Genomic DNA, 65,544 nt, shown 5'->3' with positions numbered 1-65,544 from the left:
TCCTGTTGTGAAAAACATTGGTAGTCATGGAAACTGAAAGGGGGGCCACAAATTACTCTTATAAAATTTTATTTGTTTTGAAACTGCAGTTGGCATGTTACGAGCGACGTGTCTATTAAGCAGCCGATGGGAGTTTGACTACCAAAGCAGATAGTCTGACTAATAAAAAAGCTTATTTCACTGTGATACTCAGCAAAAAACATAGTACTCTGTTGAAAACTAAATGGTAAACTAAATTTAGTGGGTGGTTGTTTTATATTTTTGTTTAAGTAGGTGTATGAACACACATACACAACAGCTTTAAGGTACCATTATAATTGTGATCATCAATCAGTAACTTTAGCAGCAGTAGAAACTTTGTGTAAATAACGTGATAACATGAAACTAGACATGGGGCCCACTAGTTATTTCCATGGTATAATAAAACCACAGGTCTGCTGTAACACAAAGATTTAAAAGTAAATTATGCGCCTCGGAATACTATTTTTTTTTGTGTTGTTGTTTTTTAGGATTTCCAAACAGCTCATAGTTTAGCAACTGGTGTTTTTTAAACTTTCTCAAGCGTTTTGTGTTTTTCTTTTAATTATTTTATTGGTCAGAAAAAAAAAAGAGGAAGAGGAATAGATTTTGCAAATAAGATAAAAGACTTACTTTACTGAGCAGTGTTGGCTTTCTTGTGTGTTGTCACAGGAAAAAACATTCACACATCACTAATTACCTTAACTGTTGCAACCCAGAATGTGATCTTCATTTGATGCTGTTTCTTTTCTGGGCTTTTTTTAGTTACCCGGTGACACATGAGGTGCTGCTTGACCACATCTGTTTTCTAGTTTCTGGTGATTCGTCCTCTAGTTCTTCTTGTCGATACTGTGTTGTTGTCTCTCTTGACCTGGTCTTTTCTTGGAAGATGTCAAATCTAATTCCTATTCACGGAGACATATTGTGTAATAGTCCTGTTTATCAAAACAAGTCAAAGTTCTTCCTGGTGTCTTAAGTATGTGTTGATGTTTGTTCAATTCACGTCTCTGTTTGCACAATAAAATGTCGTTTTATGGGGTGAAATCCACCCGGCTTCCTGTCACAACAGACTCAGGCTGATCTCGACCGAAAAGGATGTTTGAAAAACGTTTGGAAGCCGAAAGTGTAGCATGCAAATAGAGCGCCGAGTTTGCCTCCGGGCACCACGGCTGAGTGAGCTGCAGTCAGTGGCAGTTTGCCACTAAACTGGTTAGTGGCTATGAATTAATGACAGGCAAACATGCAGGGACAAGACAGGCAGGTCTGTTTGTTTTCTTATGATCAAACTACACAATAATCCTTTACGGGGTTGTAGAGGTTGTTTTCTTTTAGGTTGTCACTGTTTAAGTTGCTTTCCAAAGCCTCTGGGTGTGGTAGGATTAGAACATTTCAATACAAACCCACCTGCAGATATCGGCTTGCACTGTGTTGCATTCAATGTGCGCATTCTTTTAGCACCCAAGCTGTCCTGCTAATAGAGAAAGTCGAGGCCAAGCGGTTTGGCTATCTATCAGTTGTTCTCGTGCCAAAACCTACTTCTTTACTGCATGACACATACTGCTGGATTTCTGCTATTCATTCAGAAATAAGCGTGAGGAAACCTTAAGCTGTTTCATTCGAGGGGGAATCCCATGGAGGCTGACTGTGACGCAGGTGGGAGGAAGGCTGCAGAAGTTTCGGGATGCCCTGCAGTTCCTGAACCAGACTGCCACGGTGTGGGCTTTCCATACACGGTCCGCGGCTGCCTCTGGGTGCAGCGGCAGTCTGCCCAGATACCAGCACGCAGCTGCAGCATGCTGACACGTCCGTCAAACGTGGAACATTTGTGTTTTATATTTGTGTCAGCAGGCAGTGACAGCCGTCCTCCGGTAATCAAAGCTAATTTAATCAGATCCATTTCCCCCGTCAGCAGATAAAGATTTTTTTTATAGACGCCAGAGTGCCTGCACATAAAACTTTAACCCTCATTTTGCCCTTCAGCGGCAACCTTTATCCAGGATGTCTCCGAGTGTGACACGTACAGCTCTTTTATTTACGATTTCCACTCGTTCATCTTATCTGTAAAGACAAAAACAACACGATTGTTGAAGATCACAATGCAGTGACGCAATTGCAAAGCCGTATAAACTAACAAGTTGATCCAGTTTTTATGGTATTCAGTCAAGTGTTCAAACCCCCTACTCCACCTCTCCCTCACGAGATGAATCATCTTCATACCAACAGTCTGGAGTGTCAGCAGCAGCGCGTCCGACGCTGCAAGCCGTAACATGCAAGTCCTGCATCCAGAGTCGTAGTTTTTCACCACAAATTATCTTTTATTGCTGAAATTCACCTTAAAATCTCACACCACCACGTTAAGCACAGATGCAGCATTAAGTAGCTCAATTAAGTAGTGAGAGATTTACCAAAAAAACAAACTTTTTTAACTTTGTATTGTCTTTTCGAGACTATTTTCAACTAATATAATTGTAGTTGCATAATGATACAAATTAGCCCTCACAAACACAAATAAACCTTAATTTTGTACAGAACACTCCACACTGGAACTGGAAGATACTTTAAATATACAAAATAAAACACAAAAGCCAAATTAAAAAAATAATTGCTTAACTAAATAAAAAGTGCACACAACCAAAATCTTAATAAAATGGATTACAAGGTTTCTGTAAACATGATTACTCTTAAAAAAATATTAATAATCAGAAATCCAATAATCATTTATCATCATTTAAATTTATCATGCAATTACTTGATTAATCTCTTATTACAATATTTGCATTAAGATTATGAACTATTTTTAGAAAGGTTTCTTGTTTAAACAGGAAAAGAACAGAAGCTGAATTCAACAGGGAATGTACTTAATGTTCAAAACAAATGCAATCAGGTTTCCATAATTTGGTTATTTATTATTTTCTTGATTCTTTTGAATATGTTCTGTCTTTCCATACCGAGATTGAAAAACATACAGATTTTTACTATTTCTGCTTTCTTATTGCTCATTTTAATATCATAGAAAGACAACCTCACTTTACAAATGATGATCTTTTTCAATAAGGGAAAAAAATCTATCCAAATTAAGGCCTTAAATAGAAACTGTCTGACAATATGAAGTAGGCTAAAGGGGTTGGGGAAAAAAGCAAAGATCTAATCTGAATCAGGTAATCACAAACCTGAAACCGCTGTGAACTGTAAGGTGTGACGCTGGATTACGTGGTGATGATCTACAAAGAGGAGACGGTTTCAGAAGCAGCAGGAGTTCATGTGAGCAGACACACCACATGATTTGCAAAATCCGTCTGATCTGAGAAATATGTTGCTCAGCAACGTCTGATCAGATACTAGCATGTTGAGGACGATGATTTACTTGTATTTAAAGCAATGCGTGGATTTGAACAGCCTGAATGAGGATCTCAACATGAGCTCAGCTCGTCTTATACGTGATTGCTGTGAGTTGTAAACCCCCGGGGTTCCCTAATCACAGAATATGCTGTGTAAGGACACACAGCGCCTGATCACAGCGGATCAACTTATATGATGTAGACGAACAAAGTAATCCGCAACGGGAGGCTCGTGGATGAATGTTTGTTGTGGGCTAAAGTCACTGACATCTGTCAGTCTGTAACGCCTACAGGGACATTTCCAAGGCAAACATCTGTGAGAATCACTCCACAAATGGGGAATACATGAAAAAGTGGTAAAATTACAGTTTGATATGGTTATGGGATGGTCTGCGGTTGCTTTGCTGCTTCAGGTTGTGGATGACTTGCTAGAAGAGATGGAAATCCAACAGGAGAAAGCCAATCAACTGGAGCGTACTTGGGTTATGCAGCAAAGCACAGCTCCATGTACACCCAACATGTGACCTAGTCAAAGTCAGAACTTAAATTTAGGGATGCACCAATACAGATATCTGAGGTTTAGTAGTGGCCGATTCTGATCAGATACAGAAAAACAGCTTAAAATACACTGAATTACAAATTTATTAGGTAACTTCGCCACAGTACAGTACACCAAGGGCTTCATAAGGTTGATCAAACATATAAAAACAACTTTAATTTGTTCACACAGTGAGTCAGCACAATTAAGATTATAACAGCCATTGTAAAATAAGCAATACAGAAACTGAAACAAAAACTATAGGCTGACTACTTTCTTTCAAACATTTCAGATGGTCAATTAATAATTCTTAGTTTAATGTAAAATAAATAATAAAGCATTTCTCAAAGCACAAAGCATAGAATTAGACTGAATAGATCTGTCCTTATAGATTGGAAACATACCAAATCTAGAGGGGTTTTTTTTCAATATTGGAACCGATACAGATATTAATATTGGATTGGTGCATTCCTACTTAAATACAAATAAAATTCTGTAGCATTGGGGGTAAACAGACCGTTCATGCTTAAAAAAACTCTAATTTGGCTGAATTAAAACTGTTCTATGAGAAGAACAGGTCCAAATTCCCCCAAGAAGATGTAAATGACTCATTGTCAGTTATTGTGACCACTTGAGTGCGGTTGCTGCTGCCAAGGTTGCCTTCAGCTGAGAGGCATTTACTGCATCACATCAAACCACTTTGGTATCATTTTTTTTTTCTTTGCAAACTTAACAATTTGAAACTTTAGTCTGGATGTCTTTGTTTGATAGCATTTTTATCTTTATGACCTCAAACACGTTTGACTGAAACAAGAGTAAAATGCATTAGGAGTAGAGCTGGACGACAAAGGTGAAAAACGTATCACCATACAAGGGTTTTAGTCGATATCGATAATTATTCAATCGGTTTTTTTTGTTTTAAAAATTTTAAATACTGTCAAACTGGCGATGTAGCACGTCCTCTTTTATCCACGTGTTTTTTATTTTTAAGCAATTATAAGACATGGTGGTGAAACCTTGAACTGCTACTGCGCCAGTTACTCAACAGGTTGTTGCTAGGTAACCAAAGAATGGTTGAGTTGCTAGGTAACCAAAGAATGGTTGAGTTAAAGTTACTCCCTAATCTGTTCCGGAAACTCAATCAGGATTTATTTTTTAAACATCAACTAAGTGTAACATATTTATCTATATAAAGTAAAATACTACTTGTTATGAGGATCTATTTTCCAAGAGAATGTTATAATTTTCTGAATGACTAAAGACTAGAGAAAAAAAAAAACCCTCCCTAGAAGTAATTATTTTAGCACATGCGTAAATTAGCCGCAGTTAGCCATGAGACGTTGAGCGGCTAAAGCCTTTCCTCCGCCTACATCCCCCAGAATGCTGTGCGGTTCAGGATCAGAGTTGAGAGAAATTATTGAATATTCTGTCAGACATATTTTCTGTTGATATTGATCTCATGTCTATCACAGTACACATTGTTATTGATTTATTGTCCAGCCCTAGTTAAGGAGGCAAATCATTTTTCACATCTTTCTAATCAAAGATGGAAGGCAGGACAATTCAGCAGGAGTGAATCTTTGTTTGCTCACACCAAGCCGAACCTCAGAATAATGACGGCAGCGGTTTGCAATGGTGACTCGCATCGGTCTCTCTAAGAATGGGCTGTGAGCTGCCGTCACATGAGATTTATGTTTGCTCCCATAATGCTTGTGTCTCCATGTCAAGACTCTATGTGCATTTGTAACATGGCAAGGTCAATATCCACCAGCAAGCTGTCCTACATAATGGTTCTCCTTTCAGCTGAATCAGCAGAGATTTTTTGTTTCTATATGAACATCCAGACAATGGCTGAAGAAGTGCTTTCATGTCCAGAAGACAAACTAGCTTTCTGTTGATCAGTTTTTCTTCGTCAATAGATGTCCAGTTGTGCCTAGATCCCCAAACTTTTAATTGTGGGCAGTTCTGGGTTCAGTCTTGCTAACATCTTACTCAGAGTTAATTTCTCCGAATTGGATTAGACAACGATGTCAAACTCATTTTCATTTTGGACCAAATCAAGATTGAGTGTTCTTACAGGGCCAGTCGTGCCAGAATGTGCTGATAAAACCCATTAACAAATTGTTAAAATACTGATAAATACCCATCTTTGCATTTTATAAGTCCTTTAAATTCAATGTCTTTTCACTTTGTTCAATTCCTTTAGGATTTTGAGATGGATTTTGTGATTTTTTTTTTTGCAATTAAAATCACAAATATATAAATAGTTTCAAGGAGTTTTGCAAGACTTGCACTTATGTATGACGTTAATTGACGTAATTGTCGATCACGGGCGAACTAATCACTTGACATCAAATAAGGCTGAGGCAGCAGTGTTGTAAAAGTACTTAATACTTCCAGCTTACAGGTGGAAGTTAGTGGTCAGTATGATCATTTTTGCGTAAAATTTGCAAAAAGCTTACAGTTGTGCATTAGCAGGAACAAATGTGGGAATCTGAATCGATCACAGAAAACTGGATGGACTGATTGGTCTTGAGAGCCACACCTAAAGCTACGGTGGGCCACATTTGGGCCCGTGGCCTTGAGTTTGACACATGTGGATTGGAGAATCCAGTGTGTCTTTCCAAGTGAAATACAAAATGAAAACTCTTAAATCCGGCGCTCTGTATATTTCTGTGTAGAGTTGGCGCATTCAGCCCATTCACGTGGTCAGCAGCGACGGCACAAATCTCTGTTTGGTCCCTGTTGCTCAGGTGGTGCGAGTCAGCTGCTTGATATATGGCTGCTGGGAAGCAGATCGCTGGATTATTTTTTGTTATATGCCTCCTTAATTTATAGCATGGCTGGGGCTAATCAGATTTGGTTTGCTGTATTGCCTTGCCTGGCTGGAGGAGGTCAGTGGAAAATGCGTGACCAGCCTGTGCGACACTTCCTCAATGATCTTGTTGTTGGTGTAGTGGGGCTCAATGGAGCCTGTGTTACTGCCTTACGTGGTAATACTGCAAGGAATGTGAGAGAGGGATTCATAATCAAGACCAGCACCACTGAGCAACGATTTGCTTCTATGATCTTTGAGCCGATTTTTATACCAAACGCAGGAATTGATCATAAAAATATTCCTTTGTTCCTAATTCTAGTCACTTTGGACACTAATGGGTTAAACCTACATATTAAATAAAGAAACGTACATGTTTACAACAATTCATTCATTTTTTATAAGTAACTACTTTACTGTTTGTAAAGGAAGATGATTATTTTCCTTTACAACAAATCATCTGAGGTAAATTTTTCTGTCTGTGTGACGTAAAAGTAATAAATAAAAACAAAACAAATGCTTTCAAACTAGAAATTTTTTGTTAGTTTAAAGCTCCCCTTCAGTTGTTTGATGGTAAATAAACATTTTTGCGCTCTTATGTTCTTCAGCCAGATTTTCCTTTCTAAGATAGAAATAAAAATGTAAAGAAATAAGTCTTATAGAGAATCTATGATGTCATTTCTTCTGAGTTTCTTCCAGCTGCTACAATTAAACCACAGTTTCTTTAAAAAGCTGAAAAATAATAAATTTAGTGAATTAAAAGTTGGTATTTCATATTTTCCAGGCAAATAGTTTCATTTTACAGCAAAAAAAGTAATTATGTTACGTACAGTTGTTATGAAAATCCTGTATATACTAAAAATAATAAGAAATTTGTCTTTGCATCAGACCTTAAAATGATCCTTCAGTATGTCATCACAATGCTTCTCCATGATGCCGTTTGCCATCGTTCTTTGGAGAGCTTTACTCAGTTTCAAGGATTTTATTACACAAGCTTGAATTTAAATTCAAAAATACTTTATTAATCCCAAAGGAAAATTAGATGTTGTTGAAACTCAGTACAATGAGTCAAAACACTGAAGGTTTGCTTTCAATGAGGGAACGACATCGTAAAGCTCAAAAAAGTTAATTTTCCTTCATACCGCCCCTTTAATCAAATGTTTAATAAAATGTTCTTCAAGCTCAGTGTGAATAAAGTGTTTTACAGAGAGAAACAGTAAAACATTCCTTAGAGTGAAACAATAACAATCAAGTAACATCAAAATGAGAAAACACAAGTAAAATGTAAAAAGTACCTACAAAATAACCCAAATAACAGACATTTCAAAACCTCAAAGTGTCAATAAATCTGACAGAAACAACAAGCTAAATGTAGGCATTGAATATTTCAGTTCCAAAAGGAGAAGATGAGTTTGTTGATAGCACTGACCTGGCACCAGTATAAAGGCGTACCAGTCGTTTCAAAACACAAAATGTTTTCTTCCATGTTTTTCTTTTGTTCATCATCAACAGTTATTTCAAAAAGGGAAGCATATTCGGGTTTTCACACAAGCTTTTGGATACGGTAATTAACAAACTTTAAAGCCCACCTTAGACACAACTGCTTTCTTATGTGACGCAAAAAAAAAAAAAAAAAAAAAATTCCCACCAAGCTGCCTATTAGAAAGACTCAACTTGTTCAAACAAAGGAAATATAAATAACACGGTTCTCAAAGAGAGAATATCTTCTGGTGCAACCACAAAAACAAATGTTGTGAGGATCCTGGACAGATTTCGTAAAAAAAAAAAAAAAAAAATTGCAGATCACAGTGAAATTTATCCTAAACATCAACTGAAAGGCCAGTCAATGAGGAGGAAGCCCACAGGCTCATAGAAAAGCTGAAAAGGTGAAACCCGACTCGGATCCACCAGTTCTGTTTGGAGAAATGGGCCAAAGCTCCAACAAACTACTGCAAGAAGCTTTTTAACTTTTCCAGACCGAACGGATGGGCGACAATCCAGCCACATTTGCCACACGTTGCGCTCTCCAGTAAATATCAGGTTATTACGGTAATTTCACTCCCGCAGCAGCAGGGAGTGAAATTAACCTGAGAGGGACTCTTTTACTAGACGGTAAATTGCGAAAATAACTTGCTATGAAAGTTCCAGTTGTTATGGATAAGTGGGCAAATATATTTACTCACAGGACATTTAAAGAACTGCGTACAATTAAAATAAGCAAAAATATCCAGGTCTCTGGTACACAGAAATAATTTTGCCCATCCAATCTCCACTTTGGTTGCAATCTTTATAAGTAATTATACTTTTCGTGTGGATTAGATGCCTAAACGCATTAAAATTTAGTTTCCCAGATATCTGGCTATGTATGGACTTGGCTTCACACTATGCAACAGAAACGGTCTTTTTTTTATTTATTGCATGTAAATATTTGGTTTCAAGTATCCATGAAAGGTCTGCTGCACTTAACTGAATGATAGAAATGATCTTAATCACCCAGATCTACATTGGTGCAAATAATGACAAGTCAGTTTTGCTAAGGGGTAGTAAAATCATTGTTACGACAGCTTACTTTAAAGAATGACAGAGCCAGTACCGCCCACAGAAACTCATTACGAACCTGCTGAAATCCAGGGGAAAGCGTTACAGTGTCACCCACATTGATCTACATGAACAGCCGAGTCGCCAGAGATGAAGCTGAACACTGGATTACCACTGTAAGGATCAGACTCTGTGATTTTCAGTCAACCAGAACAGACGTTTCATTTTAATGCATAGTTTCAGGTCTCACCCAGACCTCACCCAGCTTGTCTCAGACCGCACGGCTCGATCAGGCAACGAGACGGGTTCTTCTCTCACTGCATGAAAAAGCATCAAGCTGCTTTTTTATCCTCCTCAAGCTGAATCGCTAAATAATAGCTGCAATGAAAACAGTAAAGCCAGCGGCAGCAATGCATGACTTTCTCCTTTAGTGTTTTCGGTTTTGTATTGCTTGGAGTAACAAAGCATGTGGAAAGATCAAGACACCGAGGATTATGACGTCCACAGTCTTTGCATGCGGCCGCTCTTATATGCAGCTATATGTGTGTATGGCGGTGTGTGTCTCTTTATCTCATTTGGAATTAGACCCTTAGCTCTCGCTCTTATCACTCTGCCCTGTTTGCTCAGACCTCGCAATCTTCCACTTCTCAAATGTGGGTTTAGAAAAAAAGAGGATTAACCCATTAGCTCTTGTCGTTTCTACTTTATCCTTGATTCGGCCAACTGCTGAATTTTCTTTGCCAGTCGCTCCGCCTGCCACATTCTCCGACAGGTGGTCTCCCGTTAGCCACCTAATGAGGCCTTTAAACGAGCTCTGAGGTCTGATTAATACTCACTGCTGTTATTTGAGGTATTGCTCCTCTTTTTGTGTTGTTTAAAAACAAGACGTGATGTGAACTTCTTGAATCGATGACAGGTAAGGAGCTTGTGCACTGATTGGTAATTAGGGCAAACTGGGAGGTCTCTAACTTAAGGAGATGTCGTTAATGCCTCTGTGCAGGTAGGCTGCTGGAGGTGAAAGTGTAAGCAACAAAATGTGGCTTGAAATGGGAAAAATTAAATTTTGATGTGATGATTTAATCAGAAAACTGCATCTGGATGGAGTCTCACTGGCTGGGGGCCAATAAACAGCAGATTTTAATGTCTGAATCAGAGAAATGAGAAGAAAATGTGGGATATTTACAAAATTACTACAATTTTATTATTTAAATTATTCTATAATATATTTACTTCTGTTCTCATTACATAATATTACATTTATATGCTTTTTTTAACATTGTGCAGCAATATTACCTTGGATACAACAACAGATGAAAGGTTTGAGCAGAACATTAGGCTGATCAATTAACCAAAATTAAATAAATTATTGAAAGGAAACATTATTCTTAATGTAACTTGCAGCATGTTGTCGTTTTGTAGTGGCGTTGGGAATAATTTCTGCTTTAAAGCTGAAGTATGTAACTTTTATAAAAATGTTTTTTTAAATATTTGTTAAAAGTTGTGACAGTATAACATGAGACAGATAATCTGTGAAAAGATTGATCTCTTCCTTGTGCTACTATCGCCGTTTGTAGAAATGCACCGCATCAAAAACAACCAATCAGAGCGAGGGTCTTGGTGCAGTCAATCAACCTCCTGTCCGCGACGCTAAGTGTGCTAATGGCAGAGAAACAATTCGCAATTACAGGAAAACCATTTATCTCCCGTCATCTGTGGTCATGCTAACCAGCCATAGCATTTAAAACAAGGTGGAGAAGGAAGAATTTGTGGTGAGCATGATTGACAGCACTAAGACCCGCCTCCTGCCTCTGATTGGTTGTTTCTAGTTAGCACCAGGAGAAGGCAGAGGAGCTTGATTTTTTTAAGATTATTTGTCTTTTCCCAACCTGTCATAGTGACAATTTCAGCAAATATGTAAAAAAATATTTTTTTTATAAATGTACATGCTGCAGCTTTAAATTAAAACATTTTTTGTGCATATACCATATTATCATCTAATATTATGAAACTATTTAAGTTTTGTTATATTGCGAGAAGATCATCAATTTCTTGTTTTTATTTTTTATTATTATTTTTCTTTAAGGTTAAGGTTTGCACGAGACAGGAAAGAAAGCCTCTGTATATGTCTGACGCAGCAGCCCGACGGGGGACTCTCTATCTCTCCTCTCTCTCTCAAACTGGGTTTTCTGTTTTTTGCTGCTGTGTTGTTTTGCACGGAGGGTGCTCCTCACAGTCACTAAAGCAGATGGCTGGCTATAAAAAAACAGCCATATGTCAGCAAACAGAAAAGGAGCTCAATTTGTTCATTGTTCCTTTGGTCAAAGAAAAATTACGTCTGCATTTGGAGGCGGCCTTGTCCAGCTGAGAGCTTTTAACAGAGACGGCGTTTCCCACATTTCTATGGTTAGAATGCCTTCACAAAGTGGAAACAAAACCATGGAGGAAGTCGTCTTTTATCTTCATATCCTCTCTTTATTTTCTGAGATCAAAGAAGGCCTCACAATGTATAACCCCACTTTTCTGCTTTGCTCTGGGTATTAAAAGCCTTATCATTTCAGCCAAAACCTTGGTATAAATGTGCAAGAAGGACGGAAACTTTCATCCACTTAGCTGCCATATAAAAGAACATGTAAAAGTTTGATAGGTTCTCTTATCTGCCATTAACTCCCTAAATCCTGTTGCTAATCATCACCTGGTTTTATAGTAAAAGAATAAACAAGTGGGCTTTTATTTGAAACGTGGCGCTGGATGAATCGTAAAAAAAAAAAAAAAAAAATAAAGATGGTATTGCATTTAAAGCATCAGGAAATGTTGTGGGCAACATGTGCAATTTAAAAACCTTTGTTCTTGTTGACAGAGACGGAGTTTTCCGCAAGCAATGTTCATCAAGTTTATATGTAGGAAACTCACATTAGGCTTCTCACGCTACCACATCGCCAGAGCAAAGAGGAAGCAGCCAATTATGTTTAAGTCGAGATGCAGACTGAATGTGTTTAGCTTTTCTTTTTTTTTTTAATAAAACTGTCTCACAGTTTATCATCCGACAGTGTCAGTCAGTCAGAGCCTCACTTGTTGTTTTGTGTGGATTAAAAACGATTATGACAGCGGCGGCAGCGTTACGGTCAGGCACATCAAAAATATACATTTCAGAAAACATCTGCGCATAAATTCAGGAAGCTTGCAGAACGTGTGTGGTGGCGCAATGGAATTTGCACCATCTTGCATGTAGGAAATCATGATGCTTATGATGAGCAGTGGCATGAAACAAAGAGACCACTTCTGCTTCCCCCTGCACCGGAGAAGGCTCAACACAACAGCTTTGTTGTAATCACTTCTGTCTTTGAAATCACATTCATGAAACATGGAGGGGGAGTGAGGGCTTAAGTGGCGGGTGGCACTACTCTTGGCGCAAACATGGATTGCGTGACAAATCTCTTGAGTGACTAATTCAAGATATGAGTGATGCATAATGTATACAGAGATGTTCCTGCCATTTTTTGTTTTCTGGAAAGTTAGGAGTAATTATTGGGTGTCTTTGCATGGCTTTGCAGCTGCAGAGAGCAGTGCAGTTGTTTTGAGTCAAACCAGATCCAGTTAGGTAAAATGCTTTAATCCCGCTTACACTGGCGCTATTCTTCGTCCTGACAGCTGCTGATGTCCGCTTGTGCCTCCACCACCCGTGAAAGAATCCAGTGAATCAAAATTGAGTATCTGTCGGCTGGCTCACGGCGTTTTCTCCGTCGGTTGTCACTTCCTTCACCCTCTGAGGAAACGTACAAGTTTCACAGCTCTTCTTTCCTTGCGCAAGATCGCTCTGACATGTACGGCTATACCATTGGGCGCCTTGAGGTTTTTTTTTTGGTCTGCTTTGAGCAGTTATTGTTTGTTGCTCAACTGGGCCAGACAGGCGTCTATAACACATGTCTTAATGCAACATCTGAAGGGTTTAGTAGCTGTTATCAGTGTCTGCTTTTAAGGAGGAGCAGAGCAGACCCCGGGATATCAGGATAAGTGTGAGCTCCAGGTATGCAGACCGCTTCTTATTCATTGAGCTACCAAGAAACCCAGCAGTTTGACTTGCATGTTTTGCAATATTTGATACATTTTCTTTTGAGCTGCTGCTCTCAAAGTTGCTTGACTTCTGTAAAACTTTTCAGCATAAAGGAAGAAGAAGCATTCAGTAATGTGGCGTGCCAGTGCGGTCTGTCACTTGTGATATGCTAAATTCCTCACGAAACACACGATCACCGATACTGTGTAAATATACAAGTCGATCTTCCAGTTCGGTCAGGGCGGTTTAATGTTACACTATCAGTTATTTTCCATTTGGCACACGCAAGTGACTTTATTAAAAGAAAAACGCCCGCATCGCAGTGGCGTCTGCTCAGAGAGCAACACCAGGATGTCTGTGAGGTGTTGCCTTTCATTATGTATCCACGACTATGTAAACATTAGATATGGAAAATAGATGATTTTCATGTGAATGGATGCATAATGTCGCTAGAATTTTATTTGCAAGAAGGCAAGACCTTGAACCGGAGGCTGTTTATCCTCCTCTTCGACGTCTAGTCGTGAAGATTTTCTGAGTATCTCCAGTAAAAGCTGCTCACTACTTGGGAGGGGGGGGGAGGAATCACCCCCCTTCCTCTCATGAGACAAAATAATACCCTCATTGTAATGACGGGGTTTATTGTGTGCAAAGAGTGCTGCGGTGGTCACTTTTTAGGTAAGCTCAGCACGGTTTAATGTGGTGGTACTTTGAAGACTGGTATTACCTTGACGCTGTGCTGACTCCCAAGTATGTTTTATTCAAGGCCTGTCATGAATGTGGTCAGCTGTAAGTGCAAGCATCAGCTCTCAAAAGAGGACAAAAACATCGAAGACAAGAAGCCACATTTTGTCACATTAACTGGAATCTCATGAGTCAAAGAGGCGCATCAGTGAGAAAGATAAATGCAAGCATTTATTGCAAATAAATTGAAACGTGCGTATTTTAGCAATAATGATTATTCTGGTGATTCATTTGTTTTTTTAAAAAACTGCAGATTTTTTTTTATTTAACTTCTTAAACCTTTTTTATACAATGTGAGAAGTGAATAAATTTAATAAATTTTTTTTTAATTAATGAACATTTTATTGCCTAAAATGCGAATGACAGGATTCCTTTAGCGAACGTCTGATCGTCTGCAGCAGAGAAGAAAAAAAGAAAAACTCCTAACATAAACATGTGAAAAGCGCAGCGCTTTCTGCTCGATTTAACATCAATAAGGCGTAGGGCTGATCTGGTGATTTATTAGTTGGATTAACCAGCTTAAAACTGGACAGCAAATGGTGCTTAACGTGATATTTTCTTTTGTAGAAGCAGGGGAAGCTAAACCTAAGTAAATAATTAAATATGCTCTGGGAAGAACGTATTTATAGATGTTTATTTTACATGCTTAAGTGCAAAATGCATAATTGTTTGTTTTTTTTACAGTTTTGGCTTAATTACTGCTCTAAGTATGTTGTTTTTTCAGTAAATGTTCGTTTTTTAGAGCCTGTATATTCCAGTTAACGATTAATCAATTGCTAAATTAGTTGATGATTGTTTCAATACTTGATTCATCACAATTAATTGCTTCAGCGCTAGTGACATGCACTAAGCTAGCATACTTAGCCTAAGCCTAAGTTTGCTAACATCTTAAGACTTCAATCCCAGTCTTAGCCACTGCTAAGACTGGTGAAATGGTGTTTCTCCGTCCTCTTAATGTTTATTTTACACCAAAAAAAAAAAAGAAATCTCAGTTCAGTTCTCATCTGATCAGAAGCTTTTAGCATCATGTAAATGGGACTTCTAACGACTTCCTATAAATGTTGTCATTTCCCTATAAATGGGTTTCTTTAGACTGCAAAACAAAGGGTGCATTCATACCAGCTCTACTTAATCCGTTTTAATTAAACTCCAATTCATTTGCCTGGAAAGTCCAGTTTGTTTTGGGACGTCTGAATGTGGACTTGAACTCTGGCTCTGTCTCGGTTTGGTTTAAGTGAACTCTTGTTTCATTTACAATGCATATCTGAACGCCAACTGGGCCTGAAACCACTCTAAAAGCAGGAAGTGAACAATTTACCCAGGACATTCTGGGTAAATTCAACCTAAATAAACTTGCAATTTAGCGCTAGAGGGAGAAATGACTTGTTGTCTTTAGCCACTTAAGTGTCTCCTTCAGTGGTTTTTGGTGCAGCGCCCCCACAGGTGAGGAGGGGAACAGGTTTTTCAACTGGATCGTTTGACAGTGCAGTGTGAAAATGAACTGCGCCAGATAAAAATGTAAACGTTGCAATTTTGGTCCCACGTAAAACTGAATCTACTGCACTAATGTCCTCTAAGGCCACACTTTTAAGATTTTAATTTGTAAAATCTGTTTCATTTTACATTTATTTGACTGAGCACATCTAGTAAAATGCCGTAAGGTTTATGGTTCTGATGTGATTAAGTGGAAACATATGAATACTTTTGATCCTAGGTACAAATTTCAAACATTGGCTTCAGAGCTGCTTATAATAACAACACAAACGAAACAATACCTTTATAATATTCTCTCAAATCCAGGGTGCGCTCAGAAAAACGGTGCGAATCCTGATCGCTCTCTGTGTAAAATCGCTGCCTGCGAAAGTCTGTGTCTACCTTTATTAGTCAGCAGGGCTGAATGAGCGGTGCTGCACAGTCACCGCCAGCTCCAGTCATGACTGGTACTCCTGCACGTCCAGCACCTGCGCTCAAATTTAATTTCCCCGTGTGCTGTTGACTTTTGAGTGCAGCCCTTATCTGTATCCGACTGATCTAGCCGCAGACTGGTTGTGCTGCAAGCGCTTAGCAATAGGGATTTTTTAAAAAGGAATATTCCTAGAAGATTGGAACAGAGGCTGTTTTGCATACCTGGACCTTTTCTGAAGCAGGTGTGCTGGCGACTGTTGCCACCTACACATGTTGCAGAAAAACTCCCCACTGTGTGTCACTCACAGGCGAAAACAGGGGTAGGGGGAAACACAGCAGTTAAAAATGAGTGAGCTGCGGGGCCTTTGAGGAAAGTTGAGACAATATTGCCCAGATGCGGTTGCAGTTTTGTGTCTGCGTTGACTGGAAGCTTATCTAAAATTCAGTCCAACCAGGTGAGAAAAACGACAGTTCTTCCTGTGATTTCACTTCCTCTCGTTCTTTTTTTTTTTTTTTTTTAATCGTTCGGCCCTCTGCGAGCGACTCGCCCGTTCAGTTTCTGGTGTGAGTAATCCTGCACACACTGCATGACAGATGTTATCTCTGGGCCTCTGCGTATGCGTCACAGGGACTTTGCTTTGAAACCTGGGTTTTGTGTGTGAAATTAAGCGTTTTTTCCTCAGTCACATTTTCTCAACTTGTGATTGGGCTTCATTGAGACGCAGTACTTTCTTGGCTGCTGCAGGTTGGAGCTTTAAAAATGATTAATCAAGCAGCTTGGAAATGTGTTGGACTTTTTCCTTGCAGCGTCACCCATTAACTTCATTTCCCTGCAATGGTTTATACGATGTGCTGATTGCAAAACAAGGAGCAAGCACAATAAAAGTCCTCAATTTTTCCATTATGCTTGCAACTAATGATTATTGTAGTTGTCGATTATTATATTAATTTTAGATACAAAAAAAATCTAATTCTGCAGATTTTTCATTTAACCACTTAAGCCTTTTTTAAAATAAAATATTAGGAACACAGTGAAAAATGCAAATAAACTAATAACTTAATTCCTTTATAAAATAAGAAAATAAACATTTTAAAGCCTAAAATCACATAACACAACTTTCCTTTAAAGTATGTTTGATTATTTGTAGCAAAAAAAAAAAAACGTGTGAAAAGTCATTTTCACTTGATACATCACCAATACAGGACGGATCTGTTGATTATTATTTTTCGATTAATCAGTTCATAATTGGGTAGTAATATGAGATTTTCTTAACCAGAATTTGAAGCTAAATTTTTAAAATCTTTTTTGTGTAGTTTTGGTTGAATTACTGCTCAGTTGCTAACTGGAGTATAATCCAGCCAGCAATTAATCGATTAATATACTAAATGAGTTGACAATTATTACAATAATCGCCTCATAAATCAATAAAAAACACGAAACCCGTTCACCTGTAAGCTGGAGGACGGAGAAAGAGGTTTAGTTTCTGAACTTAAGATATCATCATGCGTCTTTCCCCTCATGCTGCTGATGTAAACAGAAAGTAGTGCAGGAACATTTTGACACTTTGCCCTTTTTTCTGCCCCTCAGGTAACCAAGTTCGTCTGTGGAGCTTTGTACCCCCGCCTCCAGTGCCACTGCTTGTGCCTCGACAGCTCAGCTCTGCCCCCGGCTTTGAAACAAGCGAGAGGCTTCAGAGACCTCCGACTGCATGTCTCAGACCTCCTTCCTGTTCATCCCCGACGTCTTAAAGGTGCTTTGTCACCAGCACGCTTCGTAGTCGCTCTTTCTTCTGGGACAGAGGTGTGACGCTCGTCGCTTGACTGGAAGCGAAGTTGTTACTCGTTCAGAGGGGGGAGGAAGGCCGCTGAACACAGTGCCGCTTTCCCCGGAGATGAAGCTGCAGGCCGTCATGGAGAACCTGCACAGGCAGCAGAGGGCCAAGCTTCTGATGGAGCAGCAGCTACAGCAGCAGGCCATCGCCCAGCACGCCCAGGTCCGCGCCGGCGACGACCCCATGGAGAGCGCCGCCCCCGAGGGCGAGCAGGCACAGATAGCGGCGCTGGCGGCCATGCGAGCCGCCGCCGCCGGGCTGCAGAGGGTGTCGGACAGCCCCATGTCGAAGCGCAGCAGCGGCGGCGAGGAGGAGCGAGACGACGACAACGACGAAGGGGAGGAGCATTACAAGGACATGATGGGCTCTGACGAGGAGGAGCAGATGTAAGTCCATCGATTAGAAAATCTGGATTGTTTTTCACTAGGGATTCCCTGGAGACTGTGTTTCACTGACCATAAAATTTCGCAAATTGGATTTAAAATAAATGACCTTAATGGAAACACGCCAATTCCGAAAAAACTCTGGTTTTAATAGAGTATTGGAAACACTTTTTTTCACATCACACAAGTAATGAGATGAACAGATGGATGTTACTACTGGCAGAAAGGACGAAGAAGACGACAGGAAGACGATTTATCACGAGAACAAACTTATTCACGTGATTTTAATTGCATTTCCTATTTAACCAAAACACCGCAATTGCAAAATGCAGATTTTTTTTTACATTAGTGGAATATCAAAGTTTTCTGCACATTTGTAAGTGATGACATCATGCCCACGGCCACCATCTTGTTTCACAAGCGTGTTTTACGTCTTCTGTTTATTTCAACTCTAAAATACTGAATAGACTGAATATTAGGACCAGGCTAAGAGTTTTTTTTTTTTTATTAAAAGAATAAAGTCATAATATTACCAGAATACCGTTGTAATGTTAGGAGAATAAAGTGGACATTTTATTTGAAAACCGAAATGTATATATAAAAAATCTAAGATGAGGAATGTTGAGTTTCTTCATTTTACAGATACTTAATATTTAATAAATACCTAAATATATTTTACACATATATAGCAGGACTTTGAAAGGATTGAGCAATAAATGTTTCTATTTAGAAGAAAAGAAGCAAACAAACTGAGCTGCTCATGTCAGATATTAGTAACTAACCTTTTTTCTTGGTAAAATATATTTTTTCTTGTTAATTTGCATTCCTTTCCATTATTCTTCTTATTCTTATTCATCACCATCTTCAATAACTCTGAAGAACCTAAATCGATGAGTTACAACAAAATTTTATTTCCCTTTGGGATTAATAAAGTATTTTTGAATTTATTCTGATAATATTACGCTCACACATTTCTGAGATTTTATTTTTAGCCCATTTCGCCCAGCTCCTAAAAATGTGACTCTACCTTTTTATTCCTCACGTCAGCAAACGGAAATGGGACGAGGGAGACTTTGAAAGCGACATGGACGAAGACTTTGAGGACGACCTGGCAGAGGAGGGGCTGCCGACCGGCCACGACGCCGTGGCTCCCGGGAAGGGCATCCTGCTGCTGCCCCACCGCCAGCTGCACCCGCACTCCCAGCTGCTGAAGGTCCGGCCCAACGTGGAGCAGGAGCCCCGCGTCGCCATCATGCCTCCCCACGCTCCACACAGCCACCTGGGCGCGCAGGACCACGGGGAATGGACCTACGAGGAGCAGTTCAGACAGGTGAGACTGTTTGTTTTTTTTTTACAGATAAATCTTTATTTCTCACAACACCAGAGGGAAGAAACACGCTGCCTCCACAAACAAATGTTTTTTGTTGTTGTCGTTTACAGAGATTGAGCTTTAACTCATCTGTTGTTTGAATATCAAGCACATAAATCTATATGCAGAAGGAGATTTTAATTAGTTTAAGTTATATTTCACATTACATGAGGTCCAATAAAAATAATTGATGAAACTAGCAATTAGCAATCATCCAGCAACAGTTATTATTTTGCTGGATGATAAATTGTCCCAGAAGTTATTGCAATAAACAATAATGTTGTTCTTTTGACACCATTTAGAAATAATATAATGGTTATGACATGATAATGGAAGTACTCCCAGTCAAAGATGATTAAACTTTAATTTCTAACATTTAACGCTAAAACTGGAAGAAATATTCAAAATAAATACACAAACCAACCAAAAAAAAGCAAATAAAATGAATTATAAAGTCTCTGCAAACAAAATTGTCCTTTTTATAAGGGGGCTAGTTGAGACTAAAGCATTAGACTGAAGAGTTTAGTCGTTCAGGTTTTGGTAAAACGAGAAAAAGACGGGAGAAATTGATTTTAATTTATCACACAATTAATTAATTTATTGCTTATTGCAAAGGGTTAGCTGAAGCAAACAAAACGACTCCACTAATTAACAAAATACAGACAATCTGAAGTTTCTCTAGTGAGAAATCGAAGGATTATTCTTTTCCTCTTCCGTTGGTGGAGATTGCCTGTTTCTCCGTGGTCTGGATGCCACTTCGATCCGTCGCTTTGTCTCCCGTCTGTCTCGTCTTCTCAGCTCTCAACAGACCGTTGCGTCTGAGAGGCCCGTCAACATTTTTCCAGCCCATTCACCGCATTCGGTTGGTTTCAGGTTTCTCAGTGAGATAAACCTGCAGATGTTATTTAAAATGATCAGTAACGCCGTGGACGAAGAGACCGGTTTCGTTCGGGAGTAGATTGGAGGTTGAATTAGGAAGTTTGACGCCATCTTGGAGTATTTTTGTGTTCACTTTTGAACAGAGTGAAGGTGGAAGCCTGTATTTAGTCACCAGGGATGTGCAGATGTGCCACAACTGTCCTCCGTTCTCCTCGCATTGAACCTGCTCGGACTCTCTCAGCTGCACATGATGTAATCTGAACAGGCTGGGAAATCAACAGCTAAAAAGCACATGTCATCACCAAGGTTACTACAGCTAACTAAAACTAGCAAAATCTGAAACTGACACAGAGTTTTCCTTAACTGAGATAAATAAAAACAGTAATTAATGAAGGAAAACTATAACTAACTCGAACTATATTGTGTGTTTATAAAACTAACTAAAACATACTGAAATTATAGATACAATATCCTTTGTTTTCATGTTTATTAGTCTGTTTATTAGCATTTTGAGCTAATATTGATTTGTCACAAACAGTTTACATCAGCTGTTGGCACTCTGTATGCCTCCTATCTTTAATCTGCAAAAATGGCGATGACAAAACTTGGGATAAAACTCCAAATAAAATCTGTTGGTTGTTCAGAAATAATTGAGAACATTTTTTGAAAATGGTTTCTTCTGTATCATATTCATGACTGAATCTACATAATCACAATTCATTGATCAAAAAACTAAAACTACTGCTATGACTAATGAACCAAAACTAAATCTAATCAATATTTAACTAATAAACACTAGCAAATGCACTCTAAAAACTAATTAAAACTAACTGGATTATACAAACACACCTTCAAAACTAAATAAAACTAAACTGTAGTGAAAAGCCCAAAGCTAAACTAACCCTGGTTAACACCTGACCCTGCGTTAAAGGTCCTGGTCTAAACAAATTACTTTTTCAACATATTTACTCTAGGCTTCGATTTAGCTTTAACTAAACTGATATTGACTAACGCTAGTATTCCCCTGAAAATTTTTATACAATTTTTCATTTTGCTTAATTGCTGAACCTGTGTTTACTTCAAAAACAAACTGAAAACAGAATAAAACAGATTGATTAAGCATTGAAATTAAGATAGCTTCTTTCTTTCACTGTGATACTAAATACAGGCTTAGATGTGGCTTTAACTAACCTAATACTGACTAAAACGATTATTCCCCTCAAAATTTAATACATTTTTTCAGTTTTTGATTTAACAAAACTGTATTCACTTCAAAAACAAACTGAAAAAAAGAATAAAATAGATTGAATAAGCGTTAAAAAAGATAAATTTCTACTGAGTTGCACCAGGAGTGGAGTCTAAACGTTATTCCTGCCTGAGTTGAGCAGATTGAGGCGAGAGTGGAAGTGGGGGAGGGTCGGTCAGGGAGCATTTTAACCGCTTTAGCGTGCAGGAGTTTACTGTAAACATGCCAGTGGGCGGCTGGATATTATGAGGGAGGCCTGAGTGAAACAAGACAGGCTGTTTACATGGGAAGACCAAAGTCTGTCAGCGGCTCGGCTCAGATCAGAGACTGCATGCTGTCAGTTAAAACAGAAATCTAACCTCAGTTCAGATACAAAAAAAACTTCCACTGTTTTATAAATATGATATGAACTGGAACGGAATCAATTTTTTTCCTCTGGAAACTGCATAAAGTCTTATCAGGAGGCTGACCTTTGCAGTGTAAAGCAATCATTGGAGTTATAGATGTACTTTTTAGTGTCCTTGGTTATAGTTTATAAAACAGATCTAGTAAACATGCCTCCACTTCAGAGCTGAAGCCAGTTTTTCATATATATATATATATATAGAGAGAGAGAGAGAGAGAGAGAGAGAGAGAGAGAGAGAGACACACATTGCAATTACGTCACGTAATCATTCGAGGCGCCATGATGGACGTGGGAAGGGAGGGACGGGAGTATTGAACAGAGCGACGGAAATTGTTTTCCCCAAGTTGCTTTTGCCAGTTTATTCATGGTTTCTACTTGTTCAAGTTGAGCTAATTTATCTGTGAACGTAACACACCTGGTTGGGGCCCACAGACGGCGGTATTTACAGAAGCTAGAAACAGCTAGCTTACAAACCGACCCATACCTTGTCCCTCCTGACATGTTAATCGAATTACCGGCTTTGTCTGAATTCAGACCACAGGATTTATATCACTATGTCATAAACAGTGTTTCCCCTTACACCGAAGCAATATTAAAAACGTACAAAAAAACTAATGCTAACCAGTTTTTCCGTACATGCTAGGCTACATGACAATGCATCATTGTCTCCATGGTTACTGACGTTACACACTTACCTTCTCCATAAAGCGAATTTTGATATCTTTCTAATCATACTTACTTATAAAGTATATGAACGTTAATCTTCATACCTTGTAAAAGTGTTTGCTGCTAATCCGCGGTTACACCGAGGGCTGACAGTCATTAGATTGACGGCTGCTGTCCATCGCCGCTCCCGCATCTTTCCTCGTTGAAAGTTATTCAGTAAAATGACACGTTTGGTTTGCATCCTTGTCGGTTTGTGCAGCCGATACGGCAGCATCCTCATACCATTTTTAAAGTGAAATCAGCGAAATAAAAGTGATATTAGTCTGGCTGTTTTAGACTAGCTGTAAAGGAGCGCGTTGGTTGTTTTAACGTCCGTCATGGCGGAGTGGGCGGAGCCCTGGAAAGCGTGACGTCACTTGCAAAGGGTCAATATAACTACGCTTATACAGCTCTGGAAAAAATTAGAAGACCACTTAAAATTATCATTTTCTCTGTACTTTTTATAGGTATATGATTATTTGAGGTCTGAAAGCACTGCATCTTTTTCATTATTTTGACCATTTCTCATTTTCTGCAAATAAATACTAAATTTTTGCTTGGAATATCAGAGACATGTTGTCAGTACTTCATAAAATAAAAGAACAATGTTAAGTTTACACAAACGTATACCTAAAAAAGTAAATTCAGAGAAACTGATCATTTTAAGTGGTCTCTTAATTTCCTCCAGAGCTGTATATGTATATATATATAAATGTGTTTGTGTGGCACGGACTGAGCCACCATTTTACGCAGCAGCTTATTACATAATGGAAGCCGCCACTGAAATGCAAACACAATCATGGCCTGTTGCAATATTTCCAACCATAAAACACACTCATCAGTGTGAGAAACGGGCCGGTCTCGTCTCCGACGTTTCTCAACTCTTTTCAGCTCTGACACGGTCCGCGTGTCGCAGGCGGATTATCTCGGCCACGTTGCACGCAGCCTTCATTATCAAGCCCTAACTATAGATTCTGTAATTTAAGGCCTATTTTTTTTGTAATTACAGGCTGTGGAATATAACTCCCCTAAAACCTATACTCTGCTTCTGAAAATAACCCACCCCTCCCTGTGTGAGTGCCCTGACAGGGCATTCTCAGATTTCATGTGGCAGGTACAACATACTGGGCAATTTTATCGTCATGCGTCACTCGGCTGTGGATTAGATTTGCTTTTAACGCATCTGACACCTAATCATGTTGGTTGTTTATTAATCTATAGATAATTAAGGCTTGCATTGTATTTATCTTACCATAGATGAAGAGAAAATTGATCATGAAAGAAAAACAATCCAGTATTTTAGAAAGACATTGCTATTTCTGGCCTTGGATGATTATAGCAATAAGCTGTAATTGCAGTTATAGCCTGTTATAATAACTGCCTCCTGATAATTCAAACTGTCTTGCTTTGTATACCCTAGATTGCATATTTATTTAGCTTCTTCTTTTTCTTCTCAACCTTACATTTGTGGTTTCTTCATTGCCTTTTATTGGTAGATATATAAACCATCATCTTGCAGTTTTTTTTTATTATTATTATTATATCTCACGACTCTGCCTGGTCTTGGTTGTTGTGAAATATCAAAAGTGATGAAGCAGAAAATTTGTAGCTGCTGTTATGTGTGAAGCAGCGAACACACGGTAATCGTCTGCACCAGAAAAACAGTGCAATAAAAGTAATTATATAACAGCTATCATCTAAAAAGGTTCTGCCTTCAGTTTTCAATGACTGATGCAGACGTGGAAAAGTGCTGAGTGGGCAGCGCTACTTTTATCATTAATAAAAACAAGTGCGTTTTTGTATCTTTGTGACTCAGGAGTTTGACCCGTTATTCAGAAGTCAGTCGACTGCTCAACCTTTCGCTCTGGTAACCCTTTACCTTCACAAACGAGTGTTTTAGTCCAAACATATCCAGCTTGCAGTGCTTTGGAAAGTAAACGTCATCTCATTTGTTCAGGTTACAGCCTTTTTCCTGGGATTTTATGCTTCACTGTATCTGCTGGAGAGAAAAAAAAAACATCCAGTGGGTGGTGCAAGTTGTTGCAATCAATAGTAGCTACACAGGCACACCCACTAGAAGGAAACAAACCAGTAGAACACTTTCATTCTATTGGCTGAGAGGTTGCCAGACAACCGTACTTTTTTGTTCCAAGCAGAAAATGATTCTCAAGCTAGCAGAGAGGTTTGCTAGCGGGGATTTGATCCGAGCAGGGACAAGTTTTGAGTGTGAAGAGAAAGGTTTGAGAAATCACAGTGAATATTTGAAAGAGAGCAAAAGTTTTGAGTACAAGCATTACAAGTTTTGAGAAGAAAGACGTGAAGTCCTGCTTTCTAACTGAAAATGTGTGGTCTGAAAAAAGTCTCCCATAAATAAAGGGCAATTTTTTTTAAATGGACTTCTAATAGTGAGCAGATTCTCCCATCTGAGATGTTAGTCTACTTCTTTTAAATAATCCTCTGCTTGGTCATTTTTGGTGGATGTCCATATTTTGGTAGGTTCTCTCTTTCTAAAGTTGGAGTAAGTGTTGAAAAATTCTCCATCATTACGTGGATTAACGTCAACATCGACACTTTTCTCTTTGTAAACAACAAAAAAGTTAAAAAGAATCTACAAAGCTCCTGAGAGTCCATAATGCTCCATAATTATGTACTAGGACTGAACTGATTAATCAGATTAGTAGTGATTAATCAATTGTTGTAATAATCATCAACTAAATTAATAGTCAGTTGATTGTTAACTGGAGTGTACAGACTCAAAAAGAGACCATTTACTGGAAGAACAACATAGTCAGAGCAGTAATTAAGCCAAAACTTTACAGAAAATTAAACATTTTGCACTTAAGATAAAAAAAAAAAAACATTTTGTTTGTGAATATGTTCTATCCAGAACTCAAATGTCTTAGTTTTAGGGTCACCAAGTTCAAATTCTGCAAAAGCAGAAACAATCCCTCCTATTATGCATCATTATATATCCAGTTATTAATCAGTTAGTGTGAAAAATAATCAATTAATCTACAAATGACCAAGTATACACCAAAGGAAAGCTATGTTGTTGCATTTTAAGTAATACATTGTTTATTTTCTAAATTAATTGTTAGGCCTAGTTTGGACTTTATTTTGTAAGTAAACTGTACCTAAGTCTCCCCAAAGCTGTGTTCTTGTGTTTTTGGTCTTTATGATGCTAATCTATGAAAACCTCTGAAGACTTCAGAGAACTGCTGCCTGTGTGAGGAGATTAAGTTGTAGACAGGTGAACTCTGCCTCTGCAGGCAAATGTTTGTGCTTGATTTAATTTTGATCAGATCAGAGTAGAGAGGTTCAACACAAATACATGCAACACTTTCTGTTCATTTTTAAAGCTGATTTCGTAAGTCAAACGATTATGCCTACGCTCGTCTTTCACATGAAATTCCAATAAATAAAAAAACAGAAGTTTGTGGTTCTAACGAGACAAAACATGAAAAGTTGATGTCTGATCTGTTAAACTGTGCTGTGCTTGATGGTAGAAACACAAATGTTAGCTTTTCATCAGCTATTTTCCCCCAAACTGTACTTGACAATGCACCTGGTAGCTTAAAAACATGAGTCTGCTGGTCTTCTGAGTCGGGTTTGTGCCTGTAAAACTTGACAGTGTTGCTTCACAGTGTTTATGTCTGTGTCTCTTGTTTTCGTAACACAGTTTCAGGTCACACTTCTGAATGCAAAGTCAGACTCTTTTGGGAGAAACGTCAAATCAATTTGGGTCATTGCATGCAGCAACACTGGATTATCCCAGTCGTGGACTTTACAAACGTCAAATTTGTTGTTAAATACTTTTTTTATCCGTTCTTTTTACAAAATATTTTTTGAAAACTGAAGATTCTCTTTTGTTGGTTAGTACAAAATTTAAATCTACAACCGATTCCTAATTGAAAATTGATAAACTAAGCTTCATTTTGTGACAAAATTGCGACGGGCAGGAAGGATCTCCCGTAGCAGACAATCTTGCATTGAATCTGAAAACACCTCTGACTGAAGTTGCTGTCTCAGCATCAGGACATGCCAAACGCTCAAAATCCAGGCAGCACAGATGACGTTCCACTGCTAATCCACTTCATTTGCTTTTGACGCTCCTCTTTACTTTACAATTGTTTTGAAAGTAGAAGAGAAAGAAATATCCTTCCAGCTGAACAGTTTCCAAAACTAATAGAAAATGATTGTCCTTATCATAACAAAAGTTTATAAAAAGAGGAAATGAGAACTAAAGTAATTGAGCTAATCGTTAAAAAAAAAAGTTAAAAAAATTACAAAATATTTTTTTTTGTTGTATTACTCATTTTTTTAAACAAAAGATGTTTAATAGAATCATATTAGACTGCGACAGACTGGCGACCTGTCCAGGATGTACCCCGCCTCTCGCCCGGAACGTTAGCTGGAGATAGGCACCAGCACCCCTCCCGACCCCACTGAGGGACAAGGGTGTTCAGAAAATGGATGGATGGATGGATGGATATTAGAGGTTTGGTTTGTTCATAAACTTTTAGGTAGAGTTTTTATTTATGGTTTCTGAGATTTTAATAAAAAACATAATTACTCTTTCGTTTTGCAAAAACCCAAAGGTCAAAGCCAGTCCATCATGTTCGCAGCTATTTATAAGTCTTTTGGGTTTCTGTTCAAATCTGAGAAATGTTAACATGAACTGAAAGCGCCATAACTCCCTCGCTCATATCCACGGGTCAGTTTCTTTGTCTGATCGGATTTCATTATCTCACCGTTGCCTGAAGGTACAAGTCAACAAAAAGCTACTCACATTGTTTGAAACTTAATCTGTTGACATGTTTTAGTCACAAGTAAGTTTTTTTTTTTTTTAATTATTTATAAACGGAGTGTCTTTTTCTGCTCTCATTTTATGGCCACACAGCAAACATTTTAATGTTTTTTACTAACAATTTGCAGCATAATCATGTTGCTAAGTAGTTTTCCGGATGTCTGGGGAGGAAGGGGTTTTAAGGCGGTACAGTTTATTTTCAGCAGGTGGGTGGAGGCTGCAGGAATGTGCTTGATGGAGGGTGATAATGTGGCCACTAGGAACCTCAGATCCTCAGCAGAAACGTTGCATGCCTCTATCAGTCCTGAGCAGTCATGGCTTCTCCAAACTGTAAACTGACGTGTGCAGATTGCTTATGACATATGAAGAGCCCATAAAGTCTGAATTATGCTGCAGACTGAGTGAGACGAAGTAAAACCCAAATAATATACGACGTTCTTAATTTACAAGTTGTTAAAAAATGTTTTTCTCTTTCTTTCTACATGCACGGTGCGCTGCATGGGGGGGGAAAAAAAACTGCAACCAATCCCAACAAATTTGTAGTTGACGTTTCGCCTCCAGGCAGTGTGCTGCAAAGACATATTGGCAAATCCCAACCTGCATTCCTGGAGGATCATCCAGACACCTTCCTCCGCTCTCTGCTGACATGTCAGACTAAATTAAGCCAAGAGGTGCCGGCTGCTCCAAGTCTGATTACACTGTGGCTTTAAGTGAATTAATCAAAAATATTCAAGGCCCTTTGCCAGCGCCGTCATATCTGGCCAGGACAGGAAGCAGAGAGAATTAAATAAAGGGCAGAGCTTTATACAGATATCAAATTATGCCATGCTGTTGGATTAATCTGTAAATGAAACTGATTTGAGTGTCTGGTGGCGTTTATTTCAGTGATATGAGCTTGATACCACTTATAGCCCTTCTTGGTATTTCAACTCTCTATGGACATCTGGCTCTGCGATATCTATAGAAATTTCCATGCATATTAGAGTTGCACAAAGCCAACGATGCAACTTTATAAACTTCATTAATAATTTTCATTATTCTTGCATCCATTTTTTCTCAGCCTGTCACCAATATGAAGCTTATTAAGGTTTTAAAAGTTTCAAAACTTTCTTAGTTTTAGTTTGTTTGTTGTATCAAAACGGTAAGATTTAATCTCTTCTTTCTGTCTTACCCTTAACAAACAAAAACACAGAGGGAAACTATATAAAAAAAAAAACTTTTATGTTTTTAAACTAGATACTGAATTTGTCTCAATAAGTAAATTTCAAAATTTTCCTGGGATAAAAATCACCGTCCAAATAACTCTCACACATACAGCTGAAGACAAACAAAAATAAGTGAATAATTGAAATCATTTGTTGTAAAACCATTTTCCTGAAACGTTATTTGTAATTTAGTTTTGTCTTACTTCAAGTGTACTTGGACATTTGCACTTTAAACCAGACCTAAAATAAATGGTAAGATTTTGCAGTGGTAGTTTTAATAAAATATTTTTAATGGGAAAGGGCTGATGATTGATGCATATTTTGCCCGCTGTCTCTTTAAATTAGAGATGCACTAATTTGATATTAATATCTGACCCACAGTGGCCGATCTATTCAGTCTAACTCTATGTTTTGTACTCTGGGTGACCTCATGCTTTATTTTTTATTTTACATAATTTGATGGGTTTGTTGCAGCTTCAGTTTCTTTATTATTTATTATTTATTTTACACTGGCTGTTTCACTGACTGAACAAATTAATTTGTACAGGTTTGACCAGGTTTGTTGGTGTATTTAATTGTGCTGTAGGTGCAGAGCTACCAAATAAATGTTTTTTCTGTATTGGATCGATATTAAACCTCAGATATTTGTATCGGTATCAAAAGTGCAAAAACTGGATTGTTGCATCCCTAATTTAAATTAGAGAAAGAATACAGTAATCAAAACCTAATACCACAAGGCTTTTCACTTTAACTTTACCAACATCAGCGCTTCAAATGCTCGATTAATTTCGCCTCTAAACGCTCTGAACGTTTCTGGATGTGCAGGTTTGATAATCCCGCTCAGTGCTGCTGTGTCTCCATGGCTAAATACCTCGCCCTGCTCCCCTGTATAAACAATATCTTCTTTAGGCCAGAAGCCATCCAGGGGCCACTGGAGCCTTTGAAGTTTCCATGTCTCTGTCTGCTTTAAACACCAGCAGCTGGACACAGATGGAGCCCAGATGGACAGTAAAGTAGGGATGTCTTTAAAAATTCATGGCACTCACCATGATCAGTCGAAATGGAGGGAGGGGGTTGGCATTAAACATTAAATTGCTCCGACCCTCCCACACACACACACACACACACACACACACACAGGGAGCCGGGGCAGGGGGCTGTTAGGGACTACAGGAAGTGCAGCAGGAATAAGAGCCAATTGGGAGCGACACTTACTGGGATTGCCCATCAGGTTTCCGCTGATACAGCTGTCTGATAAGTGCATGTTGAGTTTATAATCCACGATAGGGGAGCCTTTTGATCCGTGTTTATGAGTTCTTTTTATTTTGCTGGGTTTTCTTTGGTCTTTTAGGAGCAATTCTTATTTTATAACGTTATTACAACCTAAAAAGAGACTTAAATATCCAGAGAGTACGCTGTGCTTTGCTAGCATGCTGCAAAAATGTCTTTTACTGAGATAAATTAGCACAATATCGCCTCTTTTCCACATATTAATGCCCACTGCTTGTCAGCTGGCTGAAAAAATAGATAAAATTTATTTATTTATTTATTTTTATTTTGATTATTTAACACAACAATGACCAACATATATGTAGACATTCAGGTCATACTTGAGACAGTAATATGGAGAATAAACACAAACCAATAAATGACAAAACAAAAACCAAAAATAAAACAAACACCAGCAATTATTTCCATAAATAGGTGTTTATGTTTTAGACAACTAAAAAGAAAATAAATAAAATACAAACAGAAATTATACAAAATTTATAATTTTGTTTTGGTTTATTTGTTAGTATTGTCAAAAAATGGGCTATTAGTAAACACTTATATTTAATTATTTTTGCTTATTTAGTTATTTAAATTTTGCAGTTTAGTTAGTCTTTTAAGATTGAAAATGTTTTGGATTTACAATTTATCTAATTGTTGAAGTACATACGCTTTTTATAAAAAAAAAATTAAGTCTTTTTTAGTCTTAAAATTAAATTTTTGCATCTTTTTACAAAGTTTGCAATAAAATGAAATGATCGTAATAAAAATAAATATATGTAGACATAAAATTCTACCTGCAAGAATAAGATCGTCACAATGTTGACAAATCCACCAGTAACTGAGTAAAATGTCATATTTGTGATTAAATCTTTACCAATTTTGCTAATATGATAAAGTACAAAAGGATTAAAGGATAAAAAAATAAAACCAAATATTAAAATAAAATGACACAAAAAGATTAGTTAGATTGTAAGATAATAAAGAGAATCTGATATTTCACTAGTTTATATATGATTTTAGTTTATGTTCAATGAACCAGAACCAATAAAACCCAAAAATAAAGACGGTATTAGTGCATCCTGAAACCCAGAGATGGTGCTAAAAAGGCCAAACTAAATTTTATCTCATGTTTGAAATAAAAAAATAAATTTTCTAATGTAGAATTTATATTGTATCCAAATTCTCCAACATTATTTGTTAATTTTTCTTGTTATAACTAACGTGCATTTATCTCCCTTAGAGTCATATATTTTATCTCTGCTTCAAGGTTTTAAATTAACTTCTTTATAACTTCAGTGGGATGGGTTTGAATTAAGATTACAATTTAGAGAGATAATCTACGTAATCTGTTGTTTTAGTAATGGTAAGTTTCTCCCCAACTGTTAAAGTTGTCAGATCTGCTATGGAAAGTAGTAAAAATGAGCATAACGTGAGAACATCTTATTATTAAACCAACCAGAACATGTAGTTATTTTTTTTAATCCAGCATTTAGTTTTTTCTTTTCCAAATATACCTCAGTTTTTTCTCCTAGCCGTTTATAAAGCGCATCATCTGGAGCCCTGGTGGCTCATATCAGTCTGCATTATTCATCAGTGAGGGGCTTTTTCATTGGATTTCTGGAGGAACTCCGGTTTAATTAAAAGACAGGACATGGTTTTATTGGTCCTGTCTGAGAGAGGGTTAAAAAAACGGAGCGAGTTATCATGGAAAGACCTCTGAAAGTCTTCCTGTTTTAAAGGGAAAGGAGCAGAGGGAAAACACAAAGTGCGACTGAGGCAACAAGAAAATGTCCCTCACTTGGCACAGCGCTTTGACTCGCAGCCAAGTAGAGCAAGTAGTAAACGCTCATTTTAACTGTGAAGCACCGCAGAGCATTTGAAACGAGTCCAAGCCCGAGCATGCTGCATGGGGCTGATGTCAGAAACTGTACAGCCATGGGGATTCTGGAAATTGGCAGGCACTCAATATGGACCAGAATAGGGGGGCTGGGGAAGGAATGTAAACAAAGATTGTGTAAAGGCCGGAGTTAGCGCCTTCATCCTGTCTCTTTCTTTCTCTCTCTGTTGAGCGGTGAGGCTTTTTCTCAGGCTTCCTCTTATGCTCAAAGCTTCAGGAAACGATAAGAAGTTATCAGATTGTGAGGACGTCTCTTGTCCACATCCCTCTGCGAGTGACGCCAAAGATTGTTTTGGTCAGATTCAGCCCAATTACAGAACAATCTCATTGTGAAACAATCTCATTGTGAAACAAATATGATTAGACCATATTTGATACTGATACCTTATGATTAGGGTCAAAACATACTGATATTTAAAACTGTTCAGGATTTTATCTTGACAACATATATAGTTCTGTTTCCCATTTTGTCGTTTTCAGGGTACTCTGCCCTTTATGTCATCACAACGCAAACTTTCTCAAAGTTTTTAGTGATCTGCATTCGTTCTTTGGAATGAAATTATCTATATCTTTCTGTATTTTATATTCTATATTTTTACGCTACTGAAAAATATGATGGTTTTGACACATGCAGAGCACAACCAACAACTAAAAATGGCGCTTCTGGATTGGCAGCTTTGCTAACACTAACCAATAGTCGAGTTGCGTTGCATCTTCGCCTGGTCATTGCAATCCCGCTCAATTCTCATCGCCCCATTTCTCCCATTGAGCTTGATTTCTCCTGTAGAATTTAAGACTGTAGTTTCAATCAGTGTTAGCCACATTTTCAAATATTAAATTAACAGCCATCTTGTTTGGCGCAGCTCTTCTCTCTTTACAGTGCGGCGGTTGTTTCAATAATCTTCATATCATCGAATTAAATTTGGTAAAATTTAAAAAGTCAACAGAGTCCACACCTCCAGCTGCCTATTGTTTCTCAATACGAAGAAAAGCTTTGAGCAAGAAGCTAGTTTTTGCCAGGCTAATTGTCCCTGGGTATTTCAACTTCTCAAGCTCATTTACTTTTGAATTTTTTACACACACTTTATAAAAGATAGTGAATAAATCAGTTACTTTCCACTGAACCGTGGCTAGGCGGGACTCCACTGCATTAGGGTTTCTGGTCTTATCAATGCAGATGAAGTTACATATTTTCGGTAATTATTATTTCTTTAAATCTTGTGTTTCTGGTTGCACAATCTCTACTCTACCCACAAATTCAACTTTCTAACCAACAGATCAACTGTGACTGTCTCGCTTGGTGAGGCTACCACTCTGTAGCAAAACGACATGTTGAACTGTTTTATGTTTTTAGGGTTTAAAACCCTTTTAAAATCATTTATAGTAGTCTGTCACTTTAAACAGGATGTGTAGATTTTATGTCTCTCTGCAGCAAATATTTGACTTCTTTCTTCATCTCTCTTTTTTTACTGTTTTAAATTTCTAAATGAGTCCTTTGTGTGTTACTCAGACACAGACAAGAAAGAGACAGTTCAAGTTATCGATAAACAAATCCCTAAGTGACATCCCCTCTCACAAAGACCCAGTGGTAACCATTTATGTGAACAAAAGCTGTTCTTTTTGTGCTTTTACATTCATATTCCCCTGAAAAGGTAGCAAGCGTTGAAAGCTTTCTTTCTCGAAGGAATCAATTAAGAAATAGGTCAAAGATTGATAAAGGGATTCGGCGACACATTTTCAAGGTCTGAGTTGCTCTTTGTCCAAGTGTGAAGAGCAGCTGAAAAATAGATATACGTGTTTTGAAATGCGTCTGTAATAGTCCGAGGAGTCAATAGGTCGCCTCGAAGCAGGGCACCTTTTTGTGTTGTAAAAGCTTCGGTTGGTGCCTTGATCAATAATTGTCACATTTGGCCCCAGTGACATCACTCTGGCTCCTCTGTCTTGTCTCTATGATAATAAGAAACCTTACATGATTGTGTGGACGAAGCAGGAAGTCGGGCTGTTGGGCTTTGTTAATGGCTCGGATACAAATAGTCTCTCCTGATATCTCACCAGTAAGAACTGATAATAGGCGCTTCTCCCTCAAGATAATTCATGAAGGTTACCTTAATAAAACCTGTTTTCCAGATCTAATTAAACATGTTGTCCAAGGCTGTTTTCCATCTGATAGTGCGGTAGACTGGGTTTGATTTTGGACCAAAATTGCAATATTTTGTACATTTTCAGCTGGTGCACCGTGTCAAACAAACCAAACACTTTGAAAAGCCTTTTTCCCTCCTCGCCTGTGGTGGCGCTATCACTGCAGCACCAAAAACCTCTGAAGAAGACTCTGAGCGCATCTTCCATCTTCATGAAATGTCAACAAAAATAGAGTGGCAACAGTTGTAGGATTTCACTTTTGTCGTCGGTAAAAGACTGTGAGCCATTTCACACACTTGTTTTAGTTGCATTTACCCAGAATGCTTTGCACTACGATGCACTTCCTGCTTTAGGAGCAGTCGCCAGTCTCCGTGCCATTCACAAGTTTATTCAAGCCGCGCCAGAATTCACTTTAATAGAATCGAGACCGAGGTTTTTAGTTCACACCTCCCCAAACGAACCAGACTTTCCAGGAAAACAAACTATAGAGTTTGATTAAAGCGGACTTAAACCGAGCTGGTGAGGCTGAACCAGATCCTTTGAAAACGTGTTCCCCTCCTCGCCTGTGGTGGCGCTGCACCAAGAACTACTGAAGTAAACAACACAAAAACTTCCAAAATAAACACAGAGCAGAACTTCTGCCTTCACCAAACGTAAACAAAAATAGTGGTGTCAGATTTTAGCGGTTGTAGGATTTCACTTTTGTCGTCATTAAAAACCACAAGTAATTTCTCCCGCAACAGAACACAACAGAGTTCACTTCGATTCTCACGTTTTCAGGTCAGAGTCTGATTGCGCATGACTGGAATTCAGTTAAAGTGGAGAAACCGTGAATGCACCCCATGAATTACCTGCAGGGACACAAATGCATGTTTGCAGTGAATAAGATCCACCATGCTTAAGGAACATGTAAACACAGTGGAAGTCCCTGAGCCGTTGTACAAACAGGATCAGGCTTGCTTACAAACACGGACGCACTGTGTACGTTTCAAACTCCGCTAAAAGTCAGATGCATAAATGTTTAAACAGGAAGATGGATTCCTCTGCTGTGTGGAAAAGAAAAACCCAGAGGTTGCTGTGGGTCATATTTCTGTCTGCATGTAGTCTGGAGGCCCTGCAGTTCCCTCTCTGCTGGGGCCCACGGACAGCTATCTGCCCTGCGCGACGCTCGGTGGGCCAGATATGTTTTTAAGGTCGCCGGTAGACCCGCTGGCCTCTCCGTCCGCCATCCCTCAACACTAAAACTTTCTCCTACCATTGTTTGCATCCAAATGTCGTTTAAAACAACTTGTGAAACTTCATCTGCTTTATCTTCGTCTCCATCTGTCTGCATTCAGACAAAGTTATCACATCATCTGCGGTGGCGCTGAATAAATACTTTCAGCTTCGCTCAGTCTCATTAGATTATTATCTGGATCAGAACATTTCAGTCATTTCAGGGGAAGAACAGGCCCATAACATCAACGTTTTTTATATAAAGTACTTCCATTTTAGCCCCTATCTATCACAGAGTGACTGTTGCTGTGTGTGGTATCACACGTCGCTCTGTGATCTTAAATTGGTGCTACGCCCACTTCCCCTCCTTCTGCTGAGCCTCGCCTCGCTCAGTTTGGGCATCCATCATTGTGATCCTTCTCATTAGCAGCGCGGTTAGGAACATACATCAGACTTTCAGGGTTCTGGGAAAACTGGCTGCTTTTCCTGATTCCTGTCCAATGAATGGACTGTCTATAATCATTTAGAGGCGCCTGTTCTGGTTCAGAGTCGTGTGATCCTCTGTTCATTTTTACCATTTTTTCCTCCACATTTATTAGCACGACTGGTACTGAAATGTTCAGAAAAGCGCATTAAGCAGTTTGATTTTTAAAAGCAAGTAAAAGTGGATGAAGTTAATGGAGACTGCAAACCTGCAAAATACAAAACATAATTCAATGAATGTTGTTTCTCATTCAGAAATCTTTATATCTGGAACAGTTTACCATCAGAAATAGAAATGGTTTTTAATTCCCAGGTGAAACAATAGCTAAAATAATAAGAAATATGTGAACACTGATGTACATCAGCATGCTTTGTTGTGGAGAATTATGTTTTTTTTTTTTTAATGTTTCTCTTGTTTATAGTCAGAAATTCAGCGTATGTTTGTCTCTGTGTGTGAGAGGAATCTTTAATTTTAATTTTTGCTGTGTTTCAATAAAGGTCCAAACAAAGACGGAGTTTCTAGAAAACATATGTACAAAACAATGTTTTTAGCATGTAACATTGTTTACATAAATTTGAACTGAAGTTCAATGTATTAAGCATTTTATTTTTAGATGTTTTAAAGACGAGGTCTTTAAAACTTACACAGATTTACTGCAAGGGAGTCGTAAAATTTCTGATTAATTTGTGGGTTTTTTTGTAATTCAAAAGTTCTCTTTAATTACACATTAACATGAATCCAACATGTAACACACTGATGAAAGAAGACTTAAAATAATTTATTTATCTCACACATCCGTTGAGCAAAAATCTGTTTATTATGTTAAAGTTCTGCATTTCATGCAAAATGATGGTTTGTGCATGGCAGTGGCATATATCAACCCATCACTTTTGTATTCAAACTTATATTTAAATTACAAACATTAAATAAGGAAGCTGTGTGTTACTTGCACAGAACGCACAATAATGAAGCACCTTTTATGCATCACTGACCCCAGGTTATTGTACATATATGCAGCTCTGGTAAAAACTAAGAGCTCACTGTACTGAACCCATTGAAAACCTCCTGGTTGTTCCACCAAATATTTGTTTCTGAACTCCTCCTGAGTTAAAACATTAGTACTGTTGTTTCTAAATTAATATGGACTTGTTTTCTCTGCATTATTTGAGGTCTGAAAGTGCTGCATCTTTTTCCTTATTTTGACCATTTCTCATTTTCTGCAAATAAATACTAAATTTCTGCTTGTAATTTCAGAGACGTGCTGTCAGTAGTTCATAGAATAAAAGAACAATGTTCATTTTACTCAAACATATAGCTATAAAGAGATAAATCAGAGAAACTGAAGTGGCCTCTTAATTTTTACGTAGATGTATGTTTAGCTGAGTGTGAGAGAGGCTACAGCCTACGTCCCCCAGAATGCTGTGCGGTTCTGGATATCAGTGAAATTATTGGGTGAATATCTACTGATATTGATCACATTTCTGTCTCTATTCAGGGCCATAAGTTTCCACACATAGAAGAAATAAACATTTTATATTGGGCAACTGTTTTTGTTTTTGTGGGACTCTGTAATTGCTTCACTTTGTGGTTGATCTGCAACATGTCCAGTTTTCTGAGACTTGAAAATAAGTTTTGCCGCGGTGTGGTGTGTGACGCTCGTTCCATGTTTTCTGTTAAAGTTTCATCCAGCCATCAGCATAATTTCAATTCTTTGCTCTTTTGTCAAACGCATCTTTTTGGTATCTGAAATATAAAAGAAATATACATTTCACATTCTCCTGTGTATGGAAACTTATGGCCCATCCTGTATATTCGTATCGATTTATTTCCTTACATACAAGTGCTCTTGAAGAAATTTAGCTTTTTGGTTTTTAGTTTTAGCCAAACAGCCTGACTAAAATGTGGTGAAATGTTGCAACAACACGCAGTTCACACAGTCTTGTCTCTGAAAATAACCACCGCCGCTACGCTTTTGAACGCAACTCTGAAATCCCGGCCTGGAAATCTTTGGGCTCAGTTAGAAGAAACTGAGGTGTGACCTACAACATCTCACTTTGCAAAGAAAGAGGTGTTTTCACACCTATTTCACTTCCGTTTGTGTCTTTTTTTTTTAAATAACGCATTTTTATCGTTTATGTTTCGCTCCAATTAAAGTGAGAGAGAAGCTGTGAAATTTAATGGCAATACACAGCACCGTGTTTGTTATCAAGCTGGAGGAAATGTTTGCCCGGAGCTATTTCTGAATCTGTTGGTTTGGTTTGGTGTTGTGCCATCATTGGCACATTCCAACCTGTGGTTTTAATCAAGCGCTATAACTGTTTCATTCTTGCTCTTCTCTTCCTACTTGCTTATCTTTTCTGCCATTTTTGTGGGCAAACATGTTGGTCGCTGATAACGCGGCATCAGTTAAAGTCGGTCGCAAGCGGAGTCTGCTTGTGTTGACAAAGCTGCTGGCTCTTCTTCCTCTGTCGATGTAGTTTAATTCACGGGGTCAGCCGGTCACTTGTGATTATGATGTCTTCGGTCCTGCCTGGTCGATAAAGCAATATTCAGAGCCCCAGAAGTGTGGCAGCTCTGGTTTTCCTGTTAATTGTGTTTCTGTTTGGGGGGGATGGGACCCAGGCAACAGGCTTGAAGAAGATGAAGACGGATTCGTTAAAAGTGGTGGCTTATGGAAGCCATTTACGTTGTTTTTTTTAGCTACTTTTCACAGCTAAAATGCAATAAATTAGCTTAAAAGTTGATTTATTTCAGTAATTCTGTGCTAAAAGTAAAACTCACATATTTCATAAACGATTACACAGAGAGAGATATAATTTTTTTCTGTTAATTATTGTGGATTTCAGCTTTTTGTTAAGGTGATCCATCCTCATCAGACATCAACCAACCAAAACACACAAATGTTATTTTTACAATTATTTGGATTAGTTAATTACTGAAATAATTGCCAAGTAATTTGGTAATTAATAAATCATTAACTGAAACATACAGACTCAAAACCATCCATTTGCTAAAAAAACAACACACATAGAGCAGTAATTAAACCAAAACTGTGCAAAAATAGATGCAATTTGTGTTTAAGTAGATTTAAAAACTTGTTTTCTGCAAATATGTGTTACCTAGAAATCCTTAAGTGGGAGTTTTAGCTTCAAATTTTGTTTAAAAAAATCTATTAAGCACTTTTGGTATTAAATTATTAATTGGTTAATCAAAAAATTGATTATTAAGTTGAGCAGAAAGAACTGAACTGTTCACATGTTGATGTTAGAAGTTTGATGCTTCCTTTGCTATAAACAATCAAGCATAGAGTAAATAAACTCCACACTTTTGCATGTTAGGCACTAAAATGTTTATTTTCTGATTTATAAAAGGAACTGAATAATTTATTTGCATCTTTTAAAGTATTTATAATATTGGATTTAAAAATCTGCAGAATTTTCCCATTTTTTAAATCCAGTTAATCAATAAATCATCAGAATAAAATAATCAATTATTCAACTTTCCATTAATATTCTTGAACACATCACAGTAACTTCCTTAACTATGGCATTTTGTGGCTTAACCTTCTTGTGAAGGGCGTCGGTCATCAACTGCTGGGAAACTGTGAAATGTGCAACATTTCCTTTAATTCAGTCTTATGTGTTATTAAAATAGTTCTGCGGAAGTAAATTTTCTGTATTATAATTGCTGTAAAATACAAATTTGACGTCGTCTGTTGAAATAAATCTACCAAGAAACTTTTAAACATTTATATCAAATGTTAATTTTGTTTCTCTAAAAGAAGAATCGGGGCTTTTCAAGCCTCCTTAAACCTGTCAGCTGACATTTTATAAACATTTTAGACTCGTAACATTTGAAATATCTCTTATCCATACTTTCCACATGGCTCAAACATCTTTTGTGTTCAAATTTATTCCTATTTGAAGTGAAGTACCCAAGGAGCCATCTGGTTGAGAAACATTTATTTATATGTGCATTTATCTTTAAACTCTGTTGTCTAAAAAACAAAGAAACCACCAGAAATGCACAGGCAGACTGTTCAGTCGCAGTTCTGCTTATTTTGTTTAACTAGCAGGTCATTGATTGAAAAATGTGCTGCATGCAAAGTCCTGAACAATGAAGAAAATGGGGGAAAAGAGGAAGGCCTCGAGAAATGTATTTGTTTTCAGAGCAAACAATAAACTTTATAGTCTCTTACTAATCGGTGAGGTTGGATCAAAATAAAAATTTTAATTTCCAGCGTAGGAAATGCTGGATATTTGTTGAAGAACTTTATTTTTCAAACCAGTATTTTACCAAAAAAGGAATAGACTGAAGCCAAGAGGCTAAGCAGTCTACAAAAAGAAGCATATCTACTGTCCACATACATGCATACACATTTACATTAAATATACGTAAAAAAAAAGTTTATTAGTTGGTCCAAAGTATCACACAACTGGCAATAGCAGAAAAAAGTCAAACTGATTCATATGAATATGAAAATATTTGTCAGTGTGAATGCATTAAAATAATCTTTCCCCGTTAGGCAGAAATGGCGGAAACAAACTCAAGCATTAAAAAAACTGAAGGACATTTTATAACAAAGAACTAACTTAATGTGTTCCTCATTCATTTACATTTATTTTATGTGAAGCACCTGTCTATTCACTGTATGGAGAAGCACACAGGGTCTGCATGTTGCTTTGGGTTGTAAACATCTCTGCACAATCCTGTAAAAAAAAAAAAAAAAAAGATTATTTTGGTGAAGCGATCCTGTCTGACCAGTTGTGTTTGCTCTGTACATTAATGACAGTTGCAAAGGGGCTCCAGCCTGGAACAATGCAGCGTTTGAATACGGCTGATCATGTGTTCACCTCACCCCCGTCGCTCTCATTTCTCCACTGTCAAAGTTATCTGCTCAATGGGACACACCCATCTATCATCATCTACTTTTATTTTTTATTCCTTTTCCTCTTAACCTGACCGGTTAGTGAACTTAATCTGATTCAGTCACGCCTAACCTATGGCGACAGGCAGCGGCATTTTTTCCATTCCACTCAGGCGGGGCCGAATGAAGAAAACAAGTTCATACTGAGCTCTTTCCTAAGAGAGAATCACCTGAAGGACGTGGATTAATAGGATGTTTTGAAACTGCTCTCAGTGTATTGGGTGAAAGGTGATCTGATCGCTGCGTTTTAAGCGTCTCCTTTCAGGTAGAGGACGAGCGGACACGGTGGACGGAGGGGTTATCTCCGTGCCATTACTGAATCAGATGTTTTTCTGCAGTCGGTCAGTGAAATTGGCTACAAATATAACACCGTTCAACTGCAAAATCACCAAATCTTACCAACAATTTTTGTCTAGTTTCTAGTTGTAAGATATAGGAGCTTGCATTGCATAATTAATTTCTGAATATAGATTAAAATGCACTAGTTGCACTGGCAGATATTCCCCATATTATAAGTTAAATAACCTAGTACTTGTAATCTATATTTAATAATTACTGACTCAAAATAAGATCTTATAACTTGCTGAAAAGTTAGTTGTAATTCAAAATGGCATGGTGGTATTAAAACCCATAAAAAACAACATCCTCATGAGGACAAGATTAAAAACTAAAAATAGAATAAAGTAAAATGATATTTAAATATGCTAACTTGAATTTTGGAAGCTTGTGACAACAGGAACCAACAAACCTGTTGCGGATAAAATATCTGCGTCCAGATGGAAAAACAAACATTATAAGATTAATCATTCACGATAGTTTTAGTTTATTATAAATACCTTCTTAAAGCTGTTTGAAACTCAGTCTTCTGAGGTGTCTCCTATACTTTTTCTGGTAGAGTGAACATAGCTCCACATAAGGCCGACTTCTTTATAACTCTGCCTTTAATTGCATTTCTAGTTTGATAATCATTAGCTCTGCTGGTACAACTCTTTAAACCTTTTTAGCTGCTGGAAAACTACAAAGATTTATCCCCTTTTAAAAGCAGCAGAATGTAGGTCAGACTTGTAAATGAGCAATGAGAAACCTAAACAGACTCATGACTGTGGATGTGGGCCTTTGTAAGAGCCAGGTGTGAGGGAGCATGTAGGTGATACCGGGGTCTTCTCTCGGCTTTGGTTTTCAGCTGCAGAGGCTCCATTGTGTGCTACGTGACACTACCGCCAGCACCACTGACAGCCATTTGCATTAATGGGCTGACTGACCCTCCCCCAAACTCCCTCGCTCTCACACACACACACACACACACACACACACACACACACACACACACACACACACACACATTTTGTTACCTACTGCTGCTGCCTTTGAGGCCGTAAAGGCTGCTCTTTGGTTACTGATTGTTTGCAGAATAAGGCCTGTTTATAATTTATCTGCAGACGTTCAGTCGCTGACCTACATACGCTCCCAAACTATCAGACAACAGACACCAAATGATTATTTATCAGAAGTTGTGAAATCTGAAGTCTGGCTGGATTAACTTTGCTCTGTCATCATAACACATATCTGCTGTTGGTGGTAATTTTGAGTTGATCTATTTAACTTCTCACCAGATCATATGATTTAGAGTCTTTATCTTTGTTTTTGTGAAGTAAAGGTTAAAAGTGCAGAGCTGTTTTTTTTTTCTTTTCATTCTGATCAAGGTGTGTGGACCGTGCGTTACCAGTCGGCCCAGTTTCTTGTCATTTATCTAGTTTCTTATTGTATATCTGACAAGTAGAGCTTAAATCCCCCCGTCTCAGCTCACTTACTACAGAGACATGGAAAACCTACAGCAGCCACGCCCGCGTCCGCCTGATAAAAGTCGTGTTGGTGGGTGGTAACTGTGGTGGTACTGGTGGGGTTGTAATGTACACAGGGATTATATACCTGGGACTGAGAGAGGGCCGGAGACAAAGAGAGCGAAGCTGATAGGAGACGGAGGACAAATGGAGACACAGCAAGGAGTGAAAAACGAAAGCAGATACAGATGGACAGATATATGCTGTGTATGTGAGAAGCTAACAATGCTATACAGCGAGGGGTGTGGTGTGATCGTGATAGCAGCCCTGCCAGTTTGACAGAATCCCGACTGGCCGCTTTACGCTCCTGTTCAGTCAGTGTCACATCGGGTTCATCTAGTTTACTCCACAACGATCTCGAAATCTGAAGCTTCTCGACGGCTTTTAAAGGAAACCTGTGACCTTTATGCTTTTATGTAGGTCTCAAAAACACCCAGATGTTTTCTTTTTGTTTTGTTTTGGAAATAACTTAACATATTTTGGTGTCTGGAAAACGAGCCGTTTCAAAAATGTTCAGTCACATTCGATGGGCACTGTGTTGTTACAGAGCAACCTCAGCCTAAGCCGAGCTCAGCCTGTTACCTAGCAACTCAAACTGAGTTCCGGCACATTTGGTTAGCTGGTTTTACGCTGTACAATGGCTGCTGGAAAACACAAGTGTTTTGTTGTTGATTTACCATCCAGAAACCACTAGCTGCATTCTTGTTGAATGTGCAGGAGGCTCCGCTTCTGCTTTTCAAAGATGTAGGATACAAAACTAACGCTGTACAATGGCAGCTGGAAAAGACAAGTGTTTTGTTGTTGGCTTACGATACATAAATTACTTGCTGCATTGTTGTCAGTTATGCAAGAGGCTCAACTAATGCTTTTCAAAGATGTACAGTTGTATAATTCCGAATCTGTTTGCAGCTTTTTCACATGCAAGTGTAAACGCTGATTTGGAGGGGCGTGGCCAACAGCAGCTTATTTGCATCTAAAGTGTCTGCCCTAAAACAGATCATTGTCCAAAAAATGTGATCAACATGTTTTTAATCGCCCATAGATCTAATCCCAAACTGTTAAAGGAACATTACAGGCCACCTCTAATGGGACTTGTGCAGCTGTCGGCACTCCTCTCTTTATTACATTTAAAAAGACTTCTTGATTTATATCTTCTAATAATAATACTTCCTCATACCTGTTGCTGAGCGCAGCCTTGCATCCCTTCATAGTTCTGCTTTGACTTATTTTAAGTATATGAACTCAGTCGCCCTCTCTCCCATGATAGATTTGTATCGTGAGCGAGTCCGGTGCCTCTGGAGGTTATTTTTACAGGCATTGATATGGGCGGCCCGAGTTGTTTAGATTATCTTGATCTGATTAAAACAACACGTCCCATGAATTCAGTTATTACTCTGCGGAAATGTTAAAAAAAAGAAGTGTTTCTTTGTTTCATAAAATTACCAGCAGAACAGTTACTGGCTCCCAATAGGCGTTACATCAGGGGACGGTGATGACAGCTTTCTAAAGGACGATTTTAGAGTCTTTATCTAAAAGTCTTTATCTAAAAGTCACAGTGACGACCAATTTTCAGATTGTTCTTGCATCTAAAACAGGTTCCTGGAGGTTTTAGAGGAGGAATAATCACATGGCATCACAAATCCGCTGCTGAACTTGCAAAATATTTATCAAGTGAAGTTTGGAAGTTTGGAAACTCCAGAAAACTGACCGTTCAGACTGCAGAAACTTTGAAAACTCTGGGATACGTTTCCAAATTAGTACCACATTTGGAAGAAACACAAGTTGCATATTTTTGGTGGGAGGAAAAAATCAGAATCAGGTCATTCAGACTGCTGTGAAAGTGGAAAGACATGGATAAATTCAACATATTTTTACTCAAGTGAAGGTAAAAATTACTCAAGAAGTCACTCAAGGAAGAGTAAAAAAGTATGTCAAAAAGTCAGTTACTGAGCAACTGATCAAAATTTCACTCTTTAATATTTAAAAATTACATCATCAGACAGACCAAAATATAAAGTTATGTGCAAATTTTGGTATTAAAAGATCAAAATTAGAACAACCAGTATAAATAGCATAATTATGAAATGAAATCAGACAAAAGAGACATTTTTATAAATCAATTTCTTTCAATATATGCAACGTTAACAAACTGCAGGTGTGTGTCTGCCCGGTGTAATTTTGGTTAAAACATGTTTGTTCTTCATTCAGTGAAGTAAAAGTGTTGATACTTCAAAATAAAATTACTCGAGCTGAAGTAAAAAGTGCAGCATAGTAAAAAAAAAAAATACTCCTAAAAGTAAAACTTCTCCAAAAAGTCGCTCATGTAATGTAATTAGTGACAACACAACTCTGCAACTGTGCTAACACACAATTATGCCTAAGAAAAACTCACCAAATATCCTAACAGTGATGTTTTTGGGCTGTGAGAGGAAGTCAAATTAACTTAATGCAGAAAGAACCAGGCCGGGATTCAAACCCAGAACCTTCTTGCTGCAAGGCAACAGTGCAACCAACTGCACCACTGTGCAAACTCTATAACATCTGATATTACACCCAGACATGCTGCTTTTCAGTTCTCCAGCAGTGATTTATGGGGATATTTTTAATTTTATTTTGACATCTTCCTCTCTGCGTGGCAGCAAGACGAACCTGGACCGTCATTCAGTTTATTGGCAAGTAAATAAAATAAATAGCCGTCTGTTTCATGTCATATTTATAACTCAATGAAGAAAAATGTAATGGATCACTAATTTGGATCACTCATAGCAACATTTAAAATCATCCTTTGTTAGATTTGGCTCCACACTTGATTAAAATAAATTACATCTTATTTAATAGCATGGGATTTTCTTCGCCGCTGAATCATTGGCCCATAATTAAAGTTTTAACTCTTCCACGCTGTAAAAACGATGGCGCTATAAAAACAATGGCGCTATAAAAGATAATTTATTTCCTCATCTTCGCTACACGAGCCAACATTTTCTTTCTTTGCTTGTATGTGATGTTTCTGCTGCATTCATTTATTTGGTCCTTCTGCGAAGCATAGAGTTTATTCCTACAGTCATATGATATGCGTACCTCATCCCATCTTGTAATTATAATATTTTTAGACAATTACGTGACGCTGCTAACCTCAACAACACAATAGCGCCGCAGATTGGGTCATAATAATTACTGTTTTTCCTCAACAACTCCTATTTTTTTCTCATAAAAATAACACCAATTTAAAACTTCTACACTGCGAAAACACAAAAATTTTCCCACGTATTTTTGGTTTAGTTTCTAGTGCAAATATACTAATTCACTTGAAATGATAAAACTAACTTACAAGTAATTTTTTTAAAAGTTGACAACTCCTTAATATTAATCAAAAATACCAGTTGCAAAAATGTCTCATTATAAATAAGGTACTCTGCCAGTGGGACTAGCACTTTTTCATCAATATTAAGAAATTATTGATTTAAAACAAGCTCCTATATTGCTGAAAAGCTACTTGTAAGTTAGTTGGTCTTATTCCAAGTGTCTTCTAGAAACTAGACCAAATATACTTTATAAGATTTTGTGTTTTTGCAGTGTAGGTAAAGTGTGTCACCTCTGAGACGCACTTTCAATTTGAAATGTTGGAAAAATGTCAATGAGCCAAATGTGGAGGAAGTAACTGCAGGCATTCAGATGAAGGAGGGTGCTGTGCCTGAGCCTGTTAACCCTGAATGAGACCTGAAACCGGATATGCTTGAGTAAGAATGGCGTCAACACAGTTCACACTTTACAAAATGAAGCAGCCTTGTTGAGTGGACGAGGAAACGCTGACGCTAATCAACACGCTGCCGTTCAGCTATACGCTTCTCATTTCTTCCCAAATAGCTGCCAACGACAACCGTCACATGGGAATCACACCTTTTACTGTTAACAATAACCGGATTGTTTTTAGGCATTATGGTCTCTGGGATATTATAGCTGTTTGTATTTCTTATCCTCTTGTCACTACGTCCCGTGGATTAGAGGGAGTGGGCTGCAGCAACACCACAAGGCAAATATTTATTGGTGAGAGAGAGAGAGAGACTGAAAAAGGGACAGGGAGCAAATAAAGTAACATGAGGGGGATGGGAACTGGGTAAGGGGTAATTTCTAAGATTTATGGTGCAGCACTTCACGAAATGCATGCATCCTGTAATTAAACCCCCCCCTCTGCAGGCTTGTACATTAGGTGGCATCCCCCCACCGCAGCATCCACCTCGGCCTCACAGCCCCCACTCCTCCCAGTCTTGACCACCAGCCTGGCGTCACTAATGAGGGCTGAACGGGACGAGCTCAGCGGTGACAAACCACCGCTGTCGCCATCGTATCACAACCGTTTCATTTTCATTTTCTCCCAGACGGCCTTTCAAGAAAATGATCGTTTTTTCCCCCCCCCACTAATTACATTTGCACAGAGAATTGTAACTATTGTTGCATGGGGGAAATTAAATAATTGAATATAGTTCTGAACTTAACTGAGCTTAATGAGATTTTTTTGCGTTTCGTCACTGGAGATGCTCTAATCTGATATTAATATCTGAAATTGAACAAAAAAAAAAATCTAGATCCGGCATCAGTGGTAATGTGACTCGATCCATAAGAGCAGATCTATTCAGTCTACTTCTATGCTTTGAGGTCTGAGAAACGTTATGGTTCATTTTTTATTTTACATTATATTTACAAGTCTGAATCACACTTTCTGAACCATTTATAAGATTTATTGCAGTTTATTTTACATGTCAACTTATTGTTTTCGTTTCAGTTTCTTTGCTGTTAATTTTTTGTTGCCTATTATAATCCTAGTTGCATCGACAGAACTATTTAAAGTTTTGTTTTTTTCATGTTTGACCAAGCTTATGATGCTAAGAGTTAAGACATAAATTTATAACTCAGTACTTTTATGTCTGTCTTAAAAAAGAGAAATGTTTTTCGATATTAAAGCTCAGATGTATCGGTATCGTAACATGGATCGGTGCGTCGCTATTCATCGCTCCAACATACAGTTTTTAAATTATTTACCTTTAATTGAACTGAAAAAGTTGAGAAATTTGATTTTTCCAGGTCTCCGTCGAATATAATCTATTTTATGCATGCTTAGTTCTTTTTTTTTATTCAGCTAAAATCATTTTAGAGCTATTGTAGCGTCATGCACAACAGAAGGCTTCTGTCCTTTTCGTCTGTTTGTGTCGGCGCCGAGCTGAGGTGAGTGATTTCCTGAAGTGATATCAAACGCTCTTGGTTGGAAAGTGCATCATGAGGCTTTGCTGCAGGCTGTGGGTTGTGCTGATGCCTGTCTAGTAATAATACGCTCGGGTTTTATTTTCTGTGGTTTTGTTTGACAGTGCTTGGTAGCACATTGTGTTTCGCAGCCGGTTACTTCCAATACAACATTATGAAACTCTGTGACCTTGCTCAGACACTCGTGTGATCTTGTTGGTACTAAACATTCGGCGCAGACTCGTCGCTGCAAACCTTTGCTGAAGTGTGAAGAGAGTCACGCTTTCACAGAACCTAAATGTTTGCATTGACTGTGTGCATGTGGCATAAATAGAAAACGCTCTAAGAAGATATTTTGTTATCAATGCAAGCGGAAAAAAACAACCACGGGCTGAATGGCCCCACTGTACTCCCCCCAGTGTGGGCGCCTCACTTTTACTGCTCACTTTCGCTGAACTTTCCGGAGCCCTGAGCCCTGCCAGCAGCTGGACCCACATCAGGATTTCATCAAGCCACACTGGTCCGCAGCGTTTCTTCACTTTCCATCTGGGACGCCCCCCTTGTCTTCCTCATTTTTTTAAAATTAATTTTCTTCTCGACTTATCTTTTTTTTCTTTTTAACCTCACAATATATGCGTTTACTTTCATGATTAAAGTTGAAAAACATTTTTAAAAGCGTAAAAGAAGTCGCCGATGGGTGATGAGTCTGGATGGCTGAACTCAAGCATAACACAACCACAGAACCAAAGTAGAGACAGCAAAGCTTAAATATGAGATCATAAAGTAAATATTTAAATGGCAGATAAACCAACGAGGAGGAGAGAGTCAGAACAAATGTTGTCAGTCTGAAGTACCTTAGAGACTTAAAAAACCGGCCCCAACAAAGAGATTTAAAAGCTCTCTATTCTGAATCATCACAGTGCAATGTTATATCACACATAAACAGTTGTGATATTAAATAAAGACTGGTGCTCTAAATTAAAAGTTGCGAATTATGTCTGCATTTTAGGCACCTTGGTATTTGTGCTCCAGTTCTGACCAGCATTGTGATGGTTAACCCAATCAACTTTTTACGTTTTTACACAAGAACTCCAGCATTTGCTGGTTTTGGTCTGAATTTGTTAGCCCCAATCATAACGATTAAAGAATAAATTAGGACAAAACCATGACTTTTAAATTAAAATTGACTTGCAAAAATGTTAGATGCATCACAAAGTGATCATCTTTTCCAAACTTCCTGGTTTTCTTAACTGGAAACCTTTGACTTATACTCTAAAGTACACCTTGGTGCTTTTAATTGCTGTATTAAAACTTGGTTAAAAACGAGAAACGTTTTCAAATGAAGATCCCGTTTTAATTGCTTTTTGAAGTTTTGGATCTATGATCCCATTCCTAGAAAAGAAAAACTGATTTGTTTATTTGTTTAATTTAAATATTTCATGGTTAGTTTACTTTTGAGTAAGAAAAATGCAACATTTTAGTTAATTTTAATTTTAAAAATGATATTTTTTGGCCAGTGAGTATTTTTGAGCTGACACAAAAAGTTTGTACACCTCTGATCTAGAGTTAAAGTTAGTAGCAGGCCATCAGATGGAGTCACTATGGTGCCATCTTCCATATGATTTAGTGGTTGTGGCTTTAATTTGTGTTTTTGTTTTAATATAACTTAAAGTTATGTTCCTGATGGTTGTAGGAAAAGAGCTGCCATCTTTAATTGGATGTTTTATGACATCTAACATAAAAAAAATAAAACTTTTCCCTTCATTTTTCTCTCCTTTTTGTTTCCACAGCTCTACGAACTCGACGGGGACCCAAAAAGAAAAGAGTTTCTCGACGACCTCTTCAGTTTCATGCAGAAGCGAGGTGAGTGTCCGTGTGTCTGCGTATCCATTACAACCATTACATTTCTTCATCAAATCTCCCGGCTTTATTACTAGCCGGTGCCACAGGCAGCTTCTAATTATTTTATAGAGAGGACGACGATCACCCTCCCCCATCTTCTCGGCTTTCACTGTTCTGGGTGGGGTCGTGATTCATTTCAGAGATAATTGCTTCACGGTCACACTGCAGCCTGTAGCCATATAAAAGCCTTGGGATGAATTAGCCGTTTTATCCAGTCCTGAGCACTTCTCCAACACTTTGCACTTCAGTTCTCCCTGTTTGGACACTTCGTTCATCGTTTGTGAGCAGCTAAAAGCTGCAGCCGTTTGACTTTGCTCTGCAGAGCCGCTGCTGGAGTCACAGGTGGGCTCAGGGCGTGTTATCACATCGGGGCGGGGGGAGAAATGGCTGACATGGGAGACAACAGACATGTGGTCACAACTGAACAACCAGAACAAGCTATTTACAGTGTCACCCACAGCCTGTGGGTGGGTCTGCCAAGTCCACTCTTGGAATCTGTGAGCGCCATCTGTAGGCCACTCTGATAACTGAGGCATTACTTCTCATATTCAAGTTAACTTGTGTTGCAAAGATGACTGTTTTATATTTTCACCTGTTTGTTTTTAGTTCTGGTTATGACTTGAGATAATATAAACAAACACAGGTGACTGGTTAAGTTTGTCTGTGCAGCATATTTCAGCAACAAAGCAGCTCAAAGTGCTTCACACGATGAAAACGCAACACAAAACTTCGCATTGCTGTGGAATAATTAATCCAGACTCAAACAAACGAGGTTCCAGTTACTATTAATCAAAGGAAGAGCTAAACAAATTCGATTTTAGGTTGGATTTAAAGGCAGTGTTTCAGCTGTTTTGTAGTTTTATGGAAATTTGTTCCAGATTTGTGGTGCATAGAAGCTGAATGCTGCTTCTCCATGTTTGGTTCTGGTTCTGGGGATTCAGACCAAAACCAGAAGACCTGAGAGGTCTGGACACAACAACAATAAGAGATATTTAATGTATTTTAGTGCTAAGATGTTCAGTGATTTATAAACTAATAGTATTTGAGAGTCTAAGGTAAAGACTTTTATTTAAATGTTCTGTTTTGCTCTATTAGTGCATCTTACCTTTGCCCACAAACACTAATCCAGTTCAACGCTGAGTGGAAACGAGGCGTTTGAAAATATTAGCTTCATTTCAATAAATGGTTATTGTTTTGACCCGATTCATATAAAAATACTTTCTTCCTGGGCTACAACTAATAATTAGTTTAGTAATTGTTTATTCTGTTTATTATTTTGATGATTAATCAGATATAAAATTACATATTCTGCACATTTTTCATTTAAGCCTTTCTTGTGCAATATTAGAAATAGTCTAATTGAAAATGCAAATAAACATATAATTTATTTCCTTTATACAGAAGAAAATAAATATTTTATTGCTTAAAATGTAGGACTATGGTTATCCTTTTGTGAACATTTGATCATTTTTTGCAAAGATATTGGAGCTAAATCTTTGGCTAAAAGAGCTTTTTTAACATCAACATGTGAGAAAGCTCAACACTTTCTGCTTCATTTAACATCAATACACGTAGAGCTGATCCTATTCTCTCTTTTCTGGATTATCCGATGAATAATTGCTGTTGTAAATTTTAAAAAAGTTGCTTTATTTTACATAATTTTGTTAGTTTTTTTTTTACAGAATTTGAACCACGTGGAGCTAAAACTTTGCCACTTGAGGAATTTTTAACACTTTTACAGACATCACAAATCCAAATGTACATATTATCTGCACAGTTTTTGCTTAATTACTGAAAATGTTGTTCTTTCAATAAAGAGACTTTTTGAGTCGCTACACTAATTAATTGATTACTAAATTAGTTGACGATTATTTTCATAAACAAATAATCGTGATTAATCCTTTCAGCCCTACTTTTTTCCCGAGGTTTAGAAGCAAACTACAGGCATCTCCAACGTGCAACTCAAATATAATTCACACAACATTAAATGGCTGTGCAACCTTGTAAGCTGATGATGTTTCTCCTGTGTGTGAACCAGGAACCCCTGTGAACCGTATTCCCATCATGGCCAAGCAGGTCCTGGACCTCTACATGCTCTACAAGCTGGTGACAGAGAAAGGCGGCTTGGTGGAGGTCATCAACAAGAAACTGTGGAGGGAGATTACCAAGGGACTTAACCTGCCTACCTCAATCACCAGTGCAGCCTTCACCCTCCGCACACAGTCAGTGCACGTTTCTGTTTCCTCTCACAGTTACCCGCCTGTGCTGTTGTTGTGTTTGGCATATTTGGATTCACCCTTCCAGTGGTGACAGACGCAGCTAAGTCAGCTTTTCTCATGACTAAACAGTGCCTTAACTGTCGCAGCTTTAATCCCTTAATCCCTGCTCTGTTCGGTGCTTCACAGCGTCGGAGATGGCACAGATCAAATGTCAACAGCCGCTTTGTTTTTCAAATTAACTCCTGTGTGTTGAAGTAATTTCCTGTAGTTGGTAGTTGGAGCTCCTCGCTCCCAGCTAGCAAAAGATCATCCTGATCTGCTCTCCCAGGAAGGAGGCTCGTGTTGTATTTACGTTTTTTATTCCTCTTGATCTTGATTTTAGCTCAACCTGAAACTTTAATGTGCTTCATTGGGATTTTAAGTGGTAGAACAACACAAACTGGAGCGTAGTGTTGAATTGGAAGGGAAATAATGCATGTTTTTTCATTTTGATTTATAGCTAAAAGTCAGAAAAATGAGGCATTAATTTACATTCTGATGATTAACATGAAAGATAATTTTAGTTTAGACTTCATCATTCATTTTATTGATGGTTTCAGTTTTTTATTTTCATCTTATTTTTTGTTTTGGGATTTTTTTGGGGGGGGGGATATTTATTGGATTGTTCAGTACAAAATTTAAATTTATTAGTTTTTCAGAGGACAAACTTGCATTGTTATGCCATTATCCTTTTATTAATTGAAAATTGTATCAAAACAACAATATTATCGTTTATCTCAATAATTTCTGGGACAATTTATCTAGCAAAATTTGTTATTGTGACAAGAATAGTTATAAGGTAATTCAAAAAAATAAATAGTGACTTTAGAGGGAAAAATATAATAAGCCAATTAAAAGCTCATGGAATTAGTTGCTGAGATAAAAACTCGTTGAATTAAAAAAATAGGGACAATTATTCTGCTTTTTTAACATCTGGACCTTCTTAGATCTGGTGTAGATCTAAGAATATTTGAAAAATATTTTAAAAAAATCAACAACCTGAGCTTCATTCCACTATTTTATGTTGCTCTTTGATACAAAATTCCCCAAAAGGTACATTGAATTTTGAAGTAAAGCATCACTTAATGTTCATAAAAGAATCATTTACATCCATTAATTCCAGATACATGAAGTACCTGTACCCATATGAATGTGATAAGAGAGGTCTGAGCAACCCCAACGAGCTGCAGGCGGCCATCGACAGCAATCGGCGGGAAGGACGACGGCAGAGCTTCGGCAGCTCGCTCTTCACCTACTCCCCCAACGGGACGCCAACCATGCTGTCCTCGCCTAAAGTCTCTACGCCGAACGTTGGCTTGACGGTGGGAACCAACGGCGCCTCGCTCGCCCCCATGCAGAAGATTAAGAAAGGTGGGAACTGTTGGTTGTAGGAGGTGAAACTTAAATGGCTTGTTTTTATAATCCTTGCAAATGCTTGAATTTAAAGTAAGTGTTTTCAAGGTTTGCAAGGTTAAAATCCTTGGAAGTGTTTGATTTTTGTAAGAAAGTGCAATTCAACGTTTGATTAAAAGTCTAAATTTGGAAAGCATTTTTTACTTAATAAAAATACTTTTTTTCTCACTGACTGAAGTTAAATCAGACTAACCTTTTTTATTTCATGTCATTTAGATTCAACAAAATTATTTCTTTTTTCTAAATGCCAAAAAATTGAGCAATAAAATCTTTACTTGTTTTTCTCTAACATCATATATTTAATTTGAGCAAGAAAGCCATTTACACACAATATGTTTGAATTAATTTAATGTTTCAATGTAATAAATATGTTATTCTTAATGACTCAATGGCTTATTTATCTGTTTAATTGAAGTACAGGTTTAAACCATTAATATTTTTTTTTTTTGTTGTTAAATTAGTGTTTTATTTTTGGACCAGTCAGTTGGATCATTATTCACATTATTCCAGCAGCAGAATGTAAGGGTAGCACTGTACCTTAATATCCTTCTACTCAATTAAAAGTAAAAATGTATTTGGTAAAAAAAAAAAAAAAAAGTTCACTTGAGTGAGTAACTAATCAAAACATCAACATTTAATATTTAAAAATTTTACCATCAGATGGACCGAAATATAAAGTTATGTGGAAATGTTGATATTTTAAAGACTAAATTAAATGAAAATGATTTATATAAACAGCATAATCACAAAGTAAAATCAGAATTTTTTAAATATAAAAAATGTTAGCAAAAACTGCAAGTGTGTGTCTGTGTCTGGTGAATTTTTGGCTGAAACAATCTCGTTCATTTGGTGAAGTTATTCTCAGTAGGTAGAGTACAAATATTTTACTCAAGTAAAAGTAGCAATACTTCATAATAAATAATAATAAATTCTTTAGTTCTTCTTTTTCAGTGACCCGTTTTTAAGCCACTTATTCGTATTATTTTTAGCCACGATCGTTTGGTAGGCTAGCTGTAGCATCGCACGTTGAGCTGACGTCACGGCAAACAAACGGTCGTTTGCATGCAGTACCTTGTGGACCAGTAGGGGGAGCCTGCGGACTCGCAGCTTGATAAAGATTGATTTCAATGTATTTGATTTTATCTGACGCTGATTTTCTCCTTGTCGGACTAGAAGAGGAGGGAAGCCAGCCGCTGCCGGGGGTCGGCATTCCTCGTCTGCCGGTGGGTCCCATGCCCGGCCACTCGGTGGCCGCCGTGCAGGCGGCGGCGGCGGCCCAGGCGGCCATGGCGGCTCAGGTGGCGGCTTTGGAGCAGCTGAGGGACAAACTGGAGGCGGGTGAGCCTCCGGAGAAGAAGATGGCTGTTCCTGCGGAGGAGCACCACCGGCTGCTGCAGAGAGCTCTGCAGCACAACCTGCTGGCCATGACTGCTCAGATACCCATGAACATCCGCATCAACAATCAAGGTACCGAACCTTCTGCAGCGTTTCCTCACAAGCACAAATGTTGTTGTTGTTGTTTTAAATTATGTAAACGTATGCTACCAAAATAATTTACTAAATGGCGGAATAATAGTGGGAGAAATATTTGTTTTTATCAGTTTCTGGAAATTCTGATGTTTACACAAACTCATAACAAACACACTACTACAGTTTATTAAACAATATGTATAAACATTTTTGTTGATATTGTTATATTCTGCTTGCTTACATTTTTAGTTAAATATAGGCACAACAAGCATTTTACAAAATTAACATTTTGCATGTTTTTGTACTTCAATTTGGATCTCAACTGCTTCTAAAAACAGCCAAAAAAAACATCCAGGAGTTTTCTGGTAATATTATAATGTTTAAAAATAAACCGTTTCAAAAACCTCTGGAAGGGTTAGGTCATATTAAACGGGCTCTGCGCTGTTACCTAGCAACCCCAGCCAAGCTCCAGCTTGTTTGGTCAGCTGGTTTTATTGTTGTATACACTGTACAATGGCTGCTGGAAAAGACGAGTGTTTTGTTGTTGACTTGCCATCCAGAAACCACTTGTTGCGTTCTTGTTGATTGTGCAGGAGGCTCTACTAATGTTTTTCAAAGATGTATAGCTGTATAATTGCCCATACGTTTCCAGCCATTTTCATGTGTGAATGTGAACGTTGAGTTGGGGGCATGGCCAGCAGCAGCTAATTTGGATTTAAAGTGACAATACGCCCTAAAGCAGATCATTCTGAAAATTCAAAATAAACAGAACTGAGCAGAAAATCTGATTATTTGAATCATTTTGTGCAAATAAAATGTAATGAGCATGTTTTGCATCGCTTATAGACTATCCTAACCTGTTGAAGGAAGCCTAACAGGTCACATTTAAGACAATATTGTAAAAAAAAAAATTAAAAATCTGTTTAATATGTAATCTTTGATTGTCAGAATAATTGATAGGTTGACATTAGTCATTAGTTGCAGCCCTACTTAAAATGACCTTAATGACTTAAATGGTCATCTTGGACAGGTTTTATGTCAAGCATAGATGTAGACACACATCAGGTTGCCGTTTAGTTTTTACTGTAGCACACCCTTGGCATTTTTTTCCTCCCTTTCATTGTGCATAATTTCTAGATTTCACCCGTCTTCCCCTTTGTGCTTCAGTTGCCATCTCAATACATTCTTGTCACCACAAACCACAGCAGTAAGGAAAGCGCTAACAGCAGGCCTATATGTTGACCTGTTTAGCTTTTAGGAGCGGCACGCGTGCATACATGCCTTACATGTGTGTGTTTGTCTTTGTTATGTGCAAGCGGCATCTTTGATCTTATAGCAAAGGTTCGTCTCGGTTTCTGACTATCTGATGGAACACGCAAACCGTTTCTCAGTAAGCGATAAAACTTCACAGAAATGTTCTTATAGAGGTGATTTAAAAACAGAAGAAAAAAAAAGACAAATTGCACAAAATGTGTGTGTTTGCCAAGATAAATACTTGTGCACTCCACTCTATCTCTGCCTTTTGGGTGAGATTTTTAACACTGTTTGGACAAAAGATTATTATAAAAAAAATAAGCTATTGTCTTCCTGGCAGATGGCAGGCAAGAGTCGGCTCTGAACCTCACCACAAACGGCACAAACAGCATCAGCATGTCAGTGGAGCTCAATGGAGTGGTATACACTGGTGAGTACCTCTGTGATTTCGTACAGGAAGTACAGCGCATCACTTCCTTCCTCTGTCATTACCCCCCCTCTTAATTTGATATTCACTTGGGAGAAAATGTATATGTTGTCTTCTCTTTGCAAGCCTTTACCTTCCATGTATTCAGATTGATGGATGTTAAGAGACTCAATCCGGTTTTGATTTCGAGAACTGGCATCAAAATAGTTCATTTTTCCAGATCTCATTGGTATAAAACACGTTTATTTTTGGAAACCTCTGCTAATGTGGCAGATAAATCTCTTGGAAGGAACATTTTTAAATTGTTATCATCCAGTAAAACCTGAGGATCTCTTTTTTTTTTTTTTGGCTTATCTCAAGTTCAATTAATGGAGAAACTTTATTTCTTCAAAAATCAGACAGAATATTTGTTTCATTATTTAGAAACAGAATGCCTCCTTTTCTTCCTGCATTCCACTTTGCAGACAAGACATCAGGCGGCCACTCCTCTTTCCTCTTTTCTTTGCATGAAGTTAAGGTCTAGTACTCTTGATGCAAATGTGTACCATCAAGCAAATACTCCCAACTGATTAAACAAAGATGTAACCTAAACCTTTAAGATGAGATCGAGCAACTTGCTGCTTTTATTTATCACAATATTAGAAATATTTTACCAAATTGCTGTCAAGACAAAATATCTACATGTGTTTGTTTAAGGCCAGATGCCTTAGTTAGTTTTGTATGTTTTATAAATAACTAATTAAGTAAAGACTGCATATCTCTGGAGATATAATACTACAAACTAAAATCAGCATCAATTTATGTGCCTCAGAACTGAAGAAAACTATCAAAACTGCTAATATAATATTAGAAAGAATATTGAAAATATTGTTTAAAGTTGAGATGAACTGATCTGAATTTGTGATTTAAGTCTCTAAACACAGAGTCCCAATATGATTTCAAACAATCCTTAACAACTTTAGAAATACAAAGAAATTGTTTATGGAGTTAAAATAATGCTCTATAAGTAAATAATCTTTCCTACCTATATTTTCAGTGCATGTTGGTAACTTCCATCAAATACATCTAGTGTGATCTTATGGATTTACATCTTTAAAAGCATATAAAGTTTTATAAGGTGCAAATGAGGCTCCTGGTTTCCTGTTTTTAGTGAAATATTACCATTTCTTGAATTTGGATTTAAATTTATGTGCTGTGGATTTTAACAGTGATTTATGGTTTTCCTTTTGCCCCTTTTCCTGTCTAGGTGTCCTTTTCGCTCAGGCAGCAGCAGGGTCAGCTTCGTCCGGTGTGTCTGTGTCGTCCCTCTCCAACAAGCCTGTCAGCAGTCGCATTGCTCCACAGCAGCAGCAGCAGCAGCAAAACACACCTACCTCAGCCTCCAGCAACCCGCTGTCTTAACAAACTTCCCCCCATTTTTTTTTATTATCACCACGCTAAGAAAAGCCAAAAAGCAACCTAATTTTCTACGTCATCTATGCCAAAAAGAAAAGAAGAGAAGAACCATCATCAGTACAGAAAGACAAACTGAAACTCTGCTCACTTGAAGTACACTATCTCAGGTTTTCTCTCACAAACTCACCTCTTTTGTTCTTCATCGCCAAAAGGATTTTGAAAAGAAATAATCCCAACTGAGAGCCAGTATATGCTAAAACTTGTGCACAACCTGTGAATTATTTATTTCTGCATAAATGTACAGATTATTGGAGAACAACAGAGAAGATAATAACTAGGAAGGCTAACGCATTGTTTACACACACAAACACAGCTACTGACTGACAATGATATTATATCTTCTAGAGGAGAGATTTTTTTATTATTTTAACTTTTCATTGTCATTATTATCATTATTGTTATTCTCTTTATTGTGTTTTGTTGTTTAAACCTTTAATAATCTTCTCATTGCAGGAAAAGTAATCTATATATTAAGAATTCTATGAAAAAAGAAGTATGAAAATCCTCTATTTTTAATCAGAAAAGCTTTAAAACGTGTGTGTTTTTTTGTTCTCTTCAGGGCATAAAGCATTGTGTGGCTGTGACCTCATGTTGTTGTAAAACCAGATAACCTTATAAACGTGGGCAGCCCTATGGGAGAATAAGTGCAGGTTTGGTCCAGAAGAACCTGCAGGGATCTTCTGCTCCCCTGCAGGACTGTCAGTGTATTATCGCTCTTATCCGGACTCCGGCTGGCATGCTTTCTGCACGTCTGTCTGTCTGTCTGCGCGCTCGTTCTCCCAGAGGCGGCTGCGGCTCGTCCTGTATGTTTTCACCTGGCCAGTCTCAGACGTGTGTTCGAACGGCTCTCTGGAGCAGAACGGCACTCGATTTAAGGTTCGTCGTTAGCTAAAATATCACGTTATGATTTTTCTCAGGTGTCTCTTAGCTTTGTGTGATTTATTACACTGGACAGAGCAATGCTTTCTACATTTTACCCTCTTGCCTCTTCAGGTCAGTGTCATGCTTCAGCCCCTTCAATCAGAATCGAAGCAGTTTTCTGATCCGAGAGTCGACTCAATCCTTTTGCTTTCTTTGAAACTCACACGGACAATCATGTGGGCCTCAGGAGAAACCTGACAGGCATCTTCAGCTCTTTGTAATCTTGATTCTTCTGTTTTTCATTTTTCCCGTTCGGCCTTGTTTTCCGCATGTCTTTGTGCTTCTTCTGATCCAAGTGCTTCTTATCCTGGGCTGTGACAAGGATGCCGCCTTCTCCGTCGACGTTACAGCAGCGAATGTTTTGTGATCCTCAAACTGTGCAGCCGCTGCGGTTCGATCTGGACCTTTCTGCGCGTTTGCTTGTGTCTTATCATCGGTGACGAACCCGGTCGGCTTTATGACAGAAGAGGCACGCCGTAGCAGCCAGCAGAGTCTCCGCGTCTTGAAATAGTTAAATCGTTTAGCTTTTTGAACTTGAACCTGCGTTTCCTCTCTGGACTGTTGGAGATCGTTACTCAGCCCTAAATCAGGCTTTGTGCACTGGTTCTGTTCGGAGGCCTTAACGCAGCGTGAGGTGACCAGAGAGTGAGCAGCTCCTCCGCCTAATCACTTTTTACTGTTCAGTCAAATATCACCAGATGGCTGTCAGGGCTTTGAGTCCTGGACTCGCTTCTCTGTGGGAAATCACCACCAGCTGCTAAACAAACACTGGTCACTTTTCAAAAAGCACTCTTCTAGCTAAATAAAGAACCCCTTTCATTAGAAACTTCAGTGAAAAAGAATTGAAACTTCACATTTTTATTGTATTTAAAATAGCCTGATTTAAACAAGATGTTTAAACTTAAGTCAGTTCTTTTTTTAGTTTAACATTCGACGATTGAAACTTTCAGTCAGTTTAGACAATCCTCAAGAGCATATCACAATTTTTAAGACGTTTTGGCTTTCAGCAGGGTTCTGTTTGAACCCTTCTGACCCAGTCGTTCAGAATGGGTCCAAAGCTGAGAACCATGAAAAAAAGCAAACACAGAGCAGGCATGAATGCATCACAACATTTGTCTTCATTATTGGAAAACCCAACGTCCTCCAAATACAAAACGGGTACGGCAAAACTTACAGTTTGACTTTGGGTTCATAAAGTTAATATTGAAACAGAGATTCATCCAGTGAGGTGGAGGAAGTTTGGAAAAACGTTGTAACATTTTGACAACATAACGTTTGATTTTTTTTTTTTTTTTGGTCCAATTCTGACCTGCATTGTTACCCTGCAAGCAGCTCAGTCACCAAAATGCTTTACATTCACAGGCCATGCAAGCCTCACTTTTCTCCACATAGCAGAGCTGAATACTCGACAGTAATGCAGCTTCCAGCACATTAATATCTGAGGACTCACTGTAATAGTCCGTCTTCAGTTAGTTTATTTTATATATCCCCTTTAAATACAGATAGAAAGGGCAAAAGTCACTCAAGTTTTATACTTTTAAGATTTTTAGGCTGTTTGGCTTTAAAATATGATAATATATGTAATTTAAAGGAAATGTTCCCCTATATAAAACACTTAGTATTTGTCTTTAACTCTGTTGTTCCTCTGGTAAAATGTCTAAAGTTTATTAAAAGTAGTACTTAATCAAATATTTGTAAAATTTTAATGAATTGTAAAAGACGCAGGCCCTTTTGGTGTCACCTATGGTGATTTTGTGACTCCAAGTTGCCACTTTTTTCTGCAGTTCTGCTTTTAAATGTATTAAATATTAGTTGTATAAATGGGGATTTTTAGATAATGAGATGACATTTTGTCATTTTTAAAAGGAGTTCAGACCCACATTTAAACCCAAAGGAAGCTGGAAAATATGGATTTACTAAATAACCATCTGCTCCTTTACACCCTTTAAAAAAATTAAATACTGTAGTTTAAAAAAATGCTCCACTATTATTTATTTTATATAAATTGTTCTGGGTTTGATTGTCTGGACCCGTTTCTTAAAAGATGGCACAGATTTGGCTTTCCAACAGAGACAGTTGTTGCAAATGGACTCTTTTTGTATTTTTAAGGCTCTGACAAATTAAATTATCTTTTTACAAAGGAGCCTGAGGTCAAACAGGAACTATTTCTCTTCTATTGATCACGTTTCCTAATTTGATTTGAATCTCCACAAACATCCAAGGACCCATTCATTAAAGGCGGCATAAACATTTTAGAAAAACAATCTACGCTTGCAGAAAAAATACAAAATAAAATCTCAACCAAGGAGGTAAAAATAATCATCAAAAAGTAGCTTTTTAATGAAAAATACTTTTAACTCGTCTATTTAGATCCGTGCAAAAAGTATTTATTTTAGTTTAAGTTCAAAAACCATGAGGGGAACATCGATGGGCATATTTCCTCCTCCTAACCGTTTCTGCTGTGATAAATAAATACGATGCATCCGTCTGAATCCTCACAGAAACCAAAGTTTTTTCGCAGATGCCACGTTGCTGACAATCAAAAAAAAAAAAGAGCCAAGGCTTTCGGCTGAATGTTTGCGAGGGGGGAAGGAAAACTAAATTCAATCAATCTGGATCTAAAGGATCAACATTGCCTTTTCAGATTTCACCCTTTGACCTTTCAGCTCCCAGGGCAGCAGTAAAGCAGCTGCCCCCCCAGCCAGTCGATCCATGTTTATTGCATATCTATTGACTTGCTTTTGACGGATATTTGCATTTGAACAGTGGAGGCTCTGCAGCTCCTTTGTCTTTCGGCGCATGGCAGTACTTTCAGGGAGGGTTGGCGTTTTTTATTCAGTTTTTACTTTGTTTTTATTGCGTGGTTGCGACAATCAGGAGACAACTTTAAGGCAACGCTGTATACCTCTAAAGGAAAAAAAACAAAACAAAAAAGCTCTCGTACATCCCTTCAACCGCAAGCCGAGCCCCGTTTCTACCTCAAGGACCTCAGCTTTGGCAGAACCTCATCAACAATTCCTGTCGTTCAAGCAGAAAAAACCTCATCAAAATGTTTTTTCTTGCTTCACAAAGACCATTAAAGAGATTGTAATAACCGCAGACAATCAGATATCTGCTTAAATGTGACTCTCTCCTTTAATCAATAACCATTTTTAGTCATGCAAGGAGAGCAGCTTTACTTTCAAGCCTTATAGCCTTTGTGGCAAGAGCGCCCCCCAGTGGAAGGTTTTATTACGACGCACAATCCGCTTTCTAAATGGAAATATCGCATTTACCTCAACAACGGCACGAACTCTGAGCATATCCTCATATCTTCCAAGTGTTTCAAGTGTGTTTATGTAGAAATGTGTGAAGGAGCATTATGAAACACTACAACAGAAAAATCTCAAACTCTTACACAGGCAGTCGCTCTTCTTCACGCTCTGTCTGGGTGTTTTTACAGGAACCAGGCGTCCTGTTCTAGTGTAGCTGTGATCAAACTGGAGTCTGATACTTAAAGTCAAATTGTAGCAAAATTAAATAAATGAACACGTTGGTTTTAAACGAGTAGCACACAAAACAAAACTGGGGTTTTTCTTGTTTTTTTATTTTCCACTCGGGAAGCTTTCAGGCGGTTCCTGTCGTCTTTACTCTGTCGTCTCAAGTTACGCTCTGGTAGTTTGTTGGTGTCGCTGCTTAATTCTGCTTTTTTTGATGCTGTTGCACAAACTGGAACATCCTTCTCAGCAAATCCACTTTGATAAATCTGAGATTCTGGTCTCTTGCTCACAGACGTTAGTGAAATAGAGCCGCTTTTCATCCAACCAAAGCTGTAGATTTTTAAAAAAAATAAATCAAACTATAGATCCTCAGCGTCTTGTTTGGAAATGGCGTCCTGTTCCCACTCGTCGCCGCCGAGCTGGAACATTTTACGGATTGAGATGGGTTCAGGGCCTTTTGACTGGACTCCATCACTGATTTGACCTCCACCAGGTCAGACTGTGGGCAGGGAAAACCATCACGAGAAAATAACAAACAAGATGCCTTCTGCTGTGACAATTATATGAATTAATCTGTATTTCTAAGATTTGTTAAATAGATTATTTCTAATAGATGGCTTACTTAGGGCTATGGATTATATCATGTGTATATTGTTTGTTTGCTGTTTCTTTGCTCTTTTTTGACATGCTTTTAGAAACTGAGGCACACAGAGATTACTTCTAGAGCAGATTTATGAATCCAGCGGTGATTATGTTGATAATAATGTGATTATTGTAGAGAAGAGTGTGCGTGAGTGAGTGAAAGAGTGAGTGATCTTCGGATGTCTTTGAGTATCTTCAGTACGGAAACAAGGCGTGTCTGTTGTGTCTTACAACTTCTCAGGAAAATCTACCTCTACCTCCAGTTTGATGCATTTTTTTTTACCCTGTTTGGACTCATGTTACTGATCAGCGGGAGGAGAGCGCGAGGACGAACATCAGGGTCTGAAATTACCTCCAACACATCAGATTAACCATGAGCTGCTGGTAATCCTCAGCTCTCTCCCCTTACTCCCAGGTTCATTTGGACGCCTCCTTCTGCGTCCCCCTTCCTTCCTTTGTTTTTTTTTTTTACTGTTACACGTTCGTAACTCTTCTGCTGTTCAGTCTAATTGAGCTCCAACAACAGGAAACCTCCAGATGAACAGCTAACTACTACGAGTACTACATCAAGTACCACTTCCTGTACCACTGTTAGTATGGCGAGTCCGTTTGTGGATCTTCCTGTCTGCTCTCATGATGTGTGCTATTCCCCCCCCCCCCACACACACACACACACTTTTTCCCTCCCTCCTCTTTTGTTTTTCTATAAATGATTACCGTCTTTTGATGAATGGGATGTTTCCCGGTAACCACGGCAACAGTGGAGTGGCTGCAGGGAGTGCAACTGTTTTATTTTGTTGTTGTTTTTTTCATTATTTTTCTGAAAGGGTGAAGAGCAATTCTTGCCTATTTAGTCAATATGTGTTTGTGTGAATACTTTTATTTGAATCTGAAATTAATAAAATATCACAATTCTTAAATGTTACAAAGTTGTGGGTGTTTTTTATTTATTGTCCTGATTTTCAGCAGAAGCTTGATTCTTGGTCTTTGTCAATGACAAACTCCTGCACAGTTTCTAAAGTAATTGCATTTTTTAACTTTTTTTAAACTTTTTTAATTGCAATTTTAATGTATTTGAGGATTTTCTATGATAAACCAACACAAAGTAGCAGGTTGGAAGAAAAATGGCAGCAAACACTGTTTTCATTTTGTTGATGGTAAAAATAATTTTTCCCTACATCATCATCAACATTAAATGTCCCTTTGGGACCAAAATAGTATTCTTTTAATTGAATTGAATTATCCAGCCTGTCAGTTTACAGGAAAATAAATTACAGTTTAGGTGCTTTTAATGATTTTACCAAACATGGAGAAACATCTAGTTTTATCAGAACAAATGTACAGAAAACCCCACAGAATAAGTTTTTATTAAGTGAATTTGTTATTCTAGCAGCTTATACAGATAGCTGGTAAATTAAAAATAAAAAGTACTATTAGTCTGGCTTAATGAGTTTCAAAGCAGGGCCCTTACTTATGAGTTCATGTGTTTAACACCAACTTGAGCAACATTCTTCAAAAATATTGAGTGTGTCAACATTTCCTGGTGCTTTAACAGATTATGACTCTGAATTACATCTGATTCCCACTTTTTATCACACTGGGCAGAGCCACTTGATCCCCAAGGGTCAAGAGTTCAGCTGTTTTGTCTCCTTTACTGAGTGTAAGCATATCTAAGGTGGTATTTTACATAATTACTGTATTAAATAACTATTTTAAACAGAAATCTGCTATTTTTTCTAAGATTATTTGTCAACATTTTCACTGAAATACAAGAATACTTAACCTCTAAAATAGTCGTAAAATGACAAAGAGATTAATCACAAAGCAAAACACCATGTGTGTAAGATAGTTTTTTTTAATTACCTATTGTGTTCTATGGAAAATAATTTTTAAAATAGTTTTAAACGATTTAATGCTTCCTTAAGCTACTGTATGTTTTGATTTTTTTTTTCTTTAAAATGACATGCCTGATAATAAAGCAGAATAACAAATGAAGTTACAAGACAGAACGGGTCAAACCTGGAAAATTTTCAGAATGGCTGAATGTTAATGTCTAATAAAAACAAACACTTCTATCCTTTCGATATTTATCTTATTACAAAATACTACAATAAAGGTTTAGATAAGAAAAATTGTGTGTCTGAAGTTTTATCAAAAATTGTAAGGAGTCTATAAAAACAACCTAGAAATAAAATCATTTTAAAGAATAGATTTCTGACCATATACTGGATAAAATATTCATTGTAGACCAGGGGTGTCAAACTCAATTTCACCGAGGGCCACTTCAGCATATTGGCCCCCCTCAACGGGCCACATTGACGGTACAAATCAGGAGTGCATCCCTGCTAAAACACCCCAGACAAAAGGTTGACTTCCCTCATTCAGTTCTGTAGAGGCTTATAATGAGTCAATGGTCCAGGTGTGTTAGAGAAGGAATGCATCTAAAGTTGCATAATGGGAGCTCTGGAAAACTAGGCTTGGGCAGCCCCAGCATAAATGTATAAAATACAATGTTAAAAATAAATTAAACACCTCAT

General features: G+C 37.9%; 1 protein-coding gene across 2 annotated transcripts; it reads left to right on the top strand.

The window, feature by feature from the left end:
* The first annotated feature begins 17,419 nt into the window (after positions 1-17,419).
* arid3a (AT-rich interactive domain 3A) lies at positions 17,420-60,840 on the top strand. Of its 2 annotated transcripts, none has more exons than XM_015057153.1 (8): positions 17,420-18,162; positions 19,207-19,489; positions 49,577-49,649; positions 51,727-51,910; positions 53,070-53,317; positions 54,536-54,826; positions 56,424-56,513; positions 57,757-60,840. In XM_015057153.1, the coding sequence occupies exons 1-8, from the start codon at positions 17,837-17,839 to the stop codon at positions 57,909-57,911; spliced, it is 1,650 nt and encodes a 549-aa protein (XP_014912639.1). In that variant the 5' UTR covers positions 17,420-17,836; the 3' UTR covers positions 57,912-60,840. The 2 variants fall into 2 exon arrangements, with proteins under 2 accessions (XP_014912639.1, XP_014912638.1); XM_015057152.1 differs by having other exon boundaries at positions 54,533-54,826.
* The last annotated feature ends 4,704 nt before the right edge of the window (positions 60,841-65,544 follow it).

Source organism: Poecilia latipinna, unplaced genomic scaffold (genome assembly GCF_001443285.1).
Source record: "Poecilia latipinna isolate Pla-1442-1.1 unplaced genomic scaffold, P_latipinna-1.0 Scaffold1438, whole genome shotgun sequence".
Taxonomy (NCBI): Eukaryota; Metazoa; Chordata; class Actinopteri; order Cyprinodontiformes; family Poeciliidae; genus Poecilia; species Poecilia latipinna.
Note: the sequence above shows the minus strand (reverse complement) of the source record. Positions and strands in the feature narration are given on the sequence as shown.

Excerpts from the sequence above, each read along its gene's own strand:
- arid3a (XM_015057152.1), top strand. The coding sequence starts at position 17,837 with ATGAAGCTGCAGGCCGTCATGGAGAACCTGCACAGGCAGCAGAGGGCC. Across the intron at positions 53,318-54,532 it reads CATGCAGAAGATTAAGAAAG|AAGAGGAGGGAAGCCAGCCG; the intron begins GTGGGAACTGTT and ends TTGTCGGACTAG. Across the intron at positions 54,827-56,423 it reads CATCCGCATCAACAATCAAG|ATGGCAGGCAAGAGTCGGCT; the intron begins GTACCGAACCTT and ends TCTTCCTGGCAG.